Source organism: Hordeum vulgare, chromosome 5H (genome assembly GCF_904849725.1).
Source record: "Hordeum vulgare subsp. vulgare chromosome 5H, MorexV3_pseudomolecules_assembly, whole genome shotgun sequence".
Classification (NCBI taxonomy): Eukaryota; Viridiplantae; Streptophyta; class Magnoliopsida; order Poales; family Poaceae; genus Hordeum; species Hordeum vulgare.
Genome location: NC_058522.1, coordinates 194,835,632 through 194,907,720, shown reverse-complemented (window position 1 = coordinate 194,907,720; position 72,089 = coordinate 194,835,632). Strand labels below are relative to the sequence as shown.

The 72,089-nt window shown below is 45.4% G+C and overlaps 1 protein-coding gene across 3 annotated transcripts; it reads left to right on the top strand.

Moving 5' to 3' along the window:
* The first annotated feature begins 36,728 nt into the window (after positions 1-36,728).
* On the top strand, positions 36,729-70,708 carry LOC123452164 (cell division protein FtsZ 1). Of its 3 annotated transcripts, none has more exons than XM_045128768.1 (3): positions 36,729-37,271; positions 69,815-69,932; positions 70,062-70,708. In XM_045128768.1, exons 1-3 carry the CDS (start codon positions 36,847-36,849, stop codon positions 70,425-70,427), a joined length of 909 nt encoding a protein of 302 aa, XP_044984703.1. In that variant the 5' UTR covers positions 36,729-36,846; the 3' UTR covers positions 70,428-70,708. The 3 variants fall into 3 exon arrangements, with proteins under 3 accessions (XP_044984703.1, XP_044984702.1, XP_044984701.1); XM_045128767.1 differs by having other exon boundaries at positions 70,050-70,708; XM_045128766.1 differs by having other exon boundaries at positions 69,815-70,708.
* The last annotated feature ends 1,381 nt before the right edge of the window (positions 70,709-72,089 follow it).

The window sequence follows — 72,089 nt, the reverse complement described above, 5'->3', positions numbered from 1 at the left end:
CGGTGTCCATACCGAGTGACATAGTAGGAGTAGCGAGGCACGTATTGTATTGTTGCCATCGAGGATAAAAAGATGGGGTTTTCATCATATTGCTTGAGTTTATCCCTATACATCATGTCATCTTACTTAATGTGTTAATTTGTTCTTCATGAACTTAATACTCTAGATGCACGGAGGAGTCGATCGATGTGTGGAGTAATAGTAGCAGATGTAGAATCGTTTCGGTCTACTTGACACGGACGTGATGCTTATATGCATAATCATTGCCTTGGATATCTTCATAATTATTCGCTTTTCTATTAATTTCTCGACGGTAATTTGTTCACCCACCGTATTATTTTCCTTTATGAGAGAAGCCTCTAGTGAAACCTATGGCCCCCGGGTCTATTTTCCATATTATATTTTCACATCTATAAACCAAAAATACCAAAAATTATTTGTTGTAATTTATTTACTTTTGTTTCCACAATCTCTTATATCTATCTCTGTCAGATCTCATCCTTGTAAATAACTCTGAAGGGATTGACAACCCCTTTATATCGTTGGGCGCAAGTGTTTGATTGTTTATGTAGGTAATACTATTGGTGCGTTGCTTGTTCCTCCTACTAGATTGATACCTTGGTTCTCAACAAACCGAGGGAAATACTTATCTACTTCGCTGCATCACGCTTTCCTCTTCGAGGGAAAACCAACACAAGCTCAAGAGGTAGCACACATCCATTTGATATGAAGTGATATTGTGATGGTTAGCATACGCAAGTTGTAAGTGAATCTAGCGCCCTTTAGTGATTTTGGTGTATTGAAGACTTATAGGTTAACGAACTAATATCTTTGTGAGTGTACACAGGCTCTATAAGTCGCTGAGGAGTTTGATATATTCAAAGAATGTCGATCCCTAAAAATGAATGTATTCAACTGAAGGCATTGATACTTTCCTAAAGATTTTCAAAGTGAGGAAATTGATGTGTCCTTTAACATATTGAAGCAAGGACTTTGAAGCGTGAAGACTTTTGTTTTCATAGTTTCATTTCATTTCTTTTGAGTCATAGGAACACCATACTGTTAAAGGGGGACGAGGTAATACTAAGGAAAAATTTCCCATTGATGATCATCTCAAAACCTACACATAACCAATACTTCGAGTGAAGCCCTTGGAAATCTCTTGCAGTTCAGTCAATTTCTTCAGTAACAGATACAAAGTTCTTCTGGTTTGTGAGGAAATCATTCTAACTGAGGAGTTAGGATTTCGCGAGTGCAAATTGCCTACAAGTGAGGAACATGATAGATCTGAGGATTTTCATAGTACGAAAATTCCAATCGTTGTTGTGCTTTATGCTAGTTCTCCCAAAACCTTATCCATATAACAGTCATATCATTAGGGGGCATTTATGTCATATCATATCGAGATTGCTCCGAGGCTATAAATAGCCGCCCCCTACAAAGACTAGCTTGTTGGATGCTCCCAGAGAGAACTTGACACTTGTCATTTGAGAGCAACCCATCCTCCCAGGACTTTGAGAGAAAATCATGAGCGAGGAAAAACCCAACACCCAAAACCAAAAATCAAATCCCAAAGCGATTGAGCATCACTGAAGAGATTGTTCCTATGTGGAACCGACACTTGTTACCTTTGAAGATTGTGTATCTTCCAGACGGTTAGGCGTCAATTGTCTAGAGCATCCAGCAGAAAATTGTGGATTACCGGGTGACCGAGTTTGTGAGGGTTTGGAAGTATGCCCAGAAGACTTACCACGAGTGTTGGGCGAGGTCTGCATGACCTTAGCTCAAGGAGAATATGGTAAGGAATGTGTGTCCTTTGGTTTAAATACCAAGCTGCTCCAAACGAGACGTACGACTGTCACAGGAGTTGGAACTGGGTCATCAAATCAATGTCTTCATTGAGCTCCTCATTCAATTTCCTCAACTCATCTATATCCTCAAGTACTTGTCTATGATACTGATAGTTACTATTTGAACACTTTGACTGAAGACTTTCTCAATTTCCTCATCTCAAATTCTTCAGTCACCTTGTTCTTCACGTGCATATCCTGTTTACAAGCTACATGTGCTTTGTCTATGTTTCATTTCATCATGATGAATATGTCGTTGCAATGTTTTGCATGCACTTGAGTAATTAATCCGTTGCTTGTATTTCGTCGCTTAGCAATTTACTCAGCGAGTAATTCCTCAGTGACGAATTTGTATAAAACGCCTAGTCACCCCCCCCCTCTAGTCGATATAATGCACTTTCAATTGGTATTAGAGCAAGGTACTCCCTTGTTGTGTGTGATTTTGGTTTAACCAACTGGGGTTTTAGTTATGTCGACTGCAGGTACAATCAAGGTATCTGCGGGTTGTCCTACCTTTGAATGGACGAACTACCCCTACTAGAAGAACATGATGCGCATGCATCTTGAAGCAATTGACAAAAATCTCTGGTATGTTGTGGAAAATTGTGTTCCCTCCATCACCCCATCGATCAAGGTTGCTGGTATGAAGAGATTCAAGCTACTCAACTCACAAGCAAATAATATCATATGTGGCCATCTCAGCAAAGGTTAGTATGGAAGAGTGAGTGCTTTGGGATCTGCAAAACTCATCTGGGACAGGTTGTCAAAGGCCAACGAAGCAATCTCAACTCAATGTGACTCTCGGGTTGATGTTCTTCGCAATCTCTTCAATCGCTTCAAAAGACTCGACAACAAAAATGTTCGGCAAACTTTTGATCGCCTCATTGATATCTCCAATGAGCTCCAATCTCTTGGTGCCACTCACATCACCGATCATGAGGTGGTGAATAAATTGATGATATCTCTTGATTCCTCATTTGATACACTTGCTTTGATGATTTAAGAGTGTGGAGACTACAAGTCACTAGATCCTGGTAATATTCATGAGACACTCAATACTCTTGAATTCCATGTAACAGCCCGGAACTGTCAGTCCAGAAGATTCCCCTTTTATTTCGTAACTGCCATGTGATTTATTTGATTATCGCATTCATCATCGCATCATACGTATCATCTACATAGCATCGACAATCCGTTGTCGTCATTTTTTCAAAACTTGCATCCGTTATTAGTTGTTGGTTCTCTCCGCTTTTGTCATTGATCGTTTCGAGACCAAGCACACACGCATGCGCCCGCGGCATCGTTAAAATGTTGTTTTTAAAAGTGTGTATAAAACATTCTCGGATTGGGTTGAAAGTTGGTGTGCAGTCTTATTTTAATGTAGGTAGACCACGTGCCAAATTTTGTCGCGTTCGTAGTTCGTTTGATACCGAACCATTAAATATATAGCGGCACTAGCCGGTTTATTAGCGGACGTTTTAAGTGTTTTAAAAACACTATTGCCTGGCCACAATCTTCCCTCACTTCTCACCCCAGCCCATCTACACAGCCCACAAAACCCACCTAGCCTACCCCTCATTTTTGGACCGTCCAATTGCGATCGTACGGTCGAAATCAATGCAAAGATCCCTAAACCTAACCATCTTCCCTATTTAAGCAACCTCCCGTGCAAGATTTGGACGTCCTTAGTCCCACCTCAAATCCTGCACTGCCGCCAGCCTCCACCAACAACGCCACCCACTCCCTCTCTCCTCCCACCAACCGCACTAGCCCACCCAAACCCATCCGCAGCCCGCCCGAGGCCTAAATCGGGTCGCCGCCGCATGCAGCGTCCGCAGCCTTCCCGTGGCTCCCCTTCAGTGCCGAACCGCGTTCCCATGCTCTGCCTCCGGTCACAGGCCTTCTCGCTGAAGCCACCGACCCAACGGACCTCCGCCGCAGGATGGCGGTGACCCCATGCCGCCTACCTCTTCTTATCCTTCTCTCTATCTTCTCCCTAACCCCAGCCACCTCCCTATCCCTCGCAGCACGCAGCCATGGATCCAGCGCGCCACCCGATCCTGGTGCGCCAGATCCGGCTGGAAACCACCAGATCCGATGGATCCTCACCGCCTCATGCCGATACCATCGCAGAAGCACCCTCGTCGAAGCCCTCGCTATCCACCGTCAGTGCCACTCGCCTCCTGTCCATGCGGACGAATGAGGAGCACAGAATTTTGTGTAAATTAAAATGTTGTTTGCACAAAATTTGCATAAATGTTATAATCTTACATAATTGTTGTGTCACTTTTCCCATAGTAAACACCCACATGTTATATATGATTTTGGAGTAGAAAAATCCATAGAATCCATGTGTGCAATTAATTTTGTCATTTGAACAAGTTTGTGTGCATGCTACTTTGTTGCGATGCCCTTTTGTATTCTTGTGTGATTTAATCCGTGAATCGGAATTAACAAACTTAATATTGAAAATATTTAGAATTTTCTATAGATTCACAATATCCAACTATCATGCATGTGTGAAATATTTAAACTTGTTGTTTGCATTGTTTTGCGTAAATGACATGTTTAAATGATTTATTTCATAACTAAATAACGGTATCTCCGAATTGAATAAACTTTATATAAAAATGTTCTACTCTTCGTGCTCTTCATGATTTTGGCATTTGCATGCGTAGTAGGTTGCATATACATGCTCCAATATTTGTTGCATGTGCTTGTGAATACATCTAAACTGTTATTTTGTTCAGTATGGCATGGATGATTGCATATAGTCCGTAGGTCTTTTGCATATGGTTCCATCGTGAGAATTGCTCTAAGATATGCCTAATTTGATGCCATGCCTCCGGTTGCCATGTAGATTATCATTAGCATGGTCATTTGTTTCTCACAAGGTGCTATCTTATTAAAAGCTGCAATTTGTTTTTTGTAAAGTTCCATTTTGTGAAGCTCGAATTAAGCAAACCATGCCTCTTTTGATTGTGCGGAATGAGTGATTTGTAGTAGGCTATGCCATAGCCTAGTTGCTCTTAGTATGTTTCCCAGACCATGTAAATCATGGTTAGCTATAGTTCTCTTCATGTGAACATGCTAAGATGATGTTGTTGTTTTATAGGGTCAAATATTTCTAAGTGTGAGTATCTGATTATTTCACAATGCCATCTTGTAGCGATGCTAGCTATGAATGTGTGCGTATTTAGACCTTGCTAGTGTGGAATGAAATGAAGTGCATCGTGCCAACTAACATGCGATAAAGTTTCATGCCATTATATGACCTGTAGCATATGTTTTTTCTTGCTGCTAATATGCCATCATGATAAAAACTGCACTGTTAAGACTAATCATTTTACTAAGTCTAAAATTGTGTTCAACTTACCATTTCGTGAGCTCTTTTCCTAGTGATCCATGCTTCTATTAAATGTGTCGTTACGAGATATTTGGTGTGCATCTTGTCAACTACTGCCTCATGTCTTGTTTGTGCATTTTGGATTCCTCTAGCTTGTTGTTTTGGTGTGTATAACATGACATGTTGCTGTTTTTGTACAGATTATAGCTATCTCTTGTATTGGTTGTATTTATTGAACCGTTTCTCCATTTTGAACGTGCCATATATGAAACTTGCTTAGAATTTCATGTAGTTTTATAATATCTTGTTGCATCCATGATTTAACATGCGTATGGCTGCCATTTCCATAAATTTCGCATTCATACATATTATCTTGTGATAGTCATATCTTTTAGACCGTAACTCCATTTTAGATGAACTATATATGTAAATCGACTAGAATGACGTGTAGAATCACATGGTACACTTTATTTTGTTTTTAAATCAATATAAAATAGTTTAGTTCAGATCTGGACCAATTTTGAAATTAACCTATTGGGCCGTTTCGGAAATGGTATATGTTGTTTCCGACCTCATTTAAAGTGTCTAGATAGTGTAGTTTATTTATGCTTCACCTCTTTCCATGTTTAACAACATTTAATATTATCATGTACCTAAACATGAGTGAACCAAGTCATTCACATCTCAAGTTTCGTCAATATGCAACTCGTTGCATATTGAGCTTCACTTAATGTGTAGAAGTTGATTGTTGTGCTTTGTCATGTCATGCATCATATTTGTTTGCGCATCATGCCATGAATATGTTATGGTTTTTATCGTGTGTTAATTGTTGTTTCTAGATAGTTTCTTCTCGATAGAGTTCCAAAAATGATTCAGAGTGTGAGGACTCATTCGTGTACGTTGGTTCGCCTACTTCACGGATGTGTTCTTCTTCCAAGCGGGATCTCACGCAAGATGATCATTTCCTTAGATACCAATACTATCATTCTTATGCTAGTTGTCTCGCTTCTATCGTTATATCTCATTACCTACCACTTGAATGTCAGCCTCCCAACATTGCCATGAAAAGCCTCTAACCCCCTCCACATCTTAGCAAACCTTTGTTTGGATATGTTACCGCTTGCTCAACCCTTATTTAAGCATTGCTAGTTGCAGGTGCAAGTTGCTTTCCAAGTGGCAACATGGATTCCTTGTTATATCAAAATAGTATTGCTATTTAATTTAGTGCACCTATATACTTGCTAAAAGGTGGAACGCTTGGACTTCTACCTCGGTGTTTTGTTCCATCTTTGTCGCCCTAGTTACTTGTATACCGGTGTTATGTTCCATACTAAGCATTCCTAACATGTTTGGAGTTTTTATGGGGACGCCCTTTATTTTCGTTTTGGGATAAAACTCTTCTGACAAGGTCCAACATTGGTACTATATTTCCTCAACATAATAATACTAAACATCGTCATTAAAGCATAGGGCATCATGAACTCGTGGATTAATTCAACATAATAAAGGGAGGGCAAGTGTTGATGGTGCTGGTCCTAAATAGAGTCGTGTGCGGGTCCAACCCGGGGCAACTCGGGAGATTCCTATCACGCCACTGTACGATGTGCTCATCCGGTAGTGCTGTGACAAAGAAATATGCGCGGCTCCTATTGGGATCTGGCCTGTCGGGTGGTCTTCCTAGATATTTTTAACTCTTATCGAAGGTTTTGTGCACTAGGATATCGAGGATACCTCGGGCTACCTCAAGGTTGAGGTTTTCTCTCCAGGACAGCTTGTGATAGTTTGTGATGGACTAGTTGGAGCACCCTTGCAGGGTTAAATCTTTGGGAAAGTCGTGCACGTGGTTATGTGGCAACTTGGAAACTTTGTTTATCCCCGAGTCATAGAAAACTTGAAGTAAATTTAATTAAAATATGCCAACTGTGTACGTAACCGTGAATGTCTCTTCTCATGTTCTGCATCCGAGAGAGGACATGATGGGATTATGTTTGACATAAGTAGGTGTTCATGATCATTTCTTGATCATTATTAGTTCACGGCCGTTATGCGTAGATCACCCCCTCCCTTCTTATTCTTTTACTTGTAAGTTATCCACTCAAATAAATGCTCAGTGCTTGTTGCAGCCTCGCCACTTAACCATACCTCACCCATTAAGTTGTGCTAGTCTTGATACCTTTGGAAATGAGATTGTTGAGTCCCTGTGGCTCACAGATTACTACAACAATAGTTGCAGGTAGACGTAAAGTGATACTTTGACATGAGCGTGGTGATTGTTTTATTTGGAGTTTCTTCTTCTTCTTCATCGATCATAGGATGGGTTCAAGGCCGGCAGCTTGGGATAGCAGGGATGGACGTTGTTTTTATCATTTGATTTTTTCCGTAATCGGACCCTGCTCTTCTGACTTGTGGTTGAATGTATGTTTGTATTGAGATGATCGTGATTAGCTTGTGGCGAGTGTAAGCCAATTCCATATACTCATCTCTTCTGTACATGTACTTGTAACGATATCCATTCTTGCAAAACGACGAGATGCGCTTCTATTCCTACCGAGGCCCTCGTGCCAAAATAAGGATAGGATCACATCTTGGCCGTTACATTCCAACAATCTCAGAAAAGAGATCTCTATGGGCCAAGCTATGGAAGATCTCGTGCACTGAAGGCAAAGGAAATTTCCTCATCTGAAGAAGAAGAATATCATTGCAGTTTTGGTGAACCTCAAGAACTTGGTCGGGAACTTCCAATGCTTGTGAGGAAATTTCAGAAGTTCTCTAGACAAGGTTAGCTTGGAAAATGAAATCAGTATCTTCATCTGAGGACTAGAAAAGGACTTGTCACAAATGCAACAAATCTGGCCATTACATTGCTGATTGTCCTTGCTAGGTAAAGGAATCAAAGAAGAGTAAGTACAAAGATGGCAGTTCTGGTGACTTGAAGAAAAATGAGAAATCCTCAAAGTTCTCATCTTCAAAGTCATCATCACACAAGAAGAGCAGTTACAGGAAGGCTCAGGCTCTGTTTGCAAGGAAATGGATTCTCAGGAAGAATCAGAAGAATGTGAAGAAGGGGAAGGAACTGAGGAGGAGTCGTAGTCTGGTCTGGCAAGCTTATCTCTTGACACCACACTCATCAGCAAGTCCATCTTCAATATTGAAGAAAATGATTTCAGCAACAACACTGATGATTGTGATGACGAGTCTTCCCCCACCTATTGCTTCATGGCAAAGGGTGCCAAGGTACTCAACCATGCTTCCTCGTCTGATATAAGTGATGAACCTGATGATTATCAGAAACCTAGATATTAGAAACTTACTAATATTGCCACTAAGCAAAATAATGCCATTGAAAAGCTTCACAAACTGCTAGACAAAAGCTATGACATGTTGAACAAGGAAATGGATCACACACAAACTCTGACTAAGGACTTTCAACATCTTCAATCTAAGTTTGAAAGCCTTCAAAGTCGTCACGAAACACTCTTAGCTAATCAAGAGAAACTTTCTTATGAATTTCTACAAAGAAAGCAAGATCTTGAGAAACTAAGAATGTCTCATGATGATCTTCAAAGGGAAAGCGATTCTTTCCTTGCTAAACAGGTCAATTTTGCTCAGGAAGAATTCATTCCACCATGTTTGAAATGCATCGATCGTGAGTCTGCTAATTCATCACCTCAAAGTTCAAATTCTTCTATTACTACAAATCTTCAACTATATGTGTGGTCACAAATTTCTCACTTGAGGAACCCACAAATGTTACTAACGAAAATGCAGGGTTGAAGGAATTGTATGTGATAGGCATATACAAAAGTCTCAAAGGGCATCAAACCCTTTGTGATGTGCTCAAAAAGTAGATTATGAACATAAACCATAGGAAAGAAGGTATTGCATTTGGGAGGAAGTTGAATGCTAATGAATCATACTCGAAACTTGAGCAGTATCCCAAAACTTCATGGGTTGCTGTAAAAGGACCTCGTGTAGATCCATCTACATTATCTAGATTTACATGTGAATCTTCATATTCCTCTGATGAGTCATTTGACTCCAACAATAAACTATTCAAAAATCAGAATGGTGAAGTATTTGCTAGATTCTTCACTCTGAAGCATATGAGATGATAAGGTGTACTAATTCATCTGCAGGATGATAACTCTAAAGCCACTGAGTGGGTTCTCGAGAGTGGATGTACTAATCACATGACTGGTGACAAGAATCTATTGATGGACATTCCATTAACTCCATCGCACATGAAGCATATAACCTACATAGACAAAGTAAAAAAGCAAGGTATTGGGTCTAGGTAAGGTTGCAATCTCTAAGGACCGACACATGGACAAAGTCATGCTTGTCGAATCCCTTGGATTCGACCTCATGTCAGTCGCAATGCTTTGTGATCTTGATGTGGTTGTCATGTTTGGCAAATATCGTTGCATAGTCATCATGGAATATGACAAATCCAAAGTCTTCGAAGGCTTTAGGAGAGGAGATCTATATATTGTTGATTTCTCTACAAGTCCATAGTCGGCCACGTGTCTACTTGCAAAAGCCTCAGAGGACTGGCTATGGCATCGACGACTTGCCCATGCTGGCATGAGGAACCTGCACACTCTCGTGAAGAAGAAGCATGTCATCGGCACCGAGGGCATCAAATTACTCAAGGATCATTTGTGTGAGGCTTGTGAGTCTGTAAGCATGACCAGATCCGAGCATCCCTTGAAGACTATCATGACTACCACTCATCCCTTTGAATTGCTTCACATGGAACTCTTTGGCCCTAATCATTATGCCACACTAACCAATGCCGCATCTCTATATGGCTTTGTCATTGTTGATGATTATTCGGGTAACACTGGGGAGCTTATTATCTCTTACGAAATTGAAGTGCAGGAAGTCTTCACACAATTCTCCTCAAGGGCATCAACGAATTTTGGTGTCAGGATCAAGCACATCAGGAGTGATAATGAGACTGAGTTCAAAAACACTGATCTTGATGATTATCTTGATGAAATTGGTATTACTCATGAGCTATCTGCCCCATATACTCCTTAGCAGAATGACGTCGTGGAGTGCAAGAATAGGACTCTTGTTGAGATGGCTTGCACTATGCTTGATGAATATCGGACCCCTCGTCGGTTCTGGCCTGAGGCAATCAACACTGCCTACCACATCATCAACAAGGTATATCTTCACAAATTCCTCAAGAAGACCTCAGATGAACTCCTCACTGACAACAAACCGAATATAACTTATTTCAAACCTTTCGATGCAAGATACTGGATTAGAGATCCTCACCACAGTTCTCAATTTTCACTGAAAGCACATCAGCATTTTATGCTTGGTTACGAAAAGGACTTGCACACCTACAGAGTCCTCAACAACTACCACAACAACGTTGTTGAAACTGTAGATGTGCGGTTCGATGAAACTAATGGCTTGCAAATAGAGCACCTACCTCCTATGCTAGATGAAATGCCTCTTGAGGAATCCATTAGGTTCAAGGCTACTGAAGATATCATAACCACTAAAAAACCTCTACGTGTTGTGGAACTCAACCTAAACAATGAAGAAATCCATACTAGTGTAAGTGAGAAAATTGATGTTGATAAAAATCCTCAACCTCAACCTGGCTCATCTTAGAGTGGCAAATGAAGTGCAGATTGACAAAATCTTCGATGATATCAATGCACCAGGTCCCCTCACATGCTCAAAAGCTTCACATGTAACTAACTTTTGTAGGCACTTTTCCTTTGTGTATATCACACAACCCTCCAAAGTTGATGAAGCCTTTATGGAGGCTGAGTGGATTCTAGCAATGCAAGAGGAATTTCATCAATTCAAGCTCAACAACATGTGGGAACTTGTCAAACAGTCCGATCCTCGCAAGCACAATATCATTGCAAGTGCATCTATCGCAACAAGCAAGACAAAAATGATCAGGTAGTGAGGAATAAGGCTCGTCTTGTAGCACAGGGCTACAAACAGGTTGAGGGAATTGACTTTGATGAAACTTTTGCACATGTTGCTAGACTTGAAGCCATTCAAATATTGCTTGCTTATGCTAACCATCACAATATCACCTTATATCAAATGGATGTGAAAAGTGCATTCCTCGATGGTAAGCTTGAGTAAGAAGTATGTGTTGCTCAGCCCCGAGGTTTTGAATACCAAAAGCATCCTGACCAAGTCTTCAGACTCAACAAGGCTCTCTATGGCCTCAAGCAGGCCCCTCGGCATGGTATGACACGTTGAAGGAATTCCTCATGAAGAAAGGCTTCAAACCCAGTTCACTTGATCCAACTCTTTTCACAAAATCCTATGACAATGAACTATTCATGTGCCAAATATATGTAGATGATAATATCTTTGGTTATACTGACAAATGTTATAGTGACGAATTCAGCTATATGATGGGTGAAGAATATCAAATCTCCATGATGGTGGAGTTGAAATTCTTCCTAGGTCTTCAAATTCGTAAATAGCACAATGGCATCTCCATCTCTCAAGAGAAATACCTCAAGGATGTCCCAAAGAAATTAGGCATGCAAGACTGCAAAGGCATCAAAATTCCGATGCCCACAAACAGCCACCTCTTGAGTGATGAAAATGGTAAAGATTTCGATCGGAAGTTATATCTCTCCATGATTGGCTCCTTATTGTACCTACGTGCATCTTGGCCAGATAGTATGCTTAGTGTTTGCATATGTGCCCATTTCCAAGCAACACCAAAGGAATCATAACATAAGGTTGTGAAGCATATTCTTCGATATCTATCTCACACACCAACGCTTAGATTATGGTACCCCAAAGGCTCAAATATTTATCTTGTTGGATATTCTGACTGTAACTATGCTAGTGATTGTGTGGACCGCAAGTCAACATCAGGCACATGCCATTTCCTCAGGCGATCCTTAGGTTGATGGTCCTCGAAGACATAGAATTGCGTGTGACTCCCACTTCTCAAGCTGAGTATATTGTTGTTGGTTCGTGTTGTGGTCAACTACTATGGATGAAGCAAACCCTTAAGGATTACGGCATCAAAGTAAAGAATGTGCCACTCTAATTCGACAATGAGGTGCAATCAAGATTGCTCACAACCTAGTTCAACACTAAAAGACCAAGCACATCTAGATTCATCATCATTTTTTCGTGATCATGTACTCAAGGGCAACATCTTCATTGACCACATGAAGACTGAAGAACAGCTGGCTGGTATCTTCACTAAGCCCTTGGATGAAAAGAGATTTTGCAAGTTGCAGTGTGAGCTAAATATCTTAAAATCTTTGAATGTTCTATGAAAGGACACACATCCTAACACTTATGTAATATGATGACTTAGATGTGCAACACACGAAGTAACATTTTTCTTCAACAAATGAAGACTAACACTCTGAGTGTGAAGGAATTAATGAAGAAGTTGATTCTTAGGACCCTACGACAATTGTACGCGGTGTCTGAAATCATCATTTTTATATGGTTGGTCACGCCACCAACCAAAGTTGAAATTCTTCAAAATTGAGATTTTTGCAAATTTTTCAAATTCTCCAAGTTTGCAAATTCCTTAACATGTTCAGATTCTTGAAACTTTTCAACATGTGTTCTTCATTGACTATATACATATATATATATACATATGTATATATATATATATATATGTATATACATATGTATATATATATATAGAAACTCTATTCATCACCCAGGAGGCAGAATAGTTTATTCTTCACCCGAGATAATCTTACGATCAATTTATAAATAAATTAAATTTAAAATACAAATAGTTACTTTTATATTGAATAACTACGTAAAATTTGACAAAAGTACAAAAATTATAGGTCACAACACCAGAAAAAATTGAAATTGTTGTATTTTTTGCACTATTTTTTTATGTTTGTAATTTTACGTGACATCAAATATTTTTACGTTGATTATTTTTTTACGATCTCTTTTTAGATTTAAAATAAGATAAATTTTACGGAACTTAAAATTATAGTGCATTGATGTTGAAATAGAGGGGGTGAAGAATAACTATTCCTCACCGAGGGTGACGAATAGCGCGACCCTATATATATATATGTGTGTGTGTGTGTGTGTGTGTATGTATGTATGTGTGTGTGTGGGTGGGTGGGTGGGTGGGTGTTTGTGGGTGGGTGGGTGTGTGTGTATCAGTTTTGAAAGTCCTCAACTTCATTCACTTATTGCTGATTATTCAAATTGATTTTCTTTGAAGTGAATGTGATCGGACCCTTTCCCCCTCTATGCTAAGCTCAACCAAGTCTATTCACAAATTCTTCATATGTGTTCTATTTGAAATCCGTTCAAAGTATTCATTGGGTCCTAGTCAGCTGAAGAATTTGTGAACGAAATCTTAAAACAACTTATCAAAAATTTCGGTTGTTACCGCCCAAATCGCTCTGACTTCCCATGACTGGATAACCCATGATCCCCGCGATCTTCACCTCTCTATACGTGGGTGACACATGTCATGTAGATAGGAAGGGTCAGTAGCAATCTAGTCCAAAATCTTTGGGTTGGACGGTTTTTACCTCAGCTATAAATACCCCCTTCACCCCTCCTCTACATCACTTACTCCACCACTACTCCCACTCAAGCTCAGACCCAGCGTCGCCGTTGTTCTTCATCGTCGTCGAAGAGGACAAGCTTAGCTGCCTCAACATCTTCCTCGTACTCATGCCGGTTGCGGAAATCTTCACTCCTTCGTTGCCATAGCTGATTTCTGCCACTAAGTTAGGGCACAGTACATTTGAACTGATGAGCTTCTCCCTTTCCCACTCCGTGTTCGTCGTGTTCTTCGACCAGAGTAAATAAAAGCTAATTTTACTGCCCTATTTGATCTTTTTGATTTTACAATTTCTTCAAAAGGTATTTATTATTTCCCAATCGTCTACTAAACACCGTAATCAACTTCATTTCCCTTAACTATTTCACTAACTCATGAATTTCTTCAAAGATACCTCAATTGTGTAAATTTTCGAATGTGCACAACTCCGGAACCTACAACAAGAACACTTAGCGAAATTCTTCAAGAAATCCGATGGTCAAATTCCTTAATTTGATATTATTTTGAAAAAAAATTGAGGATACATATGACCTCTTCAAATTATTTGCAACTATACTATGTTAATAGGTACAAAATATTTGTTGATGAATCTCTAGGTTCTCATCAACTTAACTCATTTGCAGCGTTCCTTGAAGAAAATTTGCACACTTCCCCAGAATCACCAAAAGCACAAATTCCTCACTTGAAGAAAATGGCTGAAGGGAAAAGACCTCAGAAAGGAGGAAAGAAGGTGTTCCCTCACGAGGAGCCAGATGCATCTATGATGAACCAAAACTACGGGATCATCTAATGCAAGTGCTGATGAAGCCTTTGGCATGAGGCAAACCTCCGAGAACCACATTCCTTGTCAAGGACTTGCTCTACGTGCCAAGAATGGTCTATCGCATCTTGACCAAAACTCTGAGTCCTATAACGGGTCATAATTCTGAATAAGAAGATGTGGTGTGAATCATGAAGAATTCGTTATTCAACATCATTCATGGGATTCCCATAAACCTTCACGATTTCTTCATGAGGACTTTCACCAACATTGCTTTGTCACTGTTTGAACTGAAGCCTGATGTGTCGTGGAACATGAAATTCATTAGGGTCAGATCCTCAATCCCTTATAAAGCGGATTTTCAAAATCACTTTAGTTTCCTACCCCCGCTGGAAGTCAACAAGAAAACCTTCGCCTTAATAGAAGGCAAAACTATCATTGATGAAGGATCTCGCCCCTTTGATGGACAATTTCGTCAAGTTGCATCATATTCCACAAATGATGACACGACATCACAAGATTCTGCAGCAAAAGCTTCAGCTCAAGTTCCTCGAGAATCTTCCCCATGAGTGATGAGTGATCGACAGCTTCTTCTAAGTCTTCATCAGAAGGTCAATCGCAATCACAAGTGGGTGAAATGACAGTTTGGGGCAATTCTTCGTGACTTGACTGTCATGCATAATTGTGTGAGGAAGAATCACTATTATCTTCATTTAATCTTTGATCACACTTAGGCCATTCTATCTCACCTCAAGACTCCTAAAGAACTCAAAGGGATTGAATTTCAATAGGACTTTCATTGGTCGTTTCCTCCTAAGAAGAAATTCAAGAAAGTTCATGTTCATGTGCTGGCGACCATCTCATTTTCTTCATCGCACTCGATGGATGAAGATGAGGATCTTGACGACACTTCTGCAGGCCTTTCATCGACAAACGACCCCGACAACACTTGCGCTCCTCCACCACCAACAAGATGAAATTCTTCACGGGCGTTAGTCCTCAATTTCGTCCCTTTTCGTCACTTGATGACAAAGAGGGAGAAATGTGAGTTAGTATTCAAGAGCGTCTACCTATATGGGCTATGTTTTTGTTAAGTTGCAACTCTCGTTCTTCTTAAGTGTTTGGCTGTATAAGTTGTAAACTTAAGTTTAGTGGTGGTCTGACACTTTTAAACTGCTTTTCCTTGCATTCTTATTCCTCATGTTGATTAATGCACGCATGTTGAATTTCGTCAGACACCACTTTCCATCATTAAATTTCCTCATGTTATATGTCAAATGCGTGTATGGATTACAAGATATAGGGGGAGATCTCCATGGTATAAACCTACAATGTACATTTGTAGTCCAAAGCAAATTCCTCAAATATGCACATTTTCAGGGGGAGTTTCTCTATATCTTGGAATCAAATTTCTCAAACTCAGTACTTACACTTCATATATTTATCCCTGTTGAAAACTTAACCTATTTGTCATCCGTCACCAAAAAGGGGGAGATTGTAACTGCATCTAGTGCCCCTTAGTGATTTTGGTTTGTTGAAGACTTATAGGTTAAGGGACTAATATGTTTGTGAGTGTACACAGGCTCTATAAGTTGATGAGGAGTTTGATATGTTCGAAGAATGTTGACTCCTAAAAATGAATGTCTTCAACCGAATACTTTGATACTTTCGTGAAGATTTTGAAAGTCGGGAAATTGGTGTGTCCTTGAAGATATTGAAGCAAGGACTTTGAAGCGTGAAGACTTCTGTTTTCATAGTTTCATTTCCTTTCTTTTGAGTCATAGCAACATCGTACTGTTAAAGGGGGTCGAGGTAATACTAAGGAAAAAATTCCAAGTGATGCTCATCTCAAATCCTACGCATAACCAATCCGTCGAGTGAAGCCCTTGGAAATCTCTTACAATTCAGTCAATTTCTTCAGTAACAAAGAGAAAGTTCTTCTGGTCCATGAGGTAATAATTCTAAATGAGGAGCTAGGATTTTGACAGTCTGAATTGCCTACAAGTGAGGAACATGATAGATGTGAGGTTTTCATAGTCCGAAAATTCAGACCGTTGTTGTGCTTTACGCCGCCTGTCCCAAAACCTTATTCACATAACGATCATATCATTAGGGGGCACTTATGTCATATCATGTAGAGATTGCTCACATGCTATAAATAGCCACCCCTACAACCACTAGTTGGTTGGCTGTTGCGAGAGAGAACTTGACACTTGTCATTTGAGAGCAACCCATCCCTTGAGGACTGAGAGAAAATCACCAGCGAGGAAAACCCCAAACACCCAAAACCAAAAAACGAAAACCAAAGTAATTGAGCATCACTGAAGAGATTGTTCATTAGTGGAACCAACGCTTGTTACCTTGATTGTGTATGTTCCAGATGGTTAGGCATCAATGGTCCAGAGCATCCATAGAAAATTGTGCATTGTCGGGTGACCGAGTTTGGGAGGGTTTGGAAGACCATCGTGAAGGCTTACCATGAGTGTTAGGCAAGGTCTTCTTGACCTTAGCTCAAGGAGAATACGGTAAGGACTTTGTGTCCTTTGGTTTAAATACCAAGCCACTCCAAACCATACATACGACTGTCACAATAGTTGGAACTGGGTCATCAAATCATTATCTTCATTGAGATCTTGGTTCAATTTCCTCAACTTATCTATTTCCTCAAGTACTTGTCTACGAAATTGACCGTTACTGTTTGAAGACTTTGAGTGAAGACTTTCTCAATTTCCTCATCTTAAATTCCTCAATCACCTTGTTCTTCACCTTTGTATCATGCTTACACGCTACATGTGCTTTGTCTATGTTTCATTTCATCATGATGAATATGATGTTGCTATGTTTCACATGCACTTGAGTACATAATTCGTTGCTTGTATTTCGTCGCTAAGCAATTTCCTCAACGAGTAATACCTTAATGACGAATTTGAAAAAATCACCAATTCACCCCCTCCCCCCTCTAGTCAATATAACACACTTTCACAAGCAATATACGAATATCTTCAAGTCTAGCAACAGGTGCAAAAGTTTCATCAACGTCAATTCGCTCAACCTGTGTGTAGCCCTGAGCTACAAGACGACCATTATTTGTCACTACCTGACTATTTTCGTCCTGCTTGTTGCGGTAGATCCACTTGGTACCAATGATATTATGCTTGCAAGGATCGGTCCGCTTGAAAAGTTCCCACATGTTGTTGAGCATGAATTGATGCAATTTCTCTTGCTTTGCTTGAATCTACTCATGCTCCATAGATGCTTCATCAAACTTTGAGGGTTCTTTGATAAACATAAAGGAAAATTGCCCACAAAAGTTCGTTAAATGTGAAGCTTTTTAGCGCGTGAGGGGACCTGGTGCATTGATATACCAAGGATTTTATCAATCTGCACTTCATTTGCCACCCTAGGATGAGCAGCTTGATGACTTTGTTGGGGTTGAGGATTTTCATCAGCATCAATTTCTTCAGGTGCACAAGTATGAATTTCTTCATTGGTTAAGATGACTTCTACAACAGGTAGAAGTTCTTCAATAGGTATAATATCTTCAATAGCCTTGAACAAATGGATTCCTCAGGAGGCATTTCATCTAGTACGGGAGGTAGGTGCTCTCTTTGCGGGTCGTTAGTTTCATCGAACCGCACATCTACAATTTAAATAACTTTGTTGTGATAGTTGTTGTAGACATTGTAGGTGTGCAAGTCCTTTACGTAACCAAGAGTAAAACCCTCATGTGCTTTCGGTGGAAATTTAGAACCATGGTGAGTATCTCTAATCCAACATCTTATACCGAAGACTTTGAAATAATTTACATTGGGTTTCTTGTGAGTGAGGAGTTCATATGAGGTCTTCTTGAGGAATTTGTGAAGATATACCGTGTTGATGATGTGGCATGCAATGTTGATTGCTTGAGGCCAGAACCGATGATGGGTCTGATATTCTTCAAGCATGGTATGAGCCATCTCAACAAGACTCCTATCCTTGTGGTCCATGATGCCATTCTGTTAAGGAGTATATGGGGACCAAGTTCATCAAGATAATCATCGAGACCAGTGTTTTTGAACTCAGTCCCATTGTCACTCCTGATGTGCTCGATCTTGACACTGAAATACGTCGATGCCCTTGAGGAAAATCATCTCAAGACTTCCTGCACTTCATTTTTGTAAGAGATAGTATGCACCCAAGTGTAACGTGAATAATCATCAACAATGATAAAGCCATATAGAGATGTGACATTGGTTAGTGCGGTATAATGAGCAGGGACAAAGAGGTCCATGTGAAGCAATTCAAAAGGACGAGTGGTGGTCAAGATAGTCTTCGAGGGATAATTGGATCTGGTCATCTTTCCAGACTCACAAGCCCCACACAAATGAACCTTGAGAAATTTGACACCTTCGATGCCAATGACATGCTTCTTCTTCACGAGAGTGTGTAAGTTCCTCATGACAGCATGACCAAGTTGTCGATGCCATAGCCAGCCCTCTCAGGTTTTTGCAAGTACATACGTGGTCGGCTGTGGACCTTTAGAGAAATCAACAATATATAGATCTCCTCTCCAAAAGCCTTCAAAGACTTTGGATTTGTCAGATTCCATGATGACTAGTGATACGTCTCCAATGTATCTATAATTTTTTATTATTCTATGTTGTCATGTTATCATTCTTGGATGTTTTATAATCATTTAATAGCAGTTTTATATCATTTTTGGGGACTAACCTATTGACATAGTGCCTAGTGCCACTTGCTATTTTGTATTGTTTTTTTACTTCGCAGAAATTCCATAGCAAATGAGGTCCAACTGCCACGAAACTTTACGGAGGTTTTTTATTGGGCCAGAAAGAAACTTGAGGGCCAAGAATGAGCAGCAGCCAAGCCCCAGGGGGGGCACTAGACACCATGGCGCGCTAGAGGCCCCTAGCACGGCCTGGTGTCTAGTGGGTCCCTCGGGACGCTTACCGTCTTTGAGCACTATAAATACCCCAATATTCAGAAAATCCTAGAGGAGTCCACGAAAAATTGTTTCAGCTGCCCCAAGTTCCACAGTCACAAAATCCAATCTAGAGCCCATTTCGGAGAGGAACACGATCACGGAGGGGTTTACCATCCGCATTGGTGCTCCTCCCATGATGCGTGAGTAGTTCATATCAGACCTACGGGTCCGTAGGCAGTAGTGTGACAGCCCGATGCCGACGTTCCAGAAGATTCCCTTTCCTTTCCGTTTTCGTCATGTGTCTATTTTATTTCATCGCATCATTCGCATCATCTGCATTGCATCGGCATCTCCGTTGCCGCCAGTTTTCAAAACTTGCATCCGTTGTTAGTTGCCGGTTCTCGTCGTTGTCCGTTCTGAGCCTGACCGCACCCGCACGCGCCCGCGGCGTCGTCAAAACCCTGTTTTAAAAGTGTGCATAAAACTTTCTCTGATCAAGGTGAAACTTGGCATGCGGTCGTGATTAGTTATAGCCAGGCCGCCTGTCGAATTTCGTCGCGGTCGGAATCCGTCTGGTACCCGAACGGTCGATCGTAGCGGCACCGTATTCGGTCTACCGTCGGACGTGTGTCAGTGTTTTAAATCGCGTTGCCGCGCCGCCCGTTTTCCCTCTCGACTCCGGATATCCGCTCTACATAGCCCACTGGTTCCACCTAGCCACTCCCTCCGTTCGTGGTCGTCGGATCGCGATCGGACGGGCGAGGTCCACCCCACCAGAGACCAACCCTATATAAGTAACACCCCCCCTAGAGAGACCCTCTCACTTCACTAGGGTTCCCCCTAGTCATTTTTGCAGCCACCCCCCTAGAAAAACCCCACGTGCTAGCTCCACCTCCTGTCTCCCCGAAATCCAATCTCAGGTCAGATCTGGACCATTGGATATCCATCCAAAGGCCCAGATTTGCCCAAAAACCCACCTACCGGACATGTTCGTGACAAACTCGGACATGTCCGGGTGACCGAAGTGCATCGAGCCATTTCCGTCGGCTCCCCTCTCCTCCCGAGCTCCTCCCATGGCAGCCCCGTGCTCCACCTCCTCGTCTTCCCGGGGGCAGCCGGCCGAAGCTCTCGTCGGCGCCGGCTGGAGCTCGCCGGATCGAGCAGCTCGACCGTCGGAGCCCCGGTCCCCCTCGCAGCCACAGATCCCGCCGGTGCCCGCCACGTGTGTCGCGGGGGCCTCGTCGCCAGCCGCCTTCTGGTGCCTACCGCTCGGCCCCGCACCGATCCAGGGAAGATCTGGATCCCGTTGACCCTGCGTCCGCTCGTCCCAGCGCCCGCAGCCGGCAGCGAGGGCGCAACCTCCCGTCAACGGTCTTCGCTCGCCAGCGCGTCGCTCGCCCAGGCCGGCCCCATTCCGTAGCGGCCCAGCGCCCCCAGCCGCGCCCAGCTGGCAAGATGCCCCGGCCCAGCTTCCCCGGCCTGCCTCAGCCTCTCCATCGGCCGGCCCGACAGCCCAAGGTGAGCATCCCCCGAGACCCATCTATCCTCCGCCCTGTGCGCATCATAGCTTTTGTGCACGCGCCTGTTGAGCCCATTAGCATCAAATTCGGCCCGTGGGCGATTTCCTAATTAACCGGAGATTCAATTAATTTCACGAGATATGCTTGTTTTTCAAACGCCCGTAGTTTATTAACCGTTAGTCGGATCGAGGCGTATTTTATATGGTTTTGGGGTAGTTTTGCGAGTAGAACACGATTTCACAACTTGCATATTTATTTGACGTTGTTTGACGTGTCGTATGTCTAGTTTAGTGTGTTGTCTTGATAGGTTTATTGTCGTAGTTATTTTTCGTGCGTGCCCGAATAGCTCGAATGCCGTAATAGAAATGCCCATGTTTTAGGAACTAATTTTCCATGTATTTTAGAGCGGTCATTGGTATTTTTGCGTGTAGGGATTGCCGCTAGTTTATTTTCCCGTGTATAGGTTATTTTCTCGCATTTTCGTGTGGCATTATATTGTTGAGCAACCCCACATATTTTATATGTTTTCGGGGCTGTGCAGTTAGTTTTAGCTTTTGAGTAAGTTAGTTCGCGCGATATTTTGCCGTGATGCCCTTTTGTTTAATTCGTAGAATTTATTCCGTGCCTCGTTTGAGTTAGTTGTCAACTAGGGAGTTGTTCTTGGGTGTTTAGACTAGCCCCTGGTATTTTTAGTTGCAATAGAAATGCATGTTTAGGTGTGTTTTCATTGCTCTCAAGTTGCTAGAAATAGTGTTGTTTTAGACGTGCTGAAATATTTCTAAGTCTGGAATCTGTTATATTTTGTTGCTGTCTTGTCTTGCTTGCATCTTGTGTTTTGTAGCTCTTTTGAGGTTGGTCCAATGGAGTTAGTTGTACCCCTTGTGTTTCTCTAGCATGCTGTAAATTTTCATGCCATTTGGAGTCCTGTAGCTATAAGTTTTGCTGCTGTCAATATTGCTTCAGATGGAAAACTGCACTTTCATGAGGTGTAATTTTCACTAAGTCTGAAATAGTGTGTGCGATGCCTTTTTGTGACTTCTTTCCCTAGTGTTCCTTGCTGCCATGCTAGTTGTTGTTAGTTGTTTGTAGTAGTGATTCTTGCCCTCTTCCGTGCCATGCCTTGCTTGAGTTTATCGGAGTGGTGTAGCCGTAGTTGTGGGGCGTAGAATATGCTATGTGGCTGTTTTTGGCAGATTGTATTCATTTCTTGTTTTGCTCGTAGTTGTTGAACCGTAGTTTCGATTTGATCGTGTCCTACATGAAACTTGCTTAGAATCTCGTGTAGTTTCATGTTCTCTTGCTGTTTATATGTTTTGAAGTGCTCGTGACCGTCGTTGCACACATATTACATTCATGCCATCACATCTTGCGGTGCTTGTAACTTTTGATCCATAGCTCCGTTGGAGATGTTCTTTATGTGTAGATTGCTTGCCATGACGCGTAGAATCACGTGAACCTATTTGTTTTGATGTTTAACAACCAATTAAATGTGTTAGTTCAGATCTGGACAGAATTGTAAATTAACATGTGAGGTCGTCTCGGAGGTGCTATATGTCATTTCCGACCTCATTTAAAATGCCTAGATAAGTAGTTTAATTACGCTTCACCTCTTGCCATGTTTAATCACATTTAATATTGCCGTGCATCTAATCAGGATAGAACTAAATAATAAGCGTGGAGTTTCGTCAATATGCAACTCGTTGCATATTGAACTTCACTTAATGTGTAGTGTTTGATTGTTGTGATTGTCATGCCTTGCATTAGACCGTTCATGCATCATATGTGTTGTGTATCATGTGGTGAATATCGTGTGTTGATTTGTGTTTCCGGTTTGCTTCGTCTCGATAGAGTTCCGCAGCGTGCCGGATTGTGAGGACCCGTTCGACTACGTCGGTTCGGCTGCTTCACGGAGGCATTCTTCTTCCAAGCGGGATCTCAGGCAAGATGATCATTTCCCCAGATACTATTACTATCATTGCCATGCTAGTATTACCGTTTCTATCGATTATGTCTTGTTGCCTACCACATGTTAAATACCAGCCTCTCAACAATGCCATGATAACCTTCAACCTATTCGACCTAGCAAACCACTGATTGGCTATGTTACCGCTTGCTTAACCTTGTGTAGCGTTGCTAGTTGCAGGTGTAGTTGCTTCCATGTGAAAGCATGGGTTCCTTGTTATATCACCATATTAAATGCTATTTAATTTAATGCACATATATACTTGGTAAAAGGTGGAAGGCTCGGCCTTTCTAGCCTGGTGTTCTGTTCCACCTTTGCCCCCTTAGTTTTGGCTACCGGTGTTATGTTCCATAAACGAGCGCTCCTAACACGATCGGGGTTGTTATGGGGACCCCCTTGATAATTCGTTTTAGATTAAAGCTGGTCTGGCAAGGCCCAACTTTGGTTCTACATTTGCCCAACATAATAATTTTGATAAATTGAAATGCATAGGGAGTTAGCGCTACCCGAGGAGTAATTTTACATAAACAGGGGGCCAGTGCTGATGGTGTTGGTCCCAAATGGTCTGCCTGCGGGGCCACCGCGAGGAAACTCGAGGTTTGGCACTCGTAGCTAGTTCCACCCGTCGTGTCCTGAGAACGAGATACGCGGCTCCTATCGGGTACGTCGACACGTCGGGCGGCCTTGCTGGATTAGTTTTACCTTTGACGAGATATCTTGTGCATCGGGATTCCGGTGATGCTTTGGGTAATCTCAGAGTTGAGGTTTTCCAATAGGGAGTCCGACGAGATCGCGAGCTTCGTGATTGAGGATTTCTATGCGGCTTGTGGTAATTTGTGATGGACTAGTTGGAGCACCCCTGCAGGGTTAAATCTTTTGGAAAGCCGTGCCCGCGGTTATGTGGCAACGTGGAAACTTTGTTTAACACTGGTTCTAGATAACTTGAAGTTAATTTAATTAAAACTTGCCAACTGGGTGCGTAACCGTGACTGACTCTTTCGTGAGCCCCTGCTCCGATCGAGGACACGGTGGGGTTATGTCTGACGTAGGTAGGTGTTCACGGTCATTCATTTGATCATCAGTAGACATGTCCGGTATGCGTAGATCTTCCCCCTCTAATTCTTGTACTCGTAAGTTTAGCCACCAAATATATGCTTAGCCGCTGCTGCAACCTCACCACTTAACCATACCTCACCCAGTAAGCTTTGCTAGTCTTGATACCTTTGGAAATGAGATTGTTGAGTCCCCTGTGGCTCACAGATTACTACAACACCAGTTGCAGGTACATGTAAAGGTTACTTGACGCGAGCGCGTTGATTGTTCATTTGGAGTTGCTTCTTCTTCTTCTTCTTCATCGATCTAGGATGGGTTCCAGGCCAGCGGCCTGGGATAGTAAGGATGGACGTCGTTCTTCTTTTGTCGTTTATTTTCGTCCGTAGTCGGACCCTGCTCTTACTCTTGATGATTATGTAATGTACTGATGTGACTCTGATGTAGCATGTGGCGAGTGTAAGCCAACTCTTTATATATCTCTTCTTTTCAGTACATGTACTTGTAACGATATCCATTCTTGCGACACGACGAGATGCGCTTCTATCCCTGACGAGGCCCTCGCGCCAAATTGAGGATAGGGTCGCATCTTGGGCGTGACAAGTAGCCACGTGGCTTTCTCTATCGTTTTGTTTCTCAACACAATGGTCTCTTGGAGATCCATATGATGTAACCCTTCCTTTTGCGGTGTGTTTGTTAGGAATCCGATGAATTATGAGTTTATGATCAGATCTATGAAAACATATTCATGCTTGATTATTATAGCCTCATATTTTTTCTTCGATATTTGGTTTTTGTCTGGCCAACTTGATATTTTATCTTCCAATGGGAAGAGGTGCTTTGTGATGGGTTCGATCTTGCGGTGCTCAATCTCAGTGACACAAAGAGACATGACACGCATGTATCGATGTTATCAAGGATAAAACGATGGGGTCTATTCCTACATGAATAGATCTTGTCTACATCATGTCATCGTTATTAAGGCATTACTCCATTTCTCCATGAACTCAATTCCAACACAACTCCCACGTTAAGCATGCTTGGCTTGGAGTAGCTCTAGGATGGGTGCCGACCGGGAAGTTGGTCCCGGGTGCGCATGAGTGAGGACAAAGTGCGCAGAAAAGACTAGTATTGATCTGTGGGGCCAGTCTAGATCCCGCCAAGAGTAACGACCACCGACGGGTATGTATGAGGCGTTACAAGTTGGTATCAGAGCAGACCCTCGCGGTTACACGGATGTTTGCGTACAGGTGTGCGGTCATGTTATTCATGACGTTTATGACCTGTCGTAGCACACGACATGGCACATGCACTAGAATGATAGACTACTCATATCAATAAGGAATTCCTTCTTTTCCGGGAGCCCGGTCCAACAAAACTCACATGTTAAGTGTGCTTGGCTTGGAGTAGCTCTAGGATGGGTGACCGACATGTTAAGCGTGCTTGGCTTGGAGTAGCTCTAGGATGGGTGACCGACCGGGAAGTTGGTCCCGGGTGCGCATGAGTGAGGACAAAGTGCGCAGAAAAGACTAGTATTGATCTGTGGGTCCAGTCTAGATCCCGCCAGGAGTAACGACCGCCGGCGGGTGTGCCCGAGGCGTTACATTAGGGACAAGCAGGCCAAGCTGCTTGACCAGCAGCAGGGAGGCGCGTTGTGCCACATAAATGTTGGAGTTGGCGCTAGCCTGCCGTGCGCTCTGCCTGGTCGGAGCGACAAAAGCACAAGTTTTGGGGGCGCCGTAGTGCGACTGCTAGGTGTGGCAGAGATGGTCGGCACCGGGGCTTCACGGAGCAGGCCGCTATTTTGGACTACGTGTCCGTCTCCACAACACAACTGAAGCTGCATCACTGTTGCGGCATCGCATCAACGTGGACGGCTGTGGAGACACATAGGGGGGGCACGGTATGTCCATGAAAAATGGGTCACAACAAGCAAGAATGCTAAATTAGTCAAGCACAAGTGAGATAAATTTGCTACATATTGCGATTATATATATTTATCTTGAAATAGCCAATGATTATGCAATTATTTGTTTATGGATAGAAGATGAGTAATTGTTTTCTCACGAGTTGAAGTGTAATTGATAAACCGCATCTAGCATGCAGAGAGTTTGTTTTAATCACCGGTACGAGATAATTTTTCCTATATAGAAGCATGAAATTGGTAATTAGTTACACGCTTAACATGTGAGATAAGTTGCTTGCATTCCAATGCATGATCAACTATCTAACACCTAACAACATTGCAAGTTCTCTTTCACGAGCAATGAGATCATCAATCGGTAGTCTTACTTCCATCACTCCTTCATTTTGTCGATCCGTGTTAACTTTCACAACTATTTGATCTTACTAACGATGATCTATATGCTCTTACTAGTGAGTAGTGATCAAGTAGTCAGTCATACTTGCGTTTCTCTTTTCATTTTCTGGTGTACTAATGTTGAATTCTGACAATCAACTATAGCTGCCTTTTTTTTGTTCGGGTACGTTAGGATTATGTTCTCATGTCGAGCTTACATTCTCCCTCCATCTCTCTGATTTATATGTTGATGATCTGGTAATACGTATTTGCAACAATGGGAGTGCAGTAAAGCAATAACTATCATGAACACAACTCGTTGCTTGAGGGAGCAAATTGAATGATAATATTGTGTCCTAAGTAGTCGTAATGTTTACATTATATATGACTGTTGACCGAAGGATTTCTTAGTCTAGGAGGCACTCCTGTGTTAATTCATACTCCCTCCGTTCCTAAATACTCCCTCCGTCCGGAATTACTTGTCGCATAAATGTATAAAAATGAATGTATTTATAATTTAAATATATCTCGATACATCCATTCCTACAACAAGTATTTTCTGACGGGGGAGTATAAGTCTTTTTAGACATTCCAATAGAAGACTATATACGGAGCAAAATGAGTGAATCTACACTCTAAAATATGTATATATACACCCGTATGTAGTTCAATAGTGGAATCTCTAAAAAAACTTATACACCTTTCGTTTCTAAATATAAGTCTTTTAAGAGATTTCACTAATGATCTACATACGAAGGAAAATGAGTGAATTTATACTCTAAAATATGTTTATATACATTCATATGTAGTTTCTTAGTGGAACCTTTAGAAAAGCTTATACTCCCTCCGTCTCAAAATTCTTGGCTTAGATTTGTTTGGATATGAATGTATCTAGTAACGTTTTAGTATTTAGATACATCCATTTCTAAACAAACTAAGACAAGAATTTTGGGACGAAGGAAGTACTCCCTCCGTTTCAAAATATAAGACCTTTTAGGAATTTCACTAGGAGACTACATACGGAGCAAAATGAGTGAATATATACTCTAAAATATGTCTATGTACATCCGTATATAATTTATAGTGCAATCTCTAAAATGTCTTATATTTTAGAACGGAGGGAGTAGTATACACATGAATAAGAGTACTTGTAAATTTTGATTGATAATTCATGACAACTTATGTAAAATGTCTGATGATAGGAGCATTTGTCCTTCAAATATCTGAGTTTTGTTGTGTGCCATCAAAATCGCTGTCAAACCCTGCGTATGACCGAACAACATTTAGATGAAATGGAAATACTATATGTAAGGGACATGGATCTTTTTATTTGTTTGCAAGGGACACGGATCTGGTTTGGTTCACTTTGGGGGATGAATGAATCCCGAAGAACCATCTCGGCCTCAAAAACTGGAGCTCGCCCAAAGAAACGCACTTAGGGCCAGTTCTGATGTCCTCACAACTCCAAAAACTCTTCGAATCCAGCTTCTCATCATAGCTTCCAGCTTCATGTAGCGATAGGATTCGGAGATCTCCTACGTGTCGCATTGTGCACCACAGAGTCACTCGGGCGCACAAGGTGGTCACCCGACTGGACGAGCCCAGTTTTTTCCATTTTCATTTTTTCTGTTTCTTTTTTTCCTTTTTTGCTTATTTCCTTTCTTATTTATTTTTTGGTTTATTTTTTCTTTTTACTTTTTTTCATTTTTTTGGAAAACGAGAAAATGTTGACCAACCATTTTTTGGAAACATGAATATTTTTTAAAATGGTGAATAAATTTGAAGATTGTGATAGCTAGTGTCCCTGAGTCCTCTTACCCTACGCCTGAATCTCGGGACGAGATTCTTGTTTAGTGAGGGTGAGTTGTCACAGCCCTAGATCTAGACTTGTTTGTCATTGCATTTCATGCATGCATTTCTAATTTTTTTCTTTTAAAAATGAAATGAGGAGTGATCAACCCTCATCATTTATTTTTTTGTCAAACAAGCAACATAAAAATTGCTTCAAATTGATACACGGAAATGTTCCTGATTTTCCAATAAAATATTGGACTGAGATAAAAATGTCAACCAATATTTTTGGATCACAGAATCATTTTATATTGGGCATTTGAATTAATTCAACCCTATTTGCATTGGATTTATAAATGCTATAAATAATTTATACATCCAATAATTCTCGAAATTGGTGAGCGATTCGTAATATATTATAAGAGGCCATATATAAATTTTTAGAATTTTATTAAGTGATTTGGCATTTTAAACAAATCAAAACAAACCGTAGAAAATAGAAAACAACAACAACAAAAGGGAACAAACCTGCACCTACCTGGCCTTGTAGCCGACCCATTAGGCAGCCCAGCCCATCCACCGCAGCGCCTTCTTCAACCTTCTGCCAGAAGGCGAGGTAGCTACGTGGAGCACGCATGGCCGAGCCATGCCACCTCGTGCTTGCCACGTACGAGGCGCCCCCGAGCCTATCTTCATGCCGTGGAGATGCCCCGCAACCTCCTCCCGCTTATCCCTCGCTCTGTGCTCGCCTTGGACCTCTTCCCTCTCGATCTCTAGGATCATCGAGACCCACCGGAGAGCGCCGCCGTTGTAGCCGTGCCAATCGTCGCACCCTCGCCGCATCGCCTTGTCTAGAAGACCGACCGTGCACCCCCTCATCTCCCTGTCCAAGGAATCAAAGCCCAGAAGCTTTCCACCGCCGTCATCGTCGTCGTTCTCATCGCCGGCCGACGGACCTCCCCGGCGTCAATTCACAGCTACCAGAGCTTCCCCGGGCGTGCTGACCACCTACCTCTCACCGTAGTGAGCTACTGAACCCGTTCCCCCTCTTCCCACGATCGTTTCTGCCCTCTAGCGCTGGTTCCGGTGAGCTCGTACTCCGGCCATCGCGGGTGTCGTCGCTGTCGTCGATGTAGTGCACCCTAGGTGCTGCCACTTGCTTCAACGGATGCGCGCGAGCGCGTGCTTTCTATAGAGACAAACCACGCCCAAAATGGATGCCCTTAGCGATTTTCCGGCAAGCTCCACCGTGTGTGGTGTCGCCGGCGTTGAGCCGCTGGTGGCTTTGGCCCTTTTGACCGCGGGTTTGACTCCCCAAAGTCATAGACAGGTGGGGCCAACCTATGGTTAATTAAGGTTTTAGTTGTTAATTAAATAGTTAGTTTAACAAACCTTCAGTCAGTGACAGATGGGCCCCACTTCTAATTAATTAATTAATTAGTTAATAATCCATGTTGTTAAATTGTGACACTACCGTGTGGATCCCACACGTCAGGTTTGACCCTGGACAACTCAGTTGACCTGCTTACCTCACCCTCACGTCATGCTGACGCAATTAATATATTCTGGAATTAAATCAATTCAAGAAATTCCAAAAATGCTGAAAACTTCTAAAAGACATAGAAAAAAATCTGTAAGTCCAATGAAAATAAATTATATGTGAAAAATGATCAGAAAAATGCAAGGAATCTAATGGCATCATTTTCATGCATGTTAGAAGAACTTATGTCCTCTGTTTTGGACAAATCAAATAAATGACATTTAAATAATCATATATGGAGTTTGAATTTGAACCTTTGGTTCAAACTAACTTCATTTTATCCTTATGCTAGATGCATTAGCTCAATCATCAACATATTGCCATGTCATGATCATGCATCACAGTGTTGCATTTTCGTGAAGTAAATATTGTTCTTTTGTGTTTGTCGGTGTTGTTCCCTCTCGGTAGACGATGGTTCCGACGATGTGATCGTTGACATTGATGAAGACTCATTGCTATCTTCAAAACTGACATGCAAGCAAACCCCCCCCCCTTGAACATTCCGATAAAATCCTACTCTCTCGCTCCTGTTCTCTTTTACTGCATTAGGACAACAGCGATTCAATTGTTATTAATTCTCGGTAGTTGAACCCATTCCTCTGCATGACCTGATTTTGCCACATTAAATAGTTGAAACCACTTAGTATGAGTAGCAACTCTTGAGCCTTGATGTGCTACTCATCCATGCTTGCTTACTATGCGTGCTATGCTTAGAGTTGCGTCGGGTCTGATCCATCTGGACGATGAATCGGAATGGTTGTTTTCATGCCCCATAGTGTGGGAGTAAAGGTGTGAACCTGATTTGGTAAAGGTACCGATGAGAGGTTGTGTAGGAGTACATGGCAGGTTGTCTCATTGGGATCGTCCTTAAGAACTTAGTCATGTGTATGTTATCCAAGACTAGCTACTACCGCACATTGGGATCCTTAATTGACTCTCTCGACTTATTAATCACCTAGATCTCTGTCCAGGAGTTGCAGCTAGTTTCTGGTGTTTGTAGGACATGCTAGTAGTCTACCGAGTGGCACCCTGTACAGGTGGGCTTGGGGCAGACTAGGCATTGTGGCCCGGTGTACCAAGCGTAGTACCATCCGTCGAGGTGGGCTTGGGAACCCTGTACACATCGTTTGGGACTGTAGAGGAAACTTCGGCCAGACTTCCTTGCAGGTTCAGTCTCAAATAGGCGATAAACCTGGACTAGAGTCTTGTGTGGTTAGTTAGGTCGTGGTCGACACCCACGCTGGTGCTTCCGCTTGAAGGTTGCCGAGATGCATGACGTGCATATGGTGATAAGTGGTGGGAGCGTGTACGAAGAAGTACACCCGTGCAGGGTAATCTAATCTATTCGAATAGCCGCATCCGCGGATATGGACTACTTGGAAACTTATATGGTCATAGACAACTTGAATGGATACTATAAAATATTCAAGATAAGTGTGAGTGCTATGGATGGCTTTCTCGTAGGGAGACGAGAGTGGATCCATAGTGGTGTATTGATTGGTGAATATGTGGACTCGTGTGCGCTATCCCACCTCAAAGAAAGTACTCATAGTCGTAGTATAGGTTAGACAAGAGCCAAAGCTGGCTTGCTACAATTAAAATCCACGACCCCCTTCATTGATACTGATGCATATGTAGATAGTTCTGACGTAAGTCTTGCTGAGTACCTTTGTACTCACGTTTGCTTAATTTATGTTTTGGCAGAAGAGACATTAGTCTCATTAAAGGTTTCTACGCTATGTGATCGATGTTGACCGGAATAGCTTGGGAATCACTAAACGAGGTCTGGCTCCTTTGGTAGGGTCGTTGTAGCTTTTCAGGCTCTTCCAGCAACTTTTAGTAGATGTCTGTACCCAAACATGTTATGCTTCCGCTAGATGTTTTGTATGACTTGAGTGTCAGGTCAAGAGACCCCTGTTTATAATATCAGACTATGTTGACTCTTATGAGTCTTTAGTAAAAGCTTAAGTCATAGAGTTATGTTGTGATGCCATGTTGTATCTACACGTATCGTGCATATTGTGTGTATGTTATGAAATACATTATATGTGTGGGATTGGACACCTAGTTGTGTGCCTTTAGTAGTACTCTTTACGAGGAAATGCCTCTTTGTGCTTCCACCGAGCTTTGGTAGCTTGCTACTGCTCCGGACACATTGATTGACCGGCATGTATCCTTCTTTGTTGTTGTGTTTGTCCCTTCGGGGAAATGTCACGCGGTGCAATGGAGTCCTTGTAGCTTGCTACGACTCGTCTACACATGCTGATGACCGACACCTGCTTTGCTGGGTTATGTATGCATGTCCCTGTACGAATGTACCACTTGGGTTTATAACTAGTCATGTCGACCCGGGGTTCTTTGTTATTTGAATGCTAGCGACACATTCATATACGTGAGCCAAAAGACGCAAACGGTCCTGACCAAGGTAAGGTGGCAGCCGTGGAGTTTATTGTGCGTAAGGCCGCAAACTGATGTGATGTGTTACATGATGGGTTCTCATGATTTAGGATCGGGGTCCCGACATATAATGCATTACATAACATACACACAATATGCACGATATGTGTAGATACGACATGGCATCACAACATAACTCTATGACTTAAGCTTTTATTAAAGACTCGTAAGAGTCAACATAGTATGATATTACAAACAGGGGTCTCGTGACCCGACACTCAAGTCATACAAAACATCAAGCGGAAGCATAACATGTCTGGGTACAGACATCTACTAAAAGTGGCTAGAAGAGCCTGAAAAGCTACAACGACCCTACCAAAGGAGCCAGACCTTTGTCTGGGATTCCCAAGCTATTCGGTCAACATCGATCACATCGCGTAGAAACCTTTAATGAGACTAATGTCTCTTCTACAAAAACATAAATTAAGCAAACGTGAGTACAAAGGTACTCAGCAAGACTTACGTCAGAACTATCTACATATGCATCAGTATCAATGAAGGGGGTGTGGGTTTTAATTGCAGCAAGCCAGCTTTGACTCTTGGCTAACCTATACTACGAGTACAAGTACTTTCTTTGAGGTGGGATAGCGCACACGAGTCCACATATTCACCAATCAATACACCACTATGGATCCACTCTCGTCTCCCTACGAGAAGGCCATCCATAGCACTCACACTTATCTTCAATATTTTATAGTATCTATTCAAGTTGTCTATGACCACATAAGTTTCCAAGTAGTCCATATCCGCGGACGCGGCTATTCGAATATATTAGATTACCCTGCATGCTTGTACTTCTTCACACACGCTCCCACCACTTATCACCATATGCACGTCATGCATCTCGGCAACCTTGAAGCGGAAGCACTGACGTGGGTGTCGGCCACGACCTAACTAACCACACAAGACTCTAGTCCAGGTTTATCGCCTATTTGAGACTGAACCTGCAAGGAAGTCCGACCGAAGTTTCCTCTACGGTCCCAAACGATGTGGACAGGGTTCCCAAGCCCACCTCGACGGATGGTACTACGCTTGGTACACCGGGCCACAATGCCTAGTCTGCCCCAAGCCCACCTGTACGGGGTGCCACTCGGTAGACTACTAGCATGTCCTACAAACACCAGAAACTAGCTGCAACTCCTGGACAGAGATCTTGGTGATTAGTAAGTCGAGAGAGTCAATGAAGGATCCCAATGTGTGGTAGTAGCTTGTCTTGGATAACATACACATGACTCAGTTCTTAAGGACAGTCCCAATGAGACAACCCGTCATGTACTCCTACACAACCTCTCATCGGTACCTTTACCAAATCAAGTTCACACCTTTACTCCCACACTGTGGGGCATGAACACAACCATTCCGATTCATCGTCCAGATGGATCAGACCCGACGCAACTCTAAGCATAGCAGGCACAATAAGCAAGCATGGATGAGTAGCACATCAAGGCTCAAGCAGTTGCTACTCATACTAAGTGGTTTCAACTATTTACTGTGGCAAAATCAGGTCATGCGGAGGAATGGGTTCAACTACCAATAATAAATAACAATTGTATCGTTGTTGTCCTATTGCAGTAAAAGAGAACATGAGCGAGAGAGTAGGATTTTATCGGAATGTTCAGGGGGGGGGGGGGGTTGCTTGCCTAATAGTTCTGAAGATAGCAATGAGTCTTCATCAATGTCAACGATCACATCATCGGAACCATCATCTACCGAGAGGGAACAACACCGGCAAACACAAAAAGAATAATATTTACTTCACAAAAATGCAACACTATGATGCATGAGCATGACATAAAAATGAAATGTGGCATGGGCTAATGTAGCTACCATTTCTTAAGTTGAAGCTGATTTGAACCAAAATTCAAATATCACTTCAAACAAAGTATTTTTCAAATATCCTTTTAATTGATTTGACGCGATGCTCAGACATAACTTGTTTTATCATGCATGAAAATGACATAATGAGATTCCTCAAATTTTTCTGATCATTTTTCATATATATATTTTTTTTCATTGAAGCTACATATTATTTTCTATAATTTTTGAAAGTTTTGCTTTTATTTTGAAATTATTTTAAATCCATAATTTTATTTATTACATCATGCCGACGTCAGTGGGTCAACAGGGGCTGGGCCAGGTCAAACTTGACCAGTGGGGACCACTGGTCAGTGACAACGCAAACAAAATTTTAAAGCACATACGTTTTTTGAATCTTGAGAGCAATTTTGAAAAGCCAGAACAAATTTGGAAGCGCGAATAGTTTTTTAAAGCATGAAGATTTTTTGAATCTTGAGACTTTTTTTTTAATGAGAACAATTTTGGGAAATCCTGAACTAATTCATAAACGTGAACAAAATTTGAAAACACGAACATTTTTTGATAGACAAGCTTTTTTTTTTAAACAAGAATATTTTTTGAAAATCCAAAACATTTTTAAAATTATCAAACAATGTTTGACAAAATACTCTCTTTTTAAAATTTGTAACATTTTTTATAATCAGGAACATTTTTCAAAATTGAAGAACAATTTTCGAACATGATCTTAGTTTAAAAATTGAATAAATTTTTGATATTGCGAACATATTTTAAAAATACTGAACATTTTTTGAAAATACCAAACATTATATTAAAATACCAAACATTATTTTAGAAATTTGAATATTTCTTGAAAACCCCGAACATTTTTTGAAGTGATAAATGTTTTTGAAAAACGCAACTTCTTGAAATTTAGAATATCTTTTAGAAAGCAAAAACGTTTTTTGTATTATAAGTAAAAAAATTGAAAATGAGAACATTTTTTAAAAATCCAAAACGTTTTTTAAAGTAGAAAGAGAAAAGAAAAAGAACAAAAAACAATAACCAAAAAAGAAAACTAAAAAGAGAAAAAGCGGTTCACAAACCTTCTAGAAGTTTCTCAAAACCGAAAAAACTAGATGGAACTTCTAGAAGGTTTTAAAAACCAGGATGAATGAAGCGCGAATGGGACAACCTATTAAAATCCCTCGCCTTCCCTTCTTGTGCGTTTGCCCAACACCGCACTGCAAAGAGCAGCGATTCCTATAATTCTTGTTTGGTAGCATCGCCGGCTTCTCGCGTCGCTACCATGGGCTAGGAGGATCGATAACCTGTTTGAGTGCCTTAATGGGTCGTGTGGAACCAGCCCAAGTGAGCTAGCTTGTGGACAAGAGACGAAGAGAGGGATTCAAGGGGAAACAGCCGTGTCGTTCTATTTCGACAAGAAGGGGAACAAAACGTTTTCTTTGACATGGGTAATTCTGTGCAAATATGTCAAACTTGCACCTTGAAACTTCGGTATCATGATTGAACATTTTCACCTTAAAACTCCTCCAAACGATGACCAAAACTCCTACGAAAGCGGAGACGTGGTGGCGGCCATGGCGAGACATGGTTTGGTATGGACGTCCGGCAGGAGAGCAGTGAGGATGCAACCGGAAAAAAGTGGCGGCACCGGCGACGGGATGGGGTGGGGAGGGTAGGTGGAGGCGTTGGAGGTGAATGAAGTGAGGATGCGGCCGCGCTATTAGTCTGTTTAACCCCAAACGGACCAGGACAGAGGGGATGAGGGCGCGTGGAGTTGGCCTTACTTCACTACTCATTCTCATCTAAAAAAAGAAAAAGAAAATAAAAGAAAAGAAAAACTTCGATATCGTCACCTATGAGTAAAGTCTTATAAAAACTAAACTCACATGTCCGGTTGAAATTAAACCCTCACCTCTTAATCCGTGAATTTTTTACCTTATACTTACTGATCCCAATCAATACTCACCCTGACCAAGTCTATACTAGTTTGGTACAATAGGAAAAAGACAATCTCCATCAAGATCCCCTTCTAATGACACTGACTGGATGGACCCACATGTCATATTCATCTTCTGTCTCAACCTCTTTCTCTCCTCTCCCCCATAATTGCATCTGCTTTTGTTAGACCGCTGCACACAATGAAATGTCACGACAGCTTCGTGATGTTGGTCCCACGTGTAGCTCTAGGAGTGGTTGTGAAGGGGCAAACGAGGTGCTTGCCGACCAGTGACGTCCTGGAAAGCATCTTTACCTCGCTGCTAGTGCGCGTGATGGTGCAGAGCCAGACGGAGCACATCTCCATGGAGAGGAACCGAGGAAGATGGCATTCGATGGCTAGTAGTTTTCTGCAGCTGCCAGCTGCATGTGGGAAGCTAGCGACTCTCAAGGATCCATCAACTCAATGGAGAGCCGCTTCGGGCAAGTTGAGCGCGGACCGACGACCTTGGCGCCCTGCAGCGTCATAGCACCGACGTCGTACATGACGGCGATCATCTCGGGCGTCGAGTACGTACGTGCCGAGATCCCGAATCTCTGACCGTCGTCGCGGACGCACGTGGATCCGTCTCCGATCCTCTATCCCCTTGCTGTCGGCCCATCACTATCTTTGCAAGACGACCTGGTTTTGTGCAAGATAGGAAGGAACAACGGAAGGAGAGAGATGAATATGACGTGTGAATCAGTATTGTCACTGAAAATAGCAGATGAATTTAGTTGGGATCGTATTTTTTTCCCTGAGTGTCAAACACATACAAGGTCGACGTTGAACGAGATTGATAAGTATAGGGTACAAATTTCAGTGATTAGAAGGTAAGGGTTTGATTCGAAGGAAGGTTTTTTTCGGACTTTACTCGTCGCCTGTCAAGCTCTTTTCTCTCGTTGCCCAACGAGCAAGAGACACACCGTTTCCCCCAAATCTCACTCCTGGTGCTACTCCCGTTCTTCCGCCATAGCCATGGATGACGCCGCGAACGCCACCCAGACCTCCGCCACCTCTTCGGTGGCCGCCGTAGCCGCGGCGGCCCAGCACCAGCAGCTCCAGCGCCAGCTCTTTCTCATGCAGCAGGCTCAGGCTCAGGCCCAGGCCCAGCCCCATCCGCAGGCGCAGCAGCTGTCGCAGCAGGCCATGTCCCGCTTCCCCTCCAACATCGATGCCCACCTCCGCCCCCTCGGACCGCACCGCTTCCAGCAGCCAGCGTCGGCGCCATCGCAGCTCCAGACCCCACCCCAGCCGCACTCGCAGGGGCAGCCGTCCCCGCAGCAATCGGCGCAGGCTAGGGTCCGGAGCCCCGAGGTGGAGATGGCGCTTCAGGACGCCATGCGGGTCTGCAACCCGGATATCAAGACGCCTTTCCATTCTCTCGAGGACGCCGTTAGCAGGTGCGCCTTTTACATACCATTTCTCACTTCTTATTTCCTTGACTTGATTTGGTCTGTGACATAGATCTAGACCATTTTGCGTGGCATACGAGTTTATGACCAACGGAGGTTACAGATGGATTTTTGCTGAACCCCTTGAGAATAAGGGTCTTGGAGAGTCCTGTATATATGATGAAAAATCGTAATATCAGACTTTTTTTATGTCACTGTGGGGAAACCATGGGCAAATAACGTAACGAAACGAGATCTCAATAGCCTAAAAGAAAACCCGGCTTGATGGAAAACAACCAGCACTGGTGTCTTCCTTCTGCTAGAGGCCTGTATTATTTGCGAAACCAGATTCACTAACCTTTGATGTGATATTATGATGTAGAATTTGAATTTGTCATGGATCTTTTAGGATCCAAGCACCACACGCTCTGGTCCGCCAGTTGCAACTTTCGTTGTGGCGTACAAATTATCTTAAAGGACATTGGAGACTGATTAGTTTCAAACTTCCAATTTGATGATGCAGATTTCATCTCTGAGCTGACAAGTACTTTTAGTTTGCAGGTGTATAAGTTAAGTATAGTGATTGAACATTTGCAGTTTTTGCACTGAAATTTCACTGATTTGATGACTAGCTTGGCGATAACCATCCATGGTTTAGAATTGGCTTGTCGATCTGTCTGTCGCAGAAACCACATGCATATGATCACGTGTGCATTCCAATGTTTTTAGTATTTTAATGCCACAAGTTTTGGTTAATGGACTTGCACTTGTAACTAATTTGTTTGGACCATAAATATTTGCTCCAGCTAACTTCAATTCCTGGATCCACCACTTATCTTCAGTCTAGAAATGCATTTGGCCTACCACGCTCTCAGTCTTGATATAAAAAGTTGTTTTTTGCTATTTTTTAACTTTGTTTGTGAAACATTCAGCTACTTGTACAATGTCAGGCTCTAGCTACTGACGAAAGCGGAAACACTCATCGGTAACCGAATTCAGAGAACTAGATTAGCTTGGGGAGGGTTTCTATTGCTTGTAAATTGGGGAAAGTAGGTAGAGCTCGCCACAGGCGGCTTAGGGTTTGTATCCGTACATATTTTACATACCTCTAAGGGCTGGTATGAGAGGCATTTATAAGCCAGCTCACTAAAAGCAGCAAATGAAAGGAAAGGAAGCTAGTGCGTCTTGTCTGAAAGTGAACAGCGACGCGGGAGTTCAGCATAGCCGTCTGATGCACGATCAGCGGTGTAGCTTGTTCACGGACCGAACCGGTATCTCCTCCTCCCAGCCGTTGGATGGTAGATCGACTTCCCCTGGTACACCCGGCACGTAGGAACAGGGGAGGTGATCCTGACACTTCCCCTCTGTTAAGCTGCAGCTTGACCTCGAGCTGCAAATTCAGGAAAAACCTTCTGGATAAACGATGAATCTTCCCAAGTGGCCTCCTCCACGGGCATGTTTACCCACTTAATCAGCCATCTGACCACAGGAATACTGATGTCTCCTTGCACCCTTGGAACCAGTTTCCTCTCCAAAATAGCTTCAGGCTCTATCTTGATCACACCATCAGGACCTACTAGGGGAAGATCCTTGGAAGGCACCCGCACCACTGTTGGTCCCACATGTTTCTTCAACTGACTCACATGGAAGGTAGGGTGCGGTTTACAACCCTCAGGCAGAAGTAGCTTGTAAGCATGAAACCAATTTTCTGCAGAATTTTTAATGGCCCATAAAACTTGGAATGCAGTTTCAAATGCCTATGGATGCTTAGAGAAGTGTGCCTATAAGGCTGTAGTTTCAAATAAACCATGTCACCAATCTCAAACTCTCTTTCTTTCCTCTTCTTGTCAGAAAACCATTTCATTCTTGCTTGGGCCTTGATCAAGTTCTGCTTGATTACTTCAAGAGCTAGCTCTATGTTTTGCAGCAAATTTTCAGAATCCACAGATATAGTGTCAGGTAAGGCAGACTCAGCTACCATTGGAGGAGGGAATCCATACAGAGCCTGAAAGGGTGTCATTTCTAGTGAAGTATGGTAACTTGTGTTGTACCACCACTCAGCTAGTGCCAACCATCCATGCTACTTCTTTGGTTGCTGAAAGCACATACACCTCAAGTAGTTTTCTAGACACTGATTTACTCTTTCAGTTTGCCCATCAGATTGTGGGTGATAGCTGATGCTCATGTGCAATTTAATCTTCAGAGACTTAAACAGTTGCTGCCACAAGTTGCTAGTGAATATCCTGTCATATCCTGTCCCTATCAGTAACAATAACCACTGGCATGCCATGGAGCTTGAACACTGTTTTAGAAAAGGCTCTTGCCACAGATTCTACAGAAATAGGGTGCTTCATTGCTATGAAATGAGCATACTTTGTAAATCTGTCAACCACCACAAAAATGAGATCCTTGTTTTCAGACAGAGGTAGTCCCTCCACAAAATCCATGCTAACATGGGCCCAAGCAAAATCAGGCACAGGTAGGGGCTCTAATAAGCCTGGATAAGGACAATGCTCTGCTTTGTTAATCTGGCAAACAGGGCATGCCTTCACAAATGCAGTAACATCCTGCATCAATCCTGGCCAGTGGAACACTAGCTTCACTCTCTGATAAGTAACTCTTTCTCCAGAGTGACCACCCAACTCTGAGCTATGGAAAGTTTTCAACAATTCTTGTCTCAGAGCAGTTGTACTCCCTACTACTACCCTATTCTTGAATCCGAGGATACCATTCTTGTAGGAGTAGGCATTAGTGGTGTTCTTATCCACAGAGCTCTGAGCAATCAACTCTTTCACCTTCTCATCTTGATTGTAACTCTTAACCACCTCTACTACCCAAGTAGGAGTAGTACTGCTAGCAACCAACATGGAAGCTAAATGTTTAACTCTGGATAAAGCGTCAGCTGCCTTGTTCTCTTTGCCCTTCTTATACTCAATGGTGATATTGTATCCCAGTAACTTGAGCAACAACTTATGTTGAATCCCTTCAGTAAGTTTCTGTTCTTGAATATATTTTAGGCTCTCTTGACCTGTTCTGATCACCAGGGCAGTAGCAAGGAAATAATGCTTCCATTTCTTGACAGCCTCAATAATTGCCATAGCTTCCTTATCATAGGTGGACATAGCAGCTGCCCTAGGTCCAATAGTCTTGCTTAAGTAAGAAATGGGCCTGCCCTCCTGCATTAAAACAACTCCTAAACCATATCCACATGCATCAGCTTCTAGGATAAATGGCTTGGAAAAATCAGGCGATATTAATACTGGAGAATGAGTCAACTTCTCTTTAACCTCAGCAAATGCCTTGTCTTGATCAGTACCCCACTGGAAAGCATCTTTCTTCAGGCAATCAAACAGTGGTCTGCATATTAATCCATATCCCTGAATGAACCTTCTGTAGTAACCACTCAGACCCAGAAAACTCCTTAATTCAGTAATGTTAGTAGGAGCAGGCCAATCCTAGATTGCTTTAATCTTGGAAGGATCAATAGCAACTCCTTCCTGATTAATTATGTGTCCCAAATACTCCACCTCAGTCTGGCCAAAAGAGCACTTTTCCAATCTTGCATACAACTTGTTCTTTTGCAGAATGTCAAACACCTGAGTAAGGCGGTCCTTGTGTTGTACTAAAGAAGTGCTGAAAACCAGTATGTCATCAAAGAATGTTACCACAAACTTCAGCATTCCAAATAAAAAATTCATGAGAGCTTGGAAGCTAGGAGGGCCATTAGTCAGCCCAAAGGACATAACTAAGTACTCAAATAAACCCATATGAGTAACAAAAGCTGTTTTATGTATATCTTCTTCTGCCATTCTGATCTGGTGATAACCATTCCTGAGATCAATTTTGGAAAAATATTTAGCCCCCTTCAATTGGTCCAGCAAATCCTCAATGATTGGAATTGGGTATTTATTTTTGATTGTTATAGCATTCAACTTCCTGTAGTCAGTGCACAACCTCCAGGACCCATCCTTCTTTTTCACCAGTAGCACAGGAGAAGAAAATGGACTTGTGCTAGGCCTGATCACTCCAGACTTCAGCAATTCCTTGATGATTTTCTCCAATATCTCCTTCTGATGATGTGGCATTCTGTAAGGCCTTTGGTTCACCACTTTGGCCCCTTCTACCAAAGGAATTCTGTGGTCACAAGGTCTACTTGGAGGCAACTCAGTAGGTTCCTGGAACAGCTGTTCGTAATTTTGCAATAAAGCTTGCAACTCATCAGGTAACTCCCTAACTGTGCTCACTACCTCCACAACACAAGCAGTAAACAGCACAAACCCACACACTGCCTGCTCCGTCAGCTTATCAGTGCAGTCCTTAGCTTCTTCAGGCTGTATCTTGGGCATTGTCTCATTCGCAAATGTAATTATCTGGCCATCTAAAGCAGACACTTTCATTTCCATCTTAATGAAATCCATGTGCAATGGGCTGTACTTTTTCAACCAATCCACTCCAAGTATCATATCATAGCCCTTCAACTGCAGAACTCTGAAACTGTCAGTAAACTACTTACCCTGAATCTCATACCTACAATCTTGCACCATGGATTCACTCCACAATACTTCTCCACTAGCTACAGCCACTTTCACTCTAGGGGTAGACTTGGTTTTAACTTGGAGCTGGGCTGCCATTTCTGGAGATACAAAAGTAGATGTGCTGCCACTGTCTACCAAGGCTATAGCAGAAGTGTTTCCCACCTTGATTGTTAGGACAAAGGTATTTTTGACAGCTCCAATCCCCATAGCTGCATGCATAGATAATTGTAGAATTGTCTCAGCTTGGCACTGGTCCATGTTATCAAGCTCTGGATCAGCAAAATCAGTAACATAAATGGTTTCAGGAACTTCCTCCTCCTGTGCCTGCAGAGCTTGTATCTGTGCTTTCTGACTCATTTTGCACACTTGCCTGTGCCCTGGGACCCAAGGTTCCCTACATTTGTAGCAAACCTGATTCTGTTTGGCAAGTTGGATTACTGCATTCCTATTTTGCACTGCAGCACTTCCCTCAATTTTTGGTTGTTCAAAGGTAACCTGCCTCCTAGGCTGTGGCACATAATTCTTAGCTGGCACCACTTGTACTGGTGGCTGAATCTTCTCCATTCTTCTAGCATACCACATAGGCATATCCTTAGGTTTAAAGCACTCCACATGGCTCTTGATGTAAATATTCAGGCCAGCCACAAAACTAGTTACATAGTAACTATCTGGTATTCCAGGGTTCTCTCTTCTCATAACATTCATTAAGTGCTCAAACTGTTCAATATAGCTGACAAGGTGGAAGTTTGATGCACTACATGGAATGAACTCACTATATCACAAGCAGAGTCAACAGCAAATCTGTCAGAAAGGTAAGAGCAGAACTTGTGCCAGGGTACATTGTTAGGAGCATACCCTGTTCCTCTCCACCACTTAACAACTGGCCCTTTTAAGTAAGAAACTGCCAATTCTGTTCTATGCTCAATTGTAGTTCTTGCAGCAGCAAAGTATTGGTCCAAATTCTGAATCCAAGCTTCAGGATCCACTCCTTCAAACTCAGAAATGTTCAGCTTTGCAGGCTTCACTGTGAGAACAGGTCTTCTACTGTCAGAAGGTGAATATTGTCTGTGTCTCTGCCCATCAGGCCATTCTTCAATTATCCCTTGTATCCACTGGTTGCAACTGCAAGTGTTGTTTTTTTCGAGAAAACGCAAAGACTCTGCGTTTCTGCGTTTCATTTCATTGAAAGGGAGGATAGTTTAAGCTGCAAGTGTTGTTGATGCCCAGCTGCTTGCTGTCCCTCATTTTTGTTGCTGATGAAGTTAGGATGCCTATATGGGGCTTTGTTTGTACCATCTAAATTAAGCTCCTTTCCTGTGTGATCCCTCAACATAGCTGTGCCTGCTACCACTGGTGCTTCCTTCTCCTGGCCATGTACTGAAGGTGGTGTAAAATGTACCAATTGCTTCGGCATGCCTGCAGGGACTACAAGCGAGTGGACCTCCTCAACTTTCTTCTGTGCACTACCTTGCTCAGAGCACTCAAGTTGCTCTTCTTCAGAACCATGATCCATCAACAACTTTCTGAAATTCTCCTGGATCTTGTCGAAATTACCTTGCATCGTGACAAAATTCTTGTTCACCATCGTCCTGAACTCATGAAACTCTTTTCGATCCTCTTCTCTGTTGTTCTACAGGGTCTTGATATCCAATTCTAACGATGCTAACTGCAGATCTGCCGTAACAATTGAGTCTACTTGGCCAGTCATGGCGCTGCTCAAAAACAGGGTGGGTGGTGGGAATTGATATGATTACCTTCTTCTGGATCTGGATCTGAATCATGGCGAGAAGCTTGAGCTCTCCTTTCTTCTCCGCTGCACCCCCGGCCGAAAAATCGAGTGGCTCTAGATACCAATTGTCAGGCTCTAGCTACTGACGAAATCGGAAACACTCATCGGCAACCGAATTCAGAGAACTAGATTAGCTCGGGGAGGGTTTCTATTGCTTGGAAATTGGGGAAAGTAGGTAGAGCTCGCCACAGACGGCTTAGGGTTTGTACGCGTACATATTTTACATGCCTCTAAGGGCTGGTATGAGAGGCATTTATAAGCCAGCTCACTAAAAGCAGCAAAGGAAAGGAAAGGAAGCTAGTGCGCCTTGTCTGAAAGTGAACATCGGTGCGGGAGTTCAGCATAGCCGTTGGATGCACGATCAGCGGTGTAGCTTGTTCACGGACCGAACCGGTATCTCCTCCTCCCAGCCGTTGGATGGTAGATCGACTTCCCCTGGTACATCTGACACGTAGGAACAGGGGAGGTGATCCTGACATACGACTATATTTTTTCCTGTAGTTTGTTTTCCTGTGCTGTGACTGCATTGAGAACGAGCTATTTGAATAGATTTGCAACCAGTTTGATGATAGATACTTCCTCTGTTCCAAATTATAAGATGTTCTGGTAGGCTAAAATAGCCTACCAAAATGTCTTATAATTTGGGACGGAGGTAGTACATCAGTAGGACACTTCTGTTCACCAACTCGATAACCAAACAGGGTTGTTTCCATTGTGTTTAGTGGTGACATGGGCCTGTTTGGTTTAATGCACGAGAACCTAATTTTGTGGTGAGTCTTTCCTTTGGCCTAACTTGCGCAATGAAGGTCTACTTATTAATTCACTTACACTAGTTTTCATGTTTTTGGTTTATGTGAAAACCAAAGCTTGATAACGACTGGTATTACCAAACTTTGGTGATCAAATTGGTTGCTATTAATTGGTCACGTCTTACCAAAAAAATCAACAACATTGCCAATGGAATGGGAGTCGTAGTCCGTCTTTGGCCACAAACCAAATGGAAGCCAACAATAACCGAAGTTAACAAATTTTGGTAAGGGTTGCAAACTTGTATTTTTTATGTGCTTCAAATTGAACATCCCATGTCTTGTTTTGCTGTTTTGGCATCCAAATGCTTCTGGGAGTTGAAAATAAGCATAGATCCGGAGATTCCGAACATTGTACTTGATCTCTCATCCTATCACAAAAAAGTCTTTTCCCCGAGTCCTAGTAGACTAGTCCAAGTAGTCCGGGACAATAGTGTCCCGTCTCTTCGCTGACCTGCCCAAATTCTGGACACATTGTGTGATATTACTCTGAAGAATGGAGAGGAGCTCCAAAAGAAGACTATCACACCATGCTTGATTTCATGTTGAGCCGACTCTAGTTTGGCGGGCCACTCTTTCTTTTTTTTCTTCCAGCCCCCTGACCCCTCTTTGATAAGGAAAGTTTTCATTTCTGAAAAACAACAACTAACAAATCTGGTTAAGCACACTTTCGTCGTCAAGCGATTTCTTCATTTCTCCTTATTGCCCGGTAAGTTGTTGAAGATTCCTTGGTTCTATTCTTCTATTGTGACATCAGTTCATCCGGACTACCCTATATGATAGTGTGGGGACCCCAAATCATAAGTCGAAGTCATCGAATGCACGTGTATAGTGATCCCAGAGATCAATGCTCACTGAACACACAACAAGTGAATAACAAGAGCCTTACATCCATTACGTTCCGTTTTACATAAATTTGACCGCTATGGCAAGTCTTTTATAGATAGGGCCAGGGAGGCCAAAACACCAATCACAAACTCGGAGCGGAAATCTTCATCGATAGCGTGGACCCATGCCATCAACCTTAAACCTACAGGCATTCTGACTGGGAAGCGTCCTAGCTCGCACGTTCGTCATCATGGTACTCCTCATCATATCCTGTTCTCTCATGCCTGGCCAATTAAATAACTAGTGGCAAGACAATGAGTACTTTGAATGTATTCACAAGCAACTCATGTTTGGAGCAAGGTAAACAATGCATGATATAACACTGAGTAGGTATTTTTGCGAAAACTAGTTTTGAATGCAATATCATGTCCTATCATTTTGTAAAGCATGCATCAACAAGTACACATATTCATATGATCAGGTTACATATATCAATATAACAGAGTATGAACAACTCCAGTTTAATCATCTCATCAAGTCACCCGACTTAGCTCAAGAATCTCTTTGTCACACACACACCAAGTTTTCTGAAAACATCTGGACATAGTTTAAGCAGGACCACCCAACTGTCCTTGACTGTGGACACGACTATTCGAATAGTTTACACTCTGTAGAGGCTACACACTTAACCCACAAGACTCTGGGAACTTTTGTGTCATCCATGATTCGCGGTATGTTACATACCCGGGTAAGCACCCGAACAATGTTCTTTTCCTTAATAACTGATGGATAAGTCTATGTACTAGGGTCTTTGTCGGGCTGCAGCACATGGTCCTTGTGGCTGTTAGGATAGAGTCCTTGACCATCAAGGACTGGCAGTTAGGATAGCATCTTAGACTAGCATCTTAGACTAGCATCTTAGCATATGCTTGGCTGGCTAGCAGCCTATAAATATGTATCCCCAACCCCTCAGGTTGGCATGGCATTGTGTGAGAAATAAACCAACGAAAATTGTCCCAACCCTCCTAGTGTCATCCACAACTATCAATGCTTAGGCTGAAAGGTCTAACAAGTGGTATCAGAGCCTAGTTATCTTGTACCCTCAACATTTCCTGCTCACCTCTCTCACTGGGAGCTGAGCAGCCTAAGCCGGTAGCGGCAGCTGCTCCGACTGCCCCTGGTTACCTCCCTCCCTCCGGACTGTCGAGCAGCAGCTCGTCAGAAACAACCTCCTCTTCACGCAACAGCCCCCCTGCAGTGAGCCATGTCTGCAGGTCGCTCTCAGCACACGGCTACCTCGAGCATACGGCGCCGGCATGAGGCCGAGCGCGCCGTGGCAGAGAAGCGTGAGCGAGCAGCTGTAGCAGCCGCTGCTGCGGCAGCAAGGGTGTCGAGGCTGGCTGCAGCCAGAGCGGAGGTAGAAGCAGCAGCAGCGGAGGCCGCACGTGAGGCTACGGCGGATGCCAAGGCACTCTGCGGCGGCTCCGGCAACTCCAACGGCTCCGTGCCTGCGGACGCTGACGCTGACGCAGACCGCGCCAAAGTGGCGCAAGAGCGGACGGCGCAGTGGGCAGCCGAGCACACCCGCGCTCCAGGTGGAGGTGCACACGACGACGGCGGTTGCAACGACTAGGACCGCGGCCTCTACGAGGTCCGAACTGTGGTCAGGGATGTTGGTCCCAGTGTTGGGTGGCCTACCCTCACTAAAACCAACTACGTCGAGTGGGCCGCGATCATGAAGATCAGGCTCCAGGTGCGGCGCCTGTGGGAGGCAGTCCAGGACAGCAACGTCGACCACCAAGAGGATCGACGGGCGCTGGACGCCCTCATCGCCGCAGTCCCGCTCGAGATGCAGTTCTCGCTTTCCAACAAGCGGATTGCCAAGGAGGCTTGGGACGCCATCGCCGCGGCACGCATCGGCAGCGACCGTGCTCGGAAATCCACACTGCAGGCACTTCTTAAGGAGTGGGAGAGCCTGGCCTTCAAGCCAGGTGAGGATTTTGATGACTTTGCTCTCCGTCTCAACACTCTGCTGCAGAAGATGGTGAAGTTCGGTGATGCCACCTACACCGAGGAGAGAGCTGTCTAGAAGCTTTTCCGGTGCATTCCCGAGAAGTACAAGCAGATGGCTCGCTCGACCGAGTCTTTGCTGGACCTCTCCACGATGACGATCGAGGAGGCGATAGGTCGCCTCAAGGTCGTTGACACCGACGAGCCACAACCTCTCTCGGGGCCCATCACCACCGGCGGGAAGCTGCTCCTAACTCAGGAGCAGTGGGATGCCAACCTTGGTGACAGGAAGGGGGAGCCTTCTTCCACGACGGGAGGCCGCAAGCGCGGCAAGCAGCACAAGGCGCGAAGAGGCCCCCCAGGCAAGGCACAAGGACGTGCCGAAGGTGACGCCCGCGGAGGCGCCAAGGACGGCGCCTCTGGCAAGCCCAAGCCGGCACAGGACAACAGTTGCCACAATTGTGGCCGGCTTGGCCATTGGGCCAATGAGTGTCGACAACCACGACAAGGCCAGGCTCACGTCGCACAGGCGGCGGAGGAGGAGACGACTCTGTTCATGGCACATGCAATCATCGAGCTACCTTCAGCGACACCAGTCGCAAAGGCTCTCCTCCACCTCGACGAGCCAAAAGCACACACTCTTCTCGGCGATGGCTCCGGGATGGACAAGACTGCCGGGTGGTGCCTTGATACCGGCGCCACCCACCACATGACCGGTCGAAGGGAATTCTTCGCCGAGCTCGACTCCGACGCGCGAGGCTCCGTCAAGTTTGGGGATGCTCTGCTGTGGAAATTAAGGGCGTCGGCTCCGTCATCTTCACCACCAAGACGGGAGAGCACCGGCTGCTCACCGGTGTCTACTACATCCCCGCGCTAAGGAACTCCATCATCAGCTTGGGACGGCTGGATGAGAACGGCTAACGTGTGCTGATTGAGCATGGGGTCCTACGCATCTGGGATCGCCAACGTCGCCTTCTCGCCAAGGTACCCAGAGGTGAAAATCGACTCTACGTCCTTGATGTGCAGGTGGCACAACCGGTCTGTCTCGCTGTCCGTCAGGACGACGAGGCGTGGCAATGGCAGGAGCGCTTTGGGCACCTTCATTTCGAGGCCCTGAAGCGTCTAAGTGCCACGGAGATGGTGCGAGGCCTGCCATGCCTCGACCATGTGGAGTAGTTCTGCGACATCTGCGTGCTGACGAAGCAGAGACGACTCCCCTTTCCCCAGCAGGCGAGTTTTCGGGCCAAGGAGAGGCTGGAGCTCGTGCACGGAGATCTGTGCGGCCCGGTGACGCCAGCCACACCAGGAGGTCGACGCTACTTCCTGCTGCTCGTCGACGACCTCTCTTGCTACATGTGGGTGATGGTCCTCGGCAGTAAGGGAGAGGCGGCAGACGCCATCAGGCGCGCGCAGGTTGCTGTGGAGGCGGAGAGCGGCCGCAAACTGCGCGTGTTGCGCACTGACAACGGCGGCTGAATTCGCATCGTACTGCGCTGATGAGGGCATCCAGCGCCACTACTCCGTGCCGTATAACCCGCAGCAAAACGGCGTCGTCGAGCTGCGCAACCAGACGGTTGTGGGGATGGCTCGGGCTCTCCTCAAGCAGAGAGGGATGCCGGCTGTTTTTTGGGGAGAGGCGGTTCTAACGGCCGTCTACATCCTCAACCGCTCGCCTACTAAGGCACTCGACGGCAGGACGCCGTACGAGGCCTGGCATGGGCGGAAGTCGGCGGTCTCCCACTTACGGGTCTTTGGCTGCCTTGCGTTCGCCAAGGAGCTCGGCCACATCGGCAAGCTCGACGACAGGAGTACTCCGGGAGTCTTCATCGGCTACGCGGAGGGCTCAAAGGCCTATCGCATCCTCGACCCAAAGACACAGCGTGTGCGCACGACGCGAGACGTCGTGTTCAACGAAGGGCGAGGGTGGAAATGGGACAAGGCGGTGGACGACGGCTCGACGCCGATGTATGACGACTTCATTGTCGAGTACGTCCACTTCAAGGAAGCCGGGGGAGCAAGCAGCTCCTCTTCGCCGAGCACGTCTACCCCAGCTCCAAAACTCCATCGACTCCGGTGCCTGCTACGCCGACGACACCACAACCGGCGACGCCGCATACTCAGCCCCGACAGTCACCACTCCGGGCTCGTCTTCATCAGCACCAGCTCACGCAGAGCACAACCCGATGAAGTTCGCTTCCGCGCTCACTCATGTCGAGGAGCGCATCGACGCGTATCATGGCGGCGAACCGCTGCGGTATCGTACGATGGATAATCTACTCGGCGACCAGCCGGTGCCGGGACTGGTGCCACGCGACCTGGAGGCGCAGCTACAACTCGCGTGTGAGGACGGCGAACCTCGGTCCTTTGCAGAGGCCGAGAGAGACGCGGCATGGCGCGCCGCGATGCAGTTGGAGATGGATGCGGTCGAGCAGAACCGCACCTGGGAGCTCGCTGACCTCCCTCGTGGTCACCGCGCAATCACCCTTAAGTGGGTGTTCAAGCTGAAGAGGGATGGAGCCGGCGCCATCATCAAGCACAAGGCTCGCTTGGTGGCCCGAGGCTTCTTGCAGCAGGAAGGAGTCGACTTCGACGACATTTTCGCTCCCGTGGCACGGATGGAGTCCGTGCGACTTCTCCTTGCGTTAGCTGCCCAGGAGGTCTGGCGTGTCCATTACATGGATGTCAAGTCGGCATTCCTCAACGACGACTTGAAGGAGGAAGTCTACGTGCATCAGCCACCAGGATTTGCGGTCCCCGGCCAGGAGGGCAAGGTACTCCGCCTGCGTAAGGCTCTCTATGGCCTACGGCAGGCACCTAGGGGATGGAACGCCAAGCTGGACTCCACGCTAAAGAAGATGGGCTTCGAGCAAAGCCCGCATGAGGCGGCCGTCTACCGACAGGGCAGTGGAGGAAATGCCCTGCTGGTGGGCGTCTATGTTGACGACTTGGTGATCACCGACATAAAAAATGCAGAGGTGGCGGCGTTCAAGGAAGACATGAAGGCCACCTTCCAGATGAGTGATCTGGGGCTCCTCTCCTTCTATCTAGGGATCGAGGTGCACCAGGATCACTCCGGGATCGCCTTCGACAGTCCGCCTATGCCAAGCGCATCGTTGAGCTGCTGGGCTCATCGACTGCCACCCAGCTCTCACTCCGATGGAGGAGAGGCTGAAATTGAGCCGTGACAGCACGACGGAGGAAGTGGACGCTACGCAGTACCGACGCCTTGTGGGGAGCCTTCGCTACCTCGCCCACACACGGCCGGACTTGGCATTCTCTGTCGGCTATGTCAGTCGGTTCATGGAGAGACCGACGTCGGAGCACCAGCAGGCAGTGAAGAGGATCGTCCGCTACGTGGCAGGGACCCTCGACCACGGCCTCCACTACCCTAGGTGTCCGGGGGCGGCACACTTCGTCGGGTACAGCGACAGCGACCACGTCGGCGACATCGACACCAGCAAGAGCACGAGCGGGATCCTCTTCTTCCTCGGCAAGTGTCTCGTGAGCTGGCAATCGGTCAAGCAGCAGGTGGTGGCCCTGTCCAGTTGTGAGGCCGAGTACATAGCGGCCTCCACCGCCTGCACTCAGGCGCTCTGGCTCGCTCGACTGCTTGGTGATCTCCTCGTCCGAGACACTAGAGCGGTGCAGCTCCTGGTGGACAGCAAGTCCGCCCTGGCCCTGGCAAAGAACCCCGTTTTCCACGAACGGAGCAAGCACATCCGACCGAGGTATCACTTCATCCGAAGCTGTTTGGAAGAAGGGAGCATCGAGGCGAGCTACATCAACACCACGGACCAGCTCGCAGACCTGCTCACCAAGCCTCTTGGGAGGATCAAGCTCCTCGAACTCTGCTCCAGGATCGGGATGATTCGACTCTCCCACAAGACGACGTACAAGACTTAGGGGGAGAATGATGGATAAGTCTATGTACTAGGGTCTTTGTGGGGCTGCAGCACATGGTCCTTGTGGCTGTTAGGATAGAATCCTTAACCATCAAGGACTGGCAGCTAGGATAGCATCTTAGACTAGCATCTTAGCAGCATCTTAGACTAGCATCTTAGCATATGCTTGGCTGGCTAGCAGCCTATAAATATGTATCCCCAACCCCTCAGGTTGGCATGGCATTGTGTGAGAAATAAACCAACGAAAATTGTCCCAACTCTCCTAGTGTCATCCACAACTATCAATGCTCAGGCTGAAAGGTCTAACAAATAACACTAAACAGGGAGTCCATTCGTTGGCCCACGTCCTCATGATGTACATCACATGACTCGCTCAACATAGTACTATCCATGAGGGGACACAACGGTGTGCCCGATGTCTGTAAAAACAACCATAGTCGCCCTACCTGGCACGACCCCGTATCGAGAGAGTGATTCTAGCTCTCTCGCCACTAGTAATGCAGACTCTCTGCTAGCATCGACCAAAGTAATCAACAAGGCCCCTTGTGATATAGGGATAGCGTGGTTGTACATGTAAGGTTGGGACGATCAACAAATCTTAAATCTAATCCGTTTTTGGAACCACACGCACAACTTGCCCCGGTACACCACTTCTTTATCAAGTGGTTGCCTAGCTCAACGTCTCCCAAGGGCATTAGTGGCATCTGATGGGGTTTTCAAAAAGGTATTTGGTAAACATCTGTTTTCCATCTCATGCATATCCCCGTCCCACTTGCGTAGCAATTACTTAGCATCCTAGCTACTTCCCACCCGCTTAACCCTCATCGGAAGGTAGGGTCATGCACAATGCAAGTATCAACGAGAAATGCATTGGAGACCAACCTAGCAAGGCAGTCACCGCATCATCAACATGCTTTTCAATGCAACAAAACAAAAGTGCTACAATGACATGCATAGAAATGGTTTCATCGACATGGTCAAATGGCTGCTTGCCTGGCTCAACAAAGTCTTTGAGGTCTTCAAAAGCTTTTGCTCCAACTCCAAGCACTTCGTCTACTTTGTCAACTACCGTTGGTTATAACCATAATAAGCCACACAACAAGAAGGAAAATAACAGTATTCTAAAATAGGAATTTTATTTTTCTTAGACACTTCTGGCTATAAGAAAAATAACCAAAGAGGTTCTACTGGATTTGGATCAATGAGGATTTTGAAAGGTTGAAATGGAGGAAATAATGATCCTATAAGAAGTCTATAGAGCATATTTTTGTAAAAATGAGTGGAGGCACTCATTAAATAGGGCATGATTTTAGAAGCATTTAGGAAGTGGTTTCACTTGATTGGGATCAATGAGGATTTTGAAAGGTTGAAATGGAGGAAATAATGATCCTATAAGAAGTCTATAGAGCATATTTTTGTAAAAATGAGTGGAGGCACTCATTAAATAGGGCATGATTTTAGAAGCATTTAGGAAGTGGTTTCACTGGGTTTGGAGTTGTGATGAATTTCCTATGAGTTTTCTAAGATGAAATAAATGGGAAAAGAGACCATTTATTAGATCCAACAGAAATAAAGCTTGGGAAAAAATGTTTACCAAGGCTAGATAAAAAGGGCAAGATTTTAGAGTCACCTAGGAAGTGGAATCATCTCATATAGAGCTAGAATGAATGCCCTAGGGATTTTACGAAGTGGCTTTGAGTAGTTCAAATTTGAATTTGAACAGTATAGAAAAGTATGGTGGAAAAATATGGAAGTTGTGCCAATTGATAGTTGGGATTTTTAGAAGAATTTAGGAGGTGGAATCACTTCATTTGGACAAGTATTTATTTAGTTATGAATTTCTAAATTTTTTGAAATGTGGAAAAAGAAAATATGCACTATCCATCTGGGCCCAAACAAATTGAGCCGAGCTGGCCCAGAGGGGAGCCAGCCCAAGCAGGATAGACACATCGCAAATGTATTGTTGGGAGGCGCTTACCCTTCGCGGAGGCGATCTCTGGGGGAATCCGTTTCCACTTAACCGAGCGGGTCCAGCTGGACATGTCACAGAGGCTGACTGGTGGGGCCGCCGGTCCCTCCGGTCTGTCTTCTTCCCCGCGCAGTTTCCTCGCGATGCACGGGCAGAGGAGGCGAGGTCGAGCTCGTCCCGACGGCACAAGATACCTCCGGCGAGGTTCCGACCACCGACGAGCTCAGGAGGGATGCCTCCATCGCCCTTGATGGGTTTCGGGACCTGGAAAGGTCGAGGCCGGGCGCTGCGTTGGCCAGGGCGGCAGATGGCGATGGCAATGACGAGCACGATGCCACAACCATGGAGGGGAAGAGATGGAGCGTGGAGAAGGTTCGTGGCGATACGGGAGGTGCTCCGGTGCAGCTAAGAGGAGAGGAGGGGCACGGTGAGCTCGAATTCGAGCGGAGGCCGAGGCGGCAATGCTGGCCGTGGGAGGATGGAGAGGACACGAGAGGGCGAATTGGTGGTCCAGGGGTGTTCACGGGAGGGAGAGGGAGCGAAAGGAGTGCATAGGGGAGCTCTGGGCTAGCTTAAATGGCTGGGGTGCGAGCTCACCGTGGACGGCCGTGGCTTAGTCGGCGCTAGGGGTGGGGGGGGGGGGGGGTTGTGCTCTAGGCTTGTCTACGCGCATCGTGGGTGTGGTCCACGTCCAGGGAGGATAGAGAGAGGAGCCAATGGAGACAGGGGCGCGCGTGTAAGCTTCCTTACTGGAGCTCTGGGGGCGGCCCGACGCGCGTGCGAGGAAGGCGACAGGAGGGAGAGAGAGGAGGGGGTCGACCGGCAGGCGTGCTGCGGACGTTGAGGAGGTGCCAGGGACAAGGCCCTGCCTCCCTACGCTGTTGGGGACCTCGGGATGCCCCGGCTACGGTGTCTGGTAGTGCTTGGAGGCTCCTGGAGATGCCCTTGAGGCTTAATAGCTAAGGAAGCAGCAAAAGAAAAAGGAAATGGGGGTAGAAAGGTTTTCTTGGTTGTCCAGGGAGGTAAATGGGGGGGGGGGGGGGTTCCACCCCTCAATCATTGACCCATGGCATTGAAACTTCTACCAGAGGTGGAAGGTGACTAGGAAGAGCTCTGGTAAAATTATGAGACCAAGGAGAAGAGTAGAAGGGGTTAAAACAGTGAATACTAGATTTACCAGAAGGTGTTTGATGTTGGTCTGTGCTAGCTAAGATGATCTTCTTGACATGAGATTTAACAGGAGTGACAAATAGGTCCACATGAACTTGCACACAAATTTGAGCTCATTTGGAGGAACTGGCCAATGCAAAAGTTTCAAACCCTAGAAATGGGTAGAAACAGATTTGGATAGGTCCGCCTAAGCTAAACTGTTTTCCTTGATGCACCACTTAGTGTAGTTACATCATTAGGGGATTAGAACATGCCCACAAATTTGGAGATCAAATGGAGATACTTGACAATGAAAAGATGCTCAAATTTGGTTATGGACGGAGAGGGTTTTGGGGCATTTTAGTGAAACAAAACTATTTTGATTGGAATGAATCTTGGCAAGATAATCACATTAGGCATATGTGACTTGCTAGAATTTTCTTGGGATTTATTTGACAATATTTCTTATAGAAATATTTCAAATACTTGAAATACTCAAAAAGGATTTTGGAGGGTTTTGTCCAATATTTTGAACATGACCATGTGTTGAAACTCATATATATGGTAAATATATGTCCACCGAACTTCCCTAAATTTTCTTAAATAATTTGGGAACATTAAAATAATTTTCCCCTATAAAAGACGATTTCTGGCCTCTGAAAAAGGCATTTAAATAAAATACAAAAATAACTTCTTAAATAAGATTTTTGTGGTTTTGGGAAGTCTTATAGATATTAGGTTCTCCAAATAAAATCTTCGGGACAAAATATTCACCCTATTTTGAGGACTTGCAGTACAAACCTCGATTCATGGGTTTTTGAAAACCTAATTTCAATAAATGCTTTTTAGGCAAAATAATATTTTGTAAGAATAGTTTTACGTCCTATACACACGGCATGATTATTGGGCAAAGATTTGGATCAAGGAGGTGAGTTTTGAGAGTAGGAGGATTTTTGAGAATTAAAGCACAACCAAGCAAACAAGCAAATAGCAATCAAGTCAAGCATCACAAGCACACAAAAAGTTTTTGTTGGTCCTAATTTTTGAGTTATGTTAACTTGGTCAGGAGAGGTAAAACACAGGGTGTGACAGATAGTCTATTGATTTTCTGACGTTCCTTTTTCGTTAGAATACCTTCTCCGAACACAGAAAAACCTTAGACCCCTGTGAGAAAAAATGATTTTGATTCACATGTCTTGGTGTTTCTTACGAACAATCTCTTTAGAAACCTTTTATTGTTTGCTGAACAAATATAACTTGCAAGAGCTGTCCTATGAACACAACGATATAGCGTAGTTGCTAAAAGTGGGGTTTTCTTCCCGTCTGTCTTGGCTCAACCTCGTGCTTAGCGAACAAGCAGTTTTCCATTTTCTTTAAAAGTTGCAGTTGTATGACACTAAGATAAATAATTATGCATGACTGGTATTTGCTCTCGCCTTACCACTATTTGTGTTTCGACTTAGGCTTTAATGTTCTTTACCCCCGTCCAAATTCAATTAAAATAAAACTTCTTGGAATGGTAGATATTTATGTGTGGGTGGTGCAAGATAATTTCGTTTTTCTTTCTTTCTCAGTGTCTTTATGTATACAGGGCATATTGTTTGGCGTTTGGTAGGCCGGTTTTAGATTCTCTGCCACAATAACAATATTGAAGTACCGATATCATCATCTTCTTTCCATCTACTCATGTTGGGCTATAATGAAGTAGCTATAAGATGTGAGTTAGCTCTACATGTCAGGATACAAGTAGAAATAGTTGATGGTTCATGGGCCTAAAACCTTCAACGGTAACATTGTAGCTGTAGCGTGTACCAACCATTGCCCAGTGCAATTGCCTAGCACCTGTCCTCCATTTGCTGCTCTAAGCTGCACTACGCTTCAGTCACCGTACCTTCACCGACCACAGGATATGAGATTGCAGAGTGCTCTGCTTTGGCCTTCAACACCAGCAACTCCTACCTTATCACTGTCCCTAGTGTTTGTTAGGAAAGCAACTTATCTGTATTGAAGGCCCAAGGGGCATATATATATATTACACATGACTTGAGGTGCAAGGAAAGCAAACGTAGACTAATAAGGACTCCTAGACTAATACTAACAGACTAATAAGGACTCCTAGACTAATACTAATACTTCCTAACACCCCCCCTCAAATGCAAAGCGTATGCAATAGCATTGCATTTGAAGAAGTGTAATACTAAAAAAAAATTGATAATCCAAATCCGCGTCTTGAGAGTGTCGTCGTAGCATGAAGAGTCTTCAAAACTTGTCGAGTCGCCGAAGGAGAGAACGAAGAGATGGCACATCATAGGTAGACACCGCATCACTTGAAGATACAAGATAAGTATCAAGAGAAGATGGGTTGTCAAAAGAAGATAGCACATCAAGAGGAAGACACCGAAGAGATGGCACATCAGAGGAAGACACCGCATCACTTGAAGATACAACAAAAGTATCAAGAGAAGATGGGTTGTCAAAAGAAGATGGCACATCAAGAGAATAAAACATTGTGCAGAAAATCATAGTCCTCGACAACCGTTGGCGAAAGAAGCTCGGCGGATAAGGCACGATGGACGTAGCTCGACAATGCAAAAGAAGTCCAGAAAATCCTATAGAAAACAATAAGGGCAAATAGGCCACAAAAGTTGTATAGAAAGTATCAGAACCGGAGAAAGGCTGACGGACTAAGGTATGATGGACTCGCATGGCATGAGAACACAAAATATCTACGGATTTGGTAGACGCAACGGAAAAAAAACTGAAAAACTAGAAACAATGACAGCGGAAGAGAGAGCATAGTAGCAGCAGGAAGTAGGTAGCGTACACCATGTTGTACCAAGTGGTAGCTAGCACCAACGGGCAGCATGGCGTGCATGTGAAATTGGACAGAAGTACTAGCGGGCAGCATGGCGTGCATGCAGCGACGGTAGTAGGTGCATGCAGCGACGGTAGTAGATGGGCGGGTTTGACGAAGCCTAGGGCAGCGCTTGCACGGGTGCAGCTTCGCCGGCTTGGCGTTCGCCAGGCACGGGTGCAACCCCGCGGCCACTGCCGCTGCGGCGGCCTCGTTGTTCTTTCTCATCTTGTGCGGGCGTTGACCTGGATGAAGGAGCCCCCGACAGATGGGATCTCGGTGGCGAGCTCCGCGTAGCAGAAGGATGAGAGCAGAGCAGAGAAGCCCGCGACGGCGTAGGCAAGCGGGATGGCGGGGCCGGCGTCGAAGCGGGCCTCCTGGCCGGTGAGCACGAAGACGCCGGAGCCGACGCGGGAGCGCTGACGCAGCGCCTCCTCCCTCTCACCTGGCCGTCGTAGTGCATCCTCATGTGCCCGTCGAGCTGCACGCCCGAGTTGAACACCTTGGGGCAGCGCTTGCACGGGTGCAGCTTCGCCGGCTTGGCGTTCGCCAGGCACGGGTGCAACCCCGCGGCCACTGCCGCTGCGGCGGCCTCGTTGTTCTTTCTCATCTTGTGCGGGCTGAGACTGGATCCAGCGACGGGAACGGGATCCAGCCGGGGGCAGAGACGAGATTCAGCGACAGGAACAACGGGTGGAACAGATCTAGGCGGACGGGATCCAACGGGGGCTGGAGCGGGAACGGAAAAAAAATTTGGATTGTGAGGACGAGTTGCGGCGTCCGGAGACCTAAACCTAGGCTCTAATACCATGTTAGGAAAGCAACTTATCTGTATTGAAGGCCCAAGGGGCATATATATATTACACATGACTTGAGGTGCAAGGAAAGTAAACATAGACTAATAAGGACTCCTAGACTAATACTAACAGACTAATAAGGACTCCTAGACTAATACTAATACTTCCTAACAGTGTTGTGGTATTCTCACTTGCCACTGTCGATGCGTCCGTGAGGCCCTTCTTTGCTGCTCGATCTACAACGGCCGCTCTTGCCGTTCGACCTCCTCCCTTTCACTAGCCTTCACCGTTCCTGCCATTAAGCTACCAAGTACCGAGCCTTCCTTTGCACTAGCCTCTACCTTTGGAACTTGAGCTGTCCATCATTGTTAGCCTTCCCTCTACAGTTCTAGTCTATTCGGCTGGGATTGTTCGCAGCCCCACCAATTGTTCACATCAAGACATATGTTGCTTGGTAAGGTCTCTTGGATGGATCTAGCTTATATGGTCTAGAGGGCAGGGCAGGGCGTGTGAATAGACTATACAGAAAGATATATGTAATTTTAGGGTTTGATAGTTTTGAGCACAAAGAGGCTAGTTAATACTTAAGTAATCAAGCAAGTAACATGAGTAGAGTAGTGGAAATAGAACAACTTGCATGAAAGTAAGGGAGTAGGTAGAGAATGCAAACATTGGTTGACACGAGGATGTTTTCCCGTGGTTCAAATAGTTGGCACTATCTTACATCCACGTTGATTTAGGCCCAAATGGTTCTAGGATTTGTTCCTGGAGTTCAAACAAAAGTACTTCCTTGTGCCCCTCTTCATAGTACGGTTGACCTATACTCAATGTGAATCTTGGATCCACTAAGAGCCTAGAAAATACATAATGAGAGCTTGATGAGGACAACAACTGCTAAAGAGAATCCTTAAACTCATAATTCATTAGATCCTTGTTATCGATGCCAACTAGGTATCATAAGTAAATGTGCCCCGGTTGTTCAATCCTTTGACAACCAAGGTCATTCTTTGCTAAAGAGAAATGATTATTATGAGTCCGACTTGATAAGAATTGGGTCCCTAGAAAAAGATCTTGTGAGGGTGGGGTGGGGTGTTTATGTGTGTGTGTGTGTGGGGGGGGGGGGGGTCACCAATGATCTTCCACTTGTAGCCAAACCTGATGCACAATAAGATCACATGTTATACCTGAAATAAGCTCAATGAAACATTGATTCTCTCAATGATTCTGTCATAAATCATCAAAACCAACTATGGTATAATGGAGATGCACTTATAGGCCACCTATGGTCTCGCCATGGACGACTACCATCATACACTGACGTCAGCATGATCAAGTAGTTTTGCACACCACTGCTATCATATTCGTTTCTTAGACATGCCATGACCACTTGCAAGTCAACCATCATTCTTTCTTGGACTACACGTTGATCGGTGTTTAGTGTTTACCTTAACTACCTTAACATCTCGTGTGGTAGGCCACCTATGATCTTGTCATGGATGACTACCATCATACACTAATGACAACGTGATCAAGTAGTTTCTCCACACCACTGTTGTCATTATTCGTTTCTTCTGCAGACCATGACCACCTGCAAGTCAGCCATCATTCTTTCTTGGACTATACATTGATGGGTGTTTAGTTTCTACCTTCACTACCCCAACATCAGCACCGACTTCATGTGGAGTCATCTTGGAATGGACATCTAGGTATACCTAGCAACCGTCAGGATCATCATTATATGTGACCCGTTCAAGTTCCCACACCTGTGATGGGCTGACTTTGATAGGCAACGATTGAAGATCTACGACATGCCCTCCCCGTCGCTCATCAACATTGGTATTTGGTTTGTATGGGCATGCATTCTTAGATGCCAGTCAATGGCAAAATGACATGACATTTGGTAAAGCGGGCTTGAGTGTTATGCGCTGTCTAGACAGATATGGGCAGCTAGGAACCAAATAATGTTAGTTGATAGTATAATATTTTTGAAACAAGGCAAAATATTTGCCATTTCATTGATTAAGAAGTGATTAAGAAGGGAGGATTCAAATAAGAGCCGCAAAGCGGCTAAATAAAGGTATACTCTCGCGGCATTACAACACTCATGTGCTTCGCACCCGCCATCGCCCACAAAGACACCTCCTCTTTATCTTACATATTAGAACCATGGAAGGGATGGCCGTGTTTTGGAAGACCCTTGCGTTACGCTTCGTCCATATCTCCCATGAGATGAGCATCATCAGCGTGGCTAGCGCCTTAGGTGAGCCAAGACGAATTTGAAGGTTGTTGTTCCACCATTCTCTCACAGATGCCCATGTCTGCCAAGCCGCCGTAGAAATGTGATGTATGCCAAGCCATGGAAGAATATGGTTCCAAACACGGGTGGTGTAGTGGCTTTGGAAAAGGAGGTGGGCAGTCGACTCCTGACATTGCTTGCAAAGTGGGCAAAGGCCACAGTTTGGCCAACCGCGACGTATCAGCCGATCTCATGTCCAAATCCTGTTTTGAATGACTAGCCAAGAGAAGAATTTGCATGGGGGGGGGGGGGGGGGGGTGTTCCAGACCCTCCACTCCACACAGTGGACGAGATCAGACAAAATTAGTCCCTCAAATTGTGCTCTGTAGGCTGAGGATGTCAGAGTACACCCCGTTCTTAGTGAATTTCCAAATGATGGAGTCTTTTATGTCTTCATTCAGAGCAATCATGGAAATCTTCTCCCAGAGGTCAGAAAATTGCTGAACATGTTAAGGGCCTGCTGGACGGAGTAGTAAATTGCTGAACATGTTAAGGGCCTGCTGGACGGAGTAGTTCTTCTGACGGGAGCAATGTCACAAGGGCACAAACCATGCAGCCATGGCGAAGTCCAAAACCTTGCTGCGCACCCATTCCCCACAGTGACCGTTGTGGCAGCCGCAAAAAAATTTGCGGTCCTCCTCGGAGCATGGGGACCCCATGCCGATCCATGGCTTGCTTTTTTCCACCCACTCGAACCATAGCCATCAGAGGTGGAGTGCCTGAGCGAATTTGTCCAAGTTGAGCATGCCTAATCCGCCAAATTGCTTAGGCTTACAGACTAGTTCCCAGTTTATTTTGCATTTGCCTTCTGAAACTTTGTCAGTACCCGCCCAAAGGTAAGCACGCCGAAGGCTGTCAATTGCATGAAGGATCTGCGTAGAGATGTCAAGTGACATGAGATGATAAATTACAATGGCCGTGAGGACCGCCTTGACAAGGACCACACGACCCGCACTGGCGACATGCCTTCCCGGTCATGGAGGAAGCTTGCCGGCGACCTTGTCCAACAGATCTTGGAAGTGAATGCTTTTGAGGCGCTTGACCGACAGTGGGAGGCCAAGATATCTCATTGGAAACGGGAAGGCCTGTAGGATGTCATCGAGGTTTATGTTGTCACAACGAATTGGAGCCACCAGACTTTTAGCACAGTTAGTGATCAGGCCAGTCACTTCCCCAAAAGCGGCCAGGGTGGAAGCGAGAAAGCAGACGTCCTCCTTAGTGGGTTTGATAAAGATGGCTGCGTCGTCGGCGTACATGGACGTCCTGATGGTCGGTGTTCTTCCACAAATGGGATGGAGAGATCCTTGATCAGTGGCCTTGTTGAGAAGATGGTGCAGGGGTCGATTGCTAGGACGAACAATAGTGGGGATAACGGATCTCCCTGTAGGAGACCGCAGCCATGCTTCAACGGGTCACCCACCACAGTTAAGCAAAATCCTTGAGGTGGCCATGGAGAGCAATGCCGAAACCCAATCTTGAAATCTGGCCGGGAACCCAAGATGCCTCAATAGGTCCATAAGGAAGTCCCATCTCACTGAGTTGAAGGCCTTCTTGATGTCCAGTTTGAACAATAGAGTCAGGGAGCGGTTTCTGTTGAGCTTTCTTGCTAGGTTTCTGACATAGATAAAGTTATCACGGATACTTCTTTTCTTTATGAAGGCACTTTGTGCAGTGGAGACCAATTTGTGCATATGAGGAGCTAGACATGAAGCCAACACTTTGGCAAGAATCTTTGCAATGGCGTGGATGAGGCTAATAGGCCAAAAGTCAGAGATGCTCTTGGCCCCATCTTTCTTGGTACGAGGGCAATGTTGGCTGAGTTGAGCCATCGGAGGTTGGTAGTGTGCAAATTTGAGAAGTGGCTCACGGCAAATCATAATGTCATCCTTGATTATCTCCCAACACTCCTTGAAGAAGGCGCCAGTGAAGCCATCGGGACCCGACGCTTTGTCACGGGGGAGATCGAAAATCGTGCTCCTAACCTCCTCCATAGGAAAGGCCGTCCTGAGACCCAAAAGGTCGCATGTGGGCACCGGAATGTTATCCCAGTTGAAATCCTTGTGGCGGGGCGGCCCGCGCTTGTTGACCTCGGCAAAGTGATTTTGGATGATGGGACTTTTTGTGGTCATGATCAACAGCCCAGCCATTCTTATGCTTCAGTCGGTGAATGAAGTTCTTCCTTCTTTTGTGGTTAACCCGCAGATGAAAGAAGCATGTGTTAGCATCACCTTCTTTGAGGTTGGTGATTCTTGAGTTTTATCTCTTTCGGGCGCGTTCCATCACTGCCAGAGCAACAACCTTTCTCTTGAGCCGCCTTCATATATCACGTTCCTCCACGCTGAGAGGCCTGAGCTCTTGGGCCACGTCCAGACAGAGGATGACCTCTAGTGCCATGTGCAGCTGCACCTTGGTGTGTGCAAAGTTTGTCTTGCTCCATTTTCTGAGAGCTTGACTGGTTTTCTTGAGTTTGTGGAATAAGACATGGTAGGGGTCTATGTGGCTCGTTTCAAGGTTCCAAGCACCTTGAACAACCTCCCTGAAGCCGGGCATTTTGATCCAGAAATTTTCGAAGCGGAAGCACTTTGACTTAGACGGTCCATGATCATTTGCGAGGAGAAGAGGGCAGTGGTCGGAGAGGGATGAAGAGAGGGCATGCAACAAATGATTGCCAAAAGCGATGTCTCGGTCTTCATTGCAAAAAAAGGAGCCTAGCTTGCTCATGGTTGGATCACTTTGCTCATTGCTCCAAGTGAATTTCCTGTTTTGCAGATGTATTTCCTTTAGCTCACAAAAATTTAGGGCGTTGCGGAAACGTGTCATGCGGCTACGATCACTGTTGACCCTATTCTTGTCTCTTACATGGTAAATCTGGTTAAAGTCGTCAGCCAGCAACCATCTAGTACCGGGAGTAGGCTTCTCACTGATCAGCTCTTGGAAATAAATGTCCTTGAGGTTGCTACGAGTTGGTCCATAGACGGTTGTGAATTTGAAGGAAGTGTTGGTACTAGTCAATTTGATTGTAGCAGAAAGGAAGAACGCTCCAGTGCTAATGTTCTGGACCTCCACCAGGTCTTCGTCCCACAACATCAGGATGCCACCACGCGTACCAAGAGCGGGTTGTTGGGCGAAGCCTTTGAGCCGCTGGCCTCCAAGAGAGGCAGCCATGAAGGTGTTTTTCGAGAAAACGCAAAAGACTTTTGCGTTTCATTTCATTGAAAAGATAGGGGTTTGAGTTACAATCCTCCTAGGAGGTTACAGGGCTAGGAAAGAAAATCAGTGGACGTCCCAGGTCTGTGGTATCGCGGCTTTGAGGCCTTGTGCGCCGGCTCTGGCCAAAGCGCTGCTTCCTCCTTGATCTTCGCTAGCAGGCTAGTGGTCGAGGGGCGGCCTCTGTCAAACACGCAGTCATTTCTGTGCTTCCATGTCATCCAAGGCACGAGCAGGGTCATGGATGCGAGGCCTTTGCGCATTAGCTTCGGCCTAGTCCGCCTCGCGGTGGTCCACCAAGCATTGAGTGATTCCTCGCAATCGGGTGGGCGATAGGGCATCCTCAGCCAGGCCAGGGCCTCGTGCCAAACTTGCCGGGAGAATGGGCAGGCGAGGAGGAGGTGGTGCATGGTTTCTGGTTCCTGGTCGCATAGGGGGGCACCGTGGGGGATGCTGTAACCCTCTTCTGGCTAGCCGGTCAGCCGTCCAGCAGCGATCGAGCTGGGCGAGCCAGTGGAAGAAATGGACGCGCGGCGGCGCCCAACACTTCCAGGTGAGTTTCCAGGCATCGCATGAGATGGAGCCGTGGAAGGTAGCTTTGTAGGCCGATTGCGCGGTATAAGTGCCGCTTGCAGTCCACTTCCATAGCAGGTGATCAGGCTCATTGGAGAGCGTCGTGTGTTCGATCTTGTGCCAGAGCTGTAGGTATTGGCCAACCTCTTGGATCCCAAGCATGCCATGATTATCCCGTGCCCATTTGTGAGCTTGCAGCCCGTCGGCCACGGTCCGTAGCTTGCGCCGGTGCTTGGGGATGCATGCATGCAGCAGGGGCGCGATTTCGCGGATGGCACGCCCCTCAAGCCATCTGTCTTCCCACATAAGGGCCTGCTGGCCGTTGCCGAGCTGCATGGTGGTGGAGGCGAAGAAGTCGCGCTCCTCCGCCGAGAATTGCAGGTTGAGGCCACTCCATGATCTGGTGTTATCAGTGCGGCTGAACCACAGCCAGCGCATGCGCAGCGCAAGGCCGGAGCGCTCCAGTTCGCGGACGCCGAGGCCACCCAATGAGATTGGGCGCGCGACACGCTGCCAATTGACATGGCAGTTGCCACCATTGGCATCAGCGCGCCCTGCCCATAGGAACCCCCGCTGGATTTTCACCAGCGCTTTGACTGTCTTTTTCGGCGGTGCTAGCTGGTGAATAGGGATCGCGCTCAGGACAGCTTTAACAAATGCGAGGCGACCAACCTTGTTCATGAGGTGCGCCTTCCAGCACGGGAGCATGCCGGCGGTCCTGTCGACGACGGGCTGTAGCTGGGCTGCAGTTGGGCGCCGGATTGTCAATGGGATGCCCAGATAGGTGATGGGCAGGTCCACAATGGGGCACCCAAGCAGGTCGACAACGGGCGCGGCCGCGACAGGGTCGCAGCGAATCAGCGTGGCAGAGCTCTTCAGGAAGTTAACCTGGAGTCCAGAGGCGTGCCCGAAGAGTTGCAGGATGCTCTTTACTGCCTCGATTTCGCCGCGCGAGGGGTGGTAGAAGAGAATCACGTCGTCGGCGTAGAGCGAGACGACGGGAAGTGAGCGGCGGGGGTGCAGTTGCTGCAGGATGCCGAGCTCGGTGGCGCGGTGCAGCAGGCGCCCTAGGGTGTCCACCGCGAGGACGAAGAGCTGGGGCGACAGGGGGTCGCCTTGTCGTAGACCGCGGCGGTGCCAGATGGCGGGGCCAGGCGTGCCGTTTAAGAGCACCTTGGTGCTGGCTGTTGAGAGAAGAATCGCCAGCCAGTCCAGGAAGCGGTCGCCAAAGCCGTATTGGCGCAAGACTTCGAAGAGGAACGCCCAGCTGATCGAGTCGAAGGCGCGTGCTAGGTCCAGCTTCAGAAGCACGCGCGGGGCTCCAAGTTGGTGTAGCAGGCGCGCAGATTGCCACATGAGGATGAAGTTGTCGTGCAGGCTGCGCCCTGGGATGAACGCGTTCTGGTTTGCGCTGACGAGGTCATTGAGCTTGGGGGCGAGGCGTAGCGACAGGACCTTCGCGAAGACCTTGGCCACGAGATGGATCAGGCTTATGGGCCTGTAATCAGCAAGGCCAGTCGTGTCCGCGCGCTTGGGGATCAGCATGAGGAGGGCCTGGTTCAGGGAGCTGACACCTCGTCCCCTTAGCACGTACAGCTGCTGGAACACGTCGAGGAAGTCCTGTCGAACAATGGGCCAGCAGGCGTGCAGGAATTCGGCGGTGTAGCCATCCGGTCCTGATGCCTTGCGCGCTGTCAACCGCTTTACCGCCTGCCAAATCTCCTCTGCGCAAAAGGGCGCATCGAGGTCGTCTAGGCTGGCCGGCGTGATGAGGTCTGAGAGGTCGAGGGTGCACTCTCGAGACACCGTGGAGCCAAGCAGGTCGTCGAAATGTGCTCAAGCTTGGTTTCTTGTAAGCAGATAAGGTGGCAAGGTGTAGCTGCGATGGTTTCCCGGATGGTAGCTCGTCGGTTGGGGCAATTCAAACCACGGACGTTCGAGTTCAGAATACACATGTTTTGTTCACACATATTGGGACTTGAGATACGACGATTGAGAAACTGCAAGCTGCAACAGGCATAAGTGGGACATAGCAGGAGCAAATTGACATGAACAAGTGAGGCACATTCCTTTGAGCAACATCAGGTAGCAGGAGCTGTAGCGATTACATTTCATCTTCAGGGGACAGCAGCAGGCACAGGTCACACACACTCGCCTTGCCAGGGCCATATGGGGTGGCTATCTTCATCAACAGCCAGAAACAGGCGTACACACACAAACAGAAAGATACATTGGGTCTTAGCTAACATAAAGAACTAGCTACTTCTTCAGGGACCGGACAGTCCAGTCTTGCCGTCGGCATCTCCATTCGCGGTCTGCAGCTCTGTTCCAGCGCTGCCGCCATGCTCCATCAAGGCATCCTCCACTGCCTTTGCCAGGTCGCAGTCCAGGTTGAAGAGGGCCCGGAGGGCCGACACTGTGATGTCAGGGAGCTGCCCATGAAACATGGCAACAGACTTGCTAATGGTGTCTTCTGTAACTTCTTGGCCCTCGTCGATGATGCCCATGCGTTGACAAAGGAGCCTCTCTGCCATCTGTGCCACCGGCATCGTCCTCTTCTTTGCTTGAAACCACGGGCTACTGCGGGTGAGGTTGAAGCCCGACACTCCAGCGGGTGTTTTCCTCTTTGTCTTGGGTGGCCTGGGCGGTGTAGAGCTTGGAGGAGGCAGCAGGGCTGGAGCACAAGTGACGAACAGCGGCGAGTGAACCGCGGGCCTGTCCCCAGCTGGGCTGGACATCGAGATGAAGATCAGAGTGGTCGGCTCCGGTGGTTCTGCCTCCGGGTTGTAGACGGGACTGGGGTGAAGAGCGCCGAGTCAGGGGACGGCTCCCCGGGCATCTCACGTGCTTGACCAACGTTGAGGAGCACCTGGGATTCAGCAGGACGAGGCACGAAGATAGGCGTGCTTGGCTCGTTACCAGAGTCACAGTAGACGTCATGCTCATGGGGCGGTGAGAGGGAGCTTCGAATCGGGGAGGTGGCACGCTGCAGCAGACAAGACGGTGACTGAGCAGGCCAGCCCGGTGGCGCACCCGCCTGCAGCTCTTGCGAGCCCAGGCACGGCGCCACGCGACATAGCCAGTCAGGTGCAGTCGGGGTTGGCTGCAGCTCGATGATGTCCCGGTATGTAGTGCGGGGGGATGGTGGGGACGGTCTTCCATGGTTCGCAGGGGCAGGCGAGGAAGGGCACAACACAATGATATCTCTGAATGTGGTGCGGGTGCAAGGCGGCGGCGATCTTCCGCAGTTTTCTTCGCTGCGTGGGCTGGCTGCTCTTGCACTAGAGCGCGTGCAACTTGCCGGCCTGTCAGCTGGGCGGTCTGTGAGCCTCCTGTCCGAAGCTGGGATGACAACAACGTCGGGGAGGCGTTGCACCCAGCTGCTGTTGATGATTCAGGCGTCATGGATCAGGTGCTCCAGGCCACGGCTTCGGTCATCATCATGATAGCCACGATTGGCCCTGCCTTCTCGGCGCCGACCATCAGTACGTCTAGAGGGAGCGCATGGATCCACGCCGCGGAAGAGGGCCTGAAACCTTCCATTAGCAATAGCCGGTGGGGGCATCAGCAGTGTCGGTGGAGACGGGAGGCGTTCTTGTGGAGGTGGTGGCGACTTGCTGGTGCACTGACGGGCACGGTGCCCACTCCGTCGACAGATCAGACATTTGTAGGGTCGGGGTAGTCAACCTTGCAGTGTCCTGGCTGAGGCATCGATGGTAGGTTCGGCGGTGGTGTTTGACAAAGCTTCTGCCTGATGGAGGGGAATAAGAAGGCGGGGACCATCATCTTGGATGGCGGTGTTTGGGAGACAGGGCTCTCCACCGGTTTGGAGCTCGAACGAGCACCCAACCCTCCTCTGAGCTGGCTTCCGGACTCGGTGGCTCAATTGAAGACACGCGACACGGCATAAGGCTTGAGGATGCAGGAGTGCGCAGTCCACCCCGGTCGGCCTTGAAGGCCGCAGACAAGGCCGTCTTGAGGCAAGGCTTGGGAGCGTCATGGATGTTCCTCCGAGTATCTAGAAGCTGCAGATCTTCAGCAGCAGCAAAGCGAACCTTCTTGATTGGGCCTGACTCTTCGGAAGCAGCAACGACATGCGGCTCTTTAGGGAGGGAGTTCGGGACGGAGGCCGAAGAGGCAGGGCAACTCGCCGGGTGCGGCGGATCTGGATCTCCAGCCAGTTGCGGGAAGAGCGAGAGCACAAGGCCCTCACGAACATACCTTGGAATGGAAAAACCTGGGGGAAACCACGGTGTTGCAGGGGAGAAGCACGGCTGGCAGTGGAGTGGCGTAGTGGTGGCCGTCTTGGTGGCTGTGGTGGCCGGAGTGGCGCTGTGTTAGGAAGAGAACTGTCGTATCAGGCAAAGATATTACTACCTCCGTCCTGGTATATTGGTCTCCATTGTATTTTGTGCCAAATTTTGACCATAGATTTAACTATCAAAATGTTAATGCAATGTCACCAAATATTATATCATTGGATTCGTATTTGTATATAGTTTCCGATAATAATATTTTTCTATGTAGAACTTATATTTGATAAGTTAAAATCATGGTCAAAGTATCACTCCAAATACGATGGGATTAATAAACCAGGACGGAGGTAGTAGTCCAGTTTGAAAAAATAGACACGGTTTGTTAGGAAGGAGGAGATATGTTTCTTAGCCTAGTCTGTTACCTATAGACTAGCCTGTGACCTAAGTTTTGTAAGCTTTGGAGCAATTATTCCTGACAGAGATGACCCCTGGTGCTGGTTGTTGAGGGTGAGTGCCCTATCCCCACTGCTCGGACCCTTTGCCAAGTTATCCCATTGCGCTCCTTGTCTACATGGTCACTGTGCCATGAATAACCTGTTTGGGCTAATTAATCTTCTGACTCAGCATTAACTGCCCAAGTAGTTGGCCACAGTTATCAACAAAAACCAGGTTGGTATTGTGCCAAGGGGTTAACTTTTAGTTGTTCATTTCACTCTCAAGGTAGTTCAGGGGCTACTGTGGGCATTTTCAGTTGTAAAAGTGGATAGGATGTGAGGGGATGTCCTGGAATAGCCCTTTCACTTAAAAATTTGGTTCTACATTCCTTTTGCTTTTCGACAAAAGCATGACTTTAGGAAGATGTGATATATATATTATTTATGTGAAGAAAATGATTTGGCGTGTTTAATTGCATGCATAGTCTGATACTCCCTCCGTTCCTAAATACCACCTCCGTTCCTAAATATAAGACCTTCTAGAGATTTCAAAATGGTCTAGATACGGATGTATATAGACTTGTTTTAGAGTATACATTCACTCATTTCATTTTGCTCCGTATGCAGTCCATAGTGCAATCTCTAAAAGGTCTTATATTTAGGAACGGAGGGAGTATAAGTCTTTTTAAAGATTTTAGTATGGACTGCATACGGATGTATATAGTCATATTTTAGAGTGTAAATTCACTCATTTTGCTCTGTATGTAGTCCATAGTAGAATCTCAAAAAAGACTTCTACTCCCTCCGTCCGGAATTACTTGTCACAAAAGTGGATAATAATGGATGTATCTAGAAATAAAATAGATCTAGTTACATCCATTCCTCCAACAAGTATTTCCGGACGAAGGGAGTATTTAGGAGCGGAGGGAGTATATTAAAGTTGCAACATGTTACTTAATTTATGAGTCAACATTACAAAAGGAATAATACATTCCTGTCAGAACTCGGAACACCTCTTAAATCGTGCTAACCATTGTTTAGAGTTAGGCGAGCAGTTTCAACCAGTAACACTTCTCAAAGGTTTTTTCCACTTGACTTCCCTACCCAAAGGTACTGATATACTCTGTTCCTTTGCCGCAAAAATCAGGTTATTGCCTTACCATGTTGTTGCTGACTACGAGGCTGAAGAAGATGACAGGATCCTTGACAGCGATGCAACTGGCCAGATTCCCTCTCGTCTTCAGCAATGGGATCATAACATTCTGGTAAAAATTGCTGAGTTCACAACAACTTTTGAGAAGCAAGTGTTGGCATACAACATAATGACCAAGAAAAGGGCCATCGGTGAGTTTCGGTCGGAGGAGCGACTCATGCTAGAGCAGGCTTTGTTACAGGAGGAGAAGCAGGCTTCGATGGAACTAAGAGCAGAGATAGAATCTAGGGAGAAAGCAGGCCGTGAAGCTGCTGAAGCTAAGATGCGTATGGCGATGGTTGAGCATGCTCGAGTGGAAGCCCAACCACACCCTGAGGTGATTGGTCATGGCCCTTTGAGGGCCAATTCTGCTGCTTCCCAAGGCGATGATGGTCCTAGTCATGACATGGCACAAGAACATGTTGAAGATGGATGGGAAAACACTCAAAGGGATGATGATGATCCATCCGAGGATTTCCTCAATGATGAGAATGAGCCAGATAATGGGAACTCTGATATGCAAGAGGAGTGGCGGCGATCGGGGGAATTTGATCTAAACTCGAGGTAAGACAGCGAGAGGAATGGTGTTGATGGTGACAATCTGATTGAACTCTAGGTAAGACAGGTGTACTCAACTTGAGATAAGGCTTGAGGATGCATCGGCTGGTGCCTGGTAACTTGTCTCTAGTTCTTTGATTATATATGTTTTTAAGATAACTTATCCTGTCATTGTGGTTGTAAACACACAATTTAAAACTACTGTTTAGCTACTCTTGTGTTCAAACTTAGAATGTTGAGATGGCCTCTGTATGTTGTAAAGCTAACTTCTAAATGGGTTTCCACGCAAAAGAATCACGCAGTGTAGATGACAGAAATAGGCTTTCTTATTATGCATGTTGTTATTTTTATTTGAGTTTCACCACGTCTTCTATTTCTAGATAACTACTCTCTCTGTTCCTGAATATAAGTCTTTCTAGAGGTTTTACTAGTGGACTACATACGGATTTATATAGACTTAGGCCCTGTTTGAAACTGTAATAGATTATCTATTATGATAATCTGGATTATGAAGATAGATTATATAATCTGGTTTATAAAAATAATTTAGATGGACATGTTTGAAAAACAGATTATATAAATTGTAATTCAAGTTTTACATTGCATAATGACCTTTATGTTCTTTGTTTTTTTTTTAAAAGGAAAAGGGCGGGGTAGCATGAATGTAATTATCTTCAATTTTACAAGGGTAATGGGTCATTAGCAATCCATAATTTGATTTTAGCTGGGGTAGAGTAGATTGTGGGTTTTTAATAATCTGTTTATTTAGTTTTTATAATCTATACCATAATCTGTCTCGTTTGAAGATAAAATAGATTATAAAAACTGGATTATATAATCTGAGTACATCCAAACAGGGCCTTATTCAAGAGTGTATATTCATTTATTTTGCTCTGTATGTAGACCCCTGGTGAATTTTCTTAAAGGACTTATATTTAGGAACGGAGGAAGTAGAATTCACTTGCATGTTTTTTCTAGACATGCAACCATCTCAGATAAGCAAGTCATACATGCAAGTCATAAATTACATTATTGTTGCATTACTCTTTATGCATGAAGCGTATCACATCATTGATTTATACATGTTAGTTATAAGTTATTGGGCAACACTAGGCATCACATCATTGATTTGTACATGTTAGTTATAAGTTATTGGGCAACACTAGGCATCAGACTGACATAGCTAGGCATCAGACTGACATAGCTTGCATCCTATCAGACTAGTCTCACGCCTCTGGATTCGAAACATAACTCATGCCTGATCTGCTCATTTAGGCCCACGCGAAATTAGCTACAGCCGGTAACTGCTCCCGCAACCCACCCGCTCTTTGGCTTAGTTTATTTTCTGTCCATCCGTTTCTTCCTCCCTGGACGTTGCTTCCTTTTTTTTCGGGGATGACGTTGCTTCCCTGTTGCATGTTTCCTTCCTTAAATCACGTTACATACATACGTTTTTCTAGGAAATAGATCCCTAATTCTAGGTATAAATCCCATAAAGGATTCCTCAGTTCTATTCCATCAACTCATATGGCAATGGAAGCATTTTCACATGACATGAAAAGTACACTTAGGCAACACTTGCCACATGCCATGGAAGCATAGGCTCTCGTTCATGCAAACATTTTTTTAGACCAAGTTACACATAGTAATGTTTTGTGTACTGCAAAACTTT

Bases quoted from the DNA above. Each gene is read 5' to 3' on its own strand.
- LOC123452164 (XM_045128766.1), top strand. From the start codon at position 36,847: ATGGATGACGCCGCGAACGCCACCCAGACCTCCGCCACCTCTTCGGTG. The intron at 37,272-69,814 runs GTGCGCCTTTTA...CGCAAAAATCAG, and splicing joins CTCGAGGACGCCGTTAGCAG to GTTATTGCCTTACCATGTTG.